The sequence below is a fragment of the Nyctereutes procyonoides genome, unplaced genomic scaffold (assembly GCF_905146905.1).
Source record: "Nyctereutes procyonoides isolate TBG_1078 unplaced genomic scaffold, NYPRO_anot_genome, whole genome shotgun sequence".
Taxonomy (NCBI): Eukaryota; Metazoa; Chordata; class Mammalia; order Carnivora; family Canidae; genus Nyctereutes; species Nyctereutes procyonoides.
In genome coordinates this window covers 40,082,963-40,143,910 of record NW_026575043.1, presented here as the reverse complement: position 1 = coordinate 40,143,910, position 60,948 = coordinate 40,082,963, and the positions used below count along the sequence as shown (strand labels likewise).

The 60,948-nt window shown below is 42.9% G+C and overlaps 2 protein-coding genes across 5 annotated transcripts; one reads left to right on the top strand and one right to left on the bottom strand.

The window, feature by feature from the left end:
* Positions 1 to 205: 205 nt before the first annotated feature.
* Positions 206 to 43,846, bottom strand: MORC2 (MORC family CW-type zinc finger 2). Of its 4 annotated transcripts, none has more exons than XM_055321827.1 (27): positions 42,299 to 43,846; positions 34,674 to 34,727; positions 32,076 to 32,110; positions 26,111 to 26,179; positions 25,510 to 25,600; positions 22,201 to 22,309; positions 18,166 to 18,325; positions 17,942 to 18,053; positions 17,325 to 17,450; positions 16,637 to 16,716; positions 15,827 to 15,909; positions 15,186 to 15,271; positions 13,913 to 14,053; positions 13,662 to 13,816; positions 13,418 to 13,546; positions 12,814 to 12,919; positions 12,366 to 12,498; positions 11,017 to 11,091; positions 10,541 to 10,921; positions 9,823 to 9,954; positions 8,932 to 8,986; positions 8,373 to 8,514; positions 7,989 to 8,249; positions 7,805 to 7,898; positions 4,021 to 4,200; positions 3,826 to 3,888; positions 206 to 2,740 (listed from the first exon to the last, which is right to left on the bottom strand). In XM_055321827.1, exons 1-27 carry the CDS (start codon positions 42,364 to 42,366, stop codon positions 2,672 to 2,674), a joined length of 3,189 nt encoding a protein of 1,062 aa, XP_055177802.1. In that variant the 5' UTR covers positions 42,367 to 43,846; the 3' UTR covers positions 206 to 2,671. The 4 variants fall into 4 exon arrangements, with proteins under 4 accessions (XP_055177802.1, XP_055177801.1, XP_055177804.1 ...); XM_055321826.1 differs by having other exon boundaries at positions 207 to 2,740; positions 3,826 to 3,918; positions 4,012 to 4,200; XM_055321829.1 differs by lacking the exon at positions 3,826 to 3,888 and having other exon boundaries at positions 207 to 2,740.
* On the top strand, positions 43,844 to 53,450 carry TUG1 (taurine up-regulated 1; the record flags this gene model as incomplete). Its single annotated transcript, XM_055323266.1, has 2 exons — positions 43,844 to 46,244; positions 47,404 to 53,450. A coding segment is annotated over one exon (465 nt), but the record flags the coding sequence as incomplete, so codon positions are not given.
* Positions 53,451 to 60,948: the final 7,498 nt, after the last annotated feature.

Genomic DNA, 60,948 nt, shown 5'->3' with positions numbered 1-60,948 from the left:
TCCAAAATCAGAACTGCCGCCCTGCATCAGAGACACAAATGGCCAATGAAGGTCTCAATCTTATTTAAGTTAGTTCAAACCAACTCAAAAGTACATCACTTTCCACCTTTTAGATTAGTACACAGGATGGAAGAGACTGCATACTGACAAGTGTGGTGGGGTGAAATACATTGCTGGCAAGAGTTAAAGTTGGAGGTCTTTTCTGGACCATCTTAATATTTTTAATATTAATACCTACCATTTGACACAGCCATTTCTCTTTGGAGTTTACCATACATACATACATACAGATCTGAGTCAATAATACACACACACACCACATTCATCAGGGCATTTTTCGTAAATGTTAACCCAAATCTTTTTAAGTAGGAGACTCTTAATGGTACATCCAAGACAATGAAATGCTATGGGTTTTGCAGAAGAAAAAAGTAGACCCATATTGGCTATTCTGAAACAGGTTCCAAGATACATTGTGGGAAACAGGCAGAAACTGAACAGAGTGGATGTGTGGACAAGTATGGATATTATTCTCAGGGAGAAAATAGGGGTCAAGGGTGAAAGGGCGTCTTGCTTTTCAGGCTTTCCAGCCTTTCTGTACTGTTTGAATTATTACTGTATGCTGTGTCACTTAAAACCAAAGAAAGTCCCCATTGCTCCTCTGTATTCACCTGTTTTGCTGCCACTGTGCTAGTGACCCTTGGGCCACAGACCAGCCAGACGACTCCCTCCTCCCATGTCCTCAGACAATTTCAGGCGGGTCCCATCCCAACCAGAATGGCAGGAGCTCTGCCTGGGACACAGGCTGCATTCAGTACAGCTGTGACTGGATTTAAACAGCAAAGTGGTTACACCGAAGTTCAAGCTAAAACATTCTAAGAAATTGAGCATTTGTTTCTGTGGTAAGGAGGGTGGATACAGAAAAAGGAAGATCGTGATGAAGAAATATCTGAAATCCATTTAAAGCCACAGTGGTAGAAAGAATGAAGTAGAAGGTGCTAGATTTTACTAACAGAAGAAAACAGACTGAGTTCAGGAGTCTCACCAGCAAAAGTTTTATAGTATTGCATTTTGATTACAGGTGTGTAAATAAAAAAGGTGGGTATTACACCCTTTGATAAAAATGCAGAACCAACTTCCTATTAGATTCAAACAATAAGGTTTGGGGACAAACATGAACCACATGCTGCCTGGGATGAAGAGAGTGAGCTGGAAGGAGAGTAATCACCAGCTCAAGAAACTCCAAGGTTCAGAGAATCTTCCAGAGGAAGAGGCCAAGTTCTGAGTGGTATGTCCCCAAATAACCCTCCTCCAGGGATGTGGTTTGGGGAAGGCCCAAACCCACAAGTTGCAGGTGCTTCTGGGCACACAAGTGGGTAAAGACTTCCCTCACCAGCACCTCCCAGTCTCCTGCAGAGGCCACGGAGTGGCATGTGGGCCATGATGACCTGAGGTGGATAGATGGCAGAAACACACCCAGAAAGGTTTGAATCCCAGACTAAGCAGTACCAGGCCACAGTTCTTGTGCCTCTAGAAAACCCAAAGTCCCCAAATAAAGAGGAGAGAAGACAGTTGGGGAAAATCAAACCAGAATTTTTCCAGTGACTAAAGAGAAACTCAGCAACTCTTGCCTTTGTCTTTGACCCTGAGAAGTCACTTGAGGGACACAGCTGAATGACGCTGTGACTAGATGGGAGGGAAGGCATGGTGTGCTTTCTAAAAAGCTGCCTCTGGAGTCCCTGTGGCTCAGTGACCCCTTTTCCTGTCTAGCCCAGAGCAGGGATTGGTGGGGCCAGGCGGGGGGGGGAAACCGTAAAAGCAGCAACAGCAGCAGGCTCTCCAGGTCAGCCAGCACCATCTGAGCAGCGTGCTCCCTCCAGACCCTGCCAAACCCACCGGCAGAGGTCACCACCAGATCAGTACCAGGGGCACTGTCACAAAGGGCTTTTTCAAAAAGAATCCTTTGGAATTCAAACATTCATTCAGGGTACAGCCCACTAGAGTCAGATCTACTACTCCACCTGGACTCAGATTTTTGGAGTGGAAAACCTCACTATTCATGCATGGTTAACTGAGGAAATCACTGCCACAGGGAGAACTTGAGTGATGGATGGCGAGGTCGAATTGGAGGTCATGTCCCGGACCTGAGATGGGAGCTGCTCAGCATTGAGCCTCTATCCTGACCCACCGCCTCCAGGGGTCCCCTAAATCAGAGCCTCTAGGAAAAGTACCACTCTGGAGGGCTTGTTCCCTCCCCTACCCCTCAGATTTCAACATTGTTCATCCTCTAGAAGAGACCAGCCCTGCCCCTGGAGCCTCTCCAACTTATAGATGACACTGGGTTTACCACATCTTTAGGACCCAGGAGCCAAGAGAAGGAGCTTGGCATCCCGGTTCTCTGTCCTTTGCCCAGGAGTCACCAAAAGAAAAATGTATGATCTCACAGCAGGCGCAGCATCTTATTTCTTTTAAAAAATAAATATTTATAAACTTAGGGAGGAAGATTCAAAGAATCAGAGTATTTTTCCCTCCAAAAGCACAAATGTCTCATGTGAATCAAACCAAGGTAAGTCCACCACCCATGAACAAAACACCACCCCCCAAGAACTCTGCCTTGAAGGGCAGAGGAACTGATTTTTGTCTTGAGCCCCTTAGTCCCCTTGTCTTGAGCCCCTTAGTCCCCCTTGGTGATCAGGTCCTCGATGTAGGCATCCAGCTCATCATCTGTGTTGATGTCTATGTCCTGGAATAGAAGGAAGAAGTCAGGTGGGGGCCAGAAGGCAGAAGGGGGGGGGCACTTCCCCATCCTTCTTGCAGGCAATGGAGCCTGAGCCCAGAGTCCCCTCCACTCCCCCCTCCACCCTGGCTGTCAAGGCCTGTCCCACCTTGATCCTTCTCCCCCTTCCCATCCTCAATACACAGATGACGCCCAGATTTCTTGCTCCTGCCCTGCTCCTGCCCTGTTGCCCCAGGATCCTGGGTGCCTTAGATGTGTTGCAGGCTTCTCAAACTCAGTACACTCAAAACAGCCCAACTGCACCACCCTACCCCAGGCTGTGCCCATCTCAATATACGCCACCACCTTCCCTCACCCAGGGACTCAAGACAAATCAGAAGAATCACCCCTGTTTCCTTCCTTCCCCCCAAATATTACAAATCTGCCTTTCACGTGGTCACCAAGATTCAGGCCATCAAAATCTCTCATTCAGATAAGTATGGGAATCTCCTCACCCAAGTCATGGATTCTAACTTCCACCCCACTCCAGGACTTCCTATAACCAACCAACTAAATGTCTTAATCTGCAAACAGGATTGGGCCATACCCCTCCAGGGACAGCTCACCTCATACAGGCCCTGCCTCTTCTATTGCCTGCAACTCCCTGCCTTGAGCCTTAGGTCCTACCCTTTCCTCTGCCCAAAGCACTCACATCTTGTATGTAACTGATTCTACTCTCAGCTCAAATATCCCCTTCTCAGAGAGGCCACCGCTGAACACCCTAAGTGGCCTCTGTGTCTTCCTTCTCTTACATGAAGTGTTTTCTTCATAGAACTTCCTGCCATCAATAATTTTGTGTCCTTCACCAGTCTGTTGGGCCATGAGTGTAGGGACCATATCTTGTCTATCTGGTTCACCCAATATCCCACAGGAAACAAAGCAAGTCCACAGTTTTGACTGCATGGATGAAGGACTGAGACCCTAAAGGGGTACTCCTTACAATCCCAATCTGGGCGTCATCTGGAAAAGTGAGAATTTCTGTTTTATGGCTCGGAGGATTCTCAAACCAGGTTGTAAATCAGAAGATCTAAACAAGGGCAAAAATCTGATACCGTGGGTCTGGCTGGGATGAGGCCCAGGCAGCCGCACCACCTCCAGCCCTCCTGGTCAGGATGCTGTGCAGCCAGGGTTGGAACCACAGATTCCTGTGAGTGGGGAGAAGGGAGCAGGAGGTGCCCAAGCCCCCCTCCCTGAGACACCAGGTGGTCCAGCTGCAATGAGAGGGCTGCCTGGCTCACCTCCTGCACCTTTTGCAGGAGCGCCACGATGTTGGTCCTCAGCTTCTGCAGCTTCTCCTCTGTCTCTCGGAGCTTTCTCTCAGAAGTGCGCAGGCTCTCCTCAGAGGCCTTGGCCCGTGAGTCAGCACGGCTCTGGTAGGAATGGCACAGATTCTGGAGTCCCACTTCATACTGCTTGAAGTACTCTTTCTGTAGGGAGGGAACCCAGAGGGTAAGTGCATGAGCTTACAGGGGTTCCCAGGGCCTCTCTAGATGGGCTCCAGTATCCCTATGCAACTGGCTCTGTGAAGGGATGTCACAGACAAGGGATAAGCAGGCTCTCTAGCTCCAAAGTGGAAAAACCTGATGCCCATCTCATGAGGTTGCCATGAAGAAAGAGATGGGATCACCTATGTGAACCCTTCAGCCCTTGACAGCAAGCCATTAGTAAATGTGAGGGATGATTCTTCCATTGCAGTTGGCACGAGAAGGACAAGTCCTGGGATCCCTGGGTGGCGCAGCGGTTTAGCGCCTGCCTTTGGCCCAGGGCGCGATCCTGGAGACCCGGGATCGAATCCCACGTCGGGCTCCTGGTGCATGGAGCCTGCTTCTCCCTCTGCCTATGTCTCTGCCTCTCTCTCTCTCTCTCTCTGTGTGTGACTATCATAAATAAAAAATTAAAAAAAAAAAAGGACAAGTCCTTCTCCCAGCTGAATCACATGTTTCTAACTTCACCACAGTCCTTTTGGCAGCCCATCCTAAGTCACACCTCACAATGTCAGAACCAGAAGTTCTCTTCCAGAAATACTTATCAAGCACCCACCAACAGTGGATACCTCCAGATTTGTGTAGTATACTAATAAGCAACATTAGAATTTTTACTGTCTTTCCTAAGTACCTGAAATTTCCAAGGTGTGGAGTACTGATGTTAACTAGCAGTTTCTCAAGGCATGAAGCTTTTCAAACTTTTAAAAGCCAGAACAGTTGCTTCAAAAGAAATGTTACATGGAATCTAATTGGAAAAAAATCTGTGCAGTATCTATTTTCAAAACTCAAACTTACAACATCATTTACTCATAAGTTACCCTTGAGAATAACACCATTCTGATGAAAATGAATGGTCCTAGCTGACCACTGTAGTCTTATCAACTCGTGGGTTTATATGCTTCTATAAAGATGTATGAGCTACCTGGCATTGACGGCCCCTGACTGCTGTTTTTAAAAAGTGTTACTGGCAAGTACTTAACTTTGTCATTTACCTTACAATTTAGAGTATTATCCTATTAAACCAGAATGGCAAGAGAAATTTGAAGTTCTCCATTAAAAATAATTACACCGGTAGCACAAAGTGTTTAGGCAGACTCCAAAATATTAAAACTCAGTATGTCTTGAGCCTATGATTTGAGTTAGTTTTAACTCTTCATTTATTATAAATTTGTACAGTTATAATACTTTTTAAAAACATATATGTTTAAATCTAGTATTTGTAGGACTCCTGAGGACTTTATGAAACTCCCATCCAGGATGATGGCAAAAAGGATGATCTTTCACAGACTGACAAAAACATAATGAACATTAGTAATCTGTCTGTTTAGACCTTACAGTCAGCAGACTATAAAGTTGATGCACTGGTGGTATACTTCCTTTTACAAGCATAAGATAGCTAATAGACTCTTTTATTAGCTCAGATGCTAATAAAAGCTCAGATGCTCCTGGCTGACCGTGTTTTTGGTCTGAACAGCGAAGACCCAGTGGACCCAGGCTTTGCTCTGAGTCTGGCAACAACTTTAAACCACAAGCAACAAATTTGACAAGAGAATGCCAGGCCACCAACCTAAGCATCCTCATTAGTGGATTGTTCATGGGATTTGCAGAGAGCAGCTGCAGCCTCAACAAGGGCCAGAGCTGAGACACAGAGCTTTCTGAGGAAGCTTTCTGATGAGCTCTGCCATCCTCTAGCTTCCTCGGCCTGCACCTGCCCTCTCCTCTCATGGGAAGCAAGGCAGTACTGGAAGAAGGGCAAGCCCCATGTCCTAAAGTAGTAGTACCTGGATTCAAATCTGGGTTCTATCACAACAGATTCTTCACTTGAGCCTCAGTTTCTTCAACTCCTAATACTTCCTTTTTTTCTTTTTAGTAGAATGAAGATTAAAAGCCCTATCTCTTCCTCTCTGGAAACCATTAAACACACAGCTGCCACACAAGGGCCCAATATCTACAGTTTCAATTCTAGTTCTGTTCTCTAGAAACTCTTCCCTAGAAAACTTAAGCTATTCCAAACATAAACATATCTGTCCCACTTGAGGAAGACAACTCCCAGATTCCATCTGCAGCCCTAACCGTCCCACCCCTCCAAGTGCCCCATCCCCGATCTTGACCTGCGCACTGAACATCACCAAAAATGCAGATGGCCAGTGTTCCCAGCCCAACACAAATCACAATTTATCACCGCTCTTACCCCCACCGTTTTCTCTCCCAGTTAATAGCTTTGTCATCACTTCCCACAGGCCTGAGACACAAAGAAGTACATGGCCTCTGCCTCCTCCCCCATCATTTGCCTCCAGTCAACCAACCACCTCTGACATGGCCCTTTCACCCACCAGTCCACTCCCACCACTCTAACTCAAGTTCCCATTCCCTCATCTCCGACCCTTCACAACTCAACTGGCCCTCTTGCCCCGGCATCTTCCATCCACCCATCTCACCCAAACCTACTGCCATGAGAGCTATCCTCTTAGGGCAGGGTCAGCAGACTAGAGCCCCAGGCCCTATAAGCCTACCACCTCTTTTTGTAAATAGAGCTTTACTACAGAACAGCCACATCCATTCCTTTACAAATGGTCTACTGCAGTGTCATAGTGTTTAGCTGCCACAGAGCTGAAAATATTTGCTAACTGGCCCTCTAGAGAAAAAGTTTGTTTTTCTGCCCTAGACCAGGTTCAGAATGACAATTCCCCTGGCTCAAAACTTTTGCTGGCCCTCCATTTTATACAAGGTTTAAACCACCAAGCCCCTAAGATCAGACATTCAAAAAGTACCGTATCAAAAAAAAAAAAGTACCATATCTTGACCCTCAGGGCCCTCTTCTTCCCTAAATGCTTACTACATAGCCTGCTGCCTTGACCTGGGAACTTTCATCCCTCTGACCTCCTGCTCACAAAGTCGCCCTGCCTCAAATCTTCCCTGTCACTTACACAGGCACTTCAGACTGCTGCTCCCTCCCCAAGGCTGCCACAGCCCAACTGCTTCCATGGCACTTACTGCTCTCAGTCTCATGTCCAGCTACCTAGAAAAAATTCAGTCTCTACTGAATCATAAGGCACTTGGGAGGCAGGATTCTCTACTGCTGCTCATTAAGAGATCCAGCACAGGGCCTGTGCCACTTTAGCATAATAACACCCAGTGCTTACAAAATAACACTACCCACATCTCTACCTCACTGTAAGAGTCAAGTTTTAGGCACTTTAAGTCTAAGTTCTTCACTGTTGCCTGGGACAAGTTTACTCCCTCTGCTGGGGCAGAGGAAAACAGATACACTCTAGGAAATATCAAACCAGGCCTGCTGTCCCTAAGTGAGGACTCAGCCCCAGCATCTTATGGAACGGTGTGGTTGGCTTCTGCATACCACAATCATAGCCAGCTATGGCATTTTTCTACACGTGTTCTATTTCTCTCAGCAAAAGAGAGGCTGTGAGGGGGCATAGGGGAGGTGGGCAGCAAAATGGCGGGGGGGGGGGATGACACAAGAGCTGGCAATCACAATAAACATGAAGCTGAGGGGCCATGCAGAATAAAAATAAAAGGCTAAACTCACCAAAGGAAATGATATTAGCTCATCTGAATTCATAGCACTCAGCTCCTTCTTGGAGATGGGGAAACTAGGAGGCAGGAAGTACCGTAAACAATTCCTAAAGAAAGAAGAAGGTGGGAAGAGGAATTCAGAATAGCAAGAAGAAGGTAGAGAGCCAGAGTTAGCCTGACTGGGAAGACACATGTACCGGAGGATCTGGACGAGCAGGTCAATGGTCTCATGGTTGGTGCTCGGGGCAGTGGTGTCAGGCTCTATGCGGATGCAGTCAGAAGTAGAGGGCTCTGCCGTGGCTACAGCCTGCTGGGCCGCCGCCGCTGGCGGCGCAGGTGGTGCTGCCACCACTGCCTCCTCCTCCTCCTCCTCCCCACCCTCCTGCTGCGTGTCAGGGCTCTGGTACTCCGGAGAAGGGGGCTTCATCAGCCGCACATCCTCACTGCCTTTCTCCACCCTAGGAGGCACAAAGCACTTGTCATGTATGCCCCAGGCACCCAGGATGGGCCGCTTGCTGGGAGGCTGGGACAGAACCCCCCTGGCCTGGACAACTCTGTGGGCTTCTGGAAAGGGGCATTACCAGCGGTCTCTTGGAGTGGTGTCTGTGGGCACGTAGTCAAACTTCACCTTCCACCGCACCACATGTTTGCCCACTTCCACAGCTGTGACACGACCTGTGTACCACTCCCTGTTCACACGCACCTCCACGTGCAACCCTTTATCTAAGAGAATGATGATGGAGTGAGAGTCAAAAAATTAACGGAGTTCCCTACTCAGCTAGGGCCACCTAGAGAGGCAGTCCAAGGACTTGCTGGGACAAGAACCGCTAAATGCTTGCCAGTACTTTGCCAGGAACATGGAGCCCAGCCACCCTGGTCTCCTTCCCCATCTGCCATGAGGGTGCCAAAGAGCAGCAGGATAAGTGACTGCCAGAAGTGCAAGCCAAGAAATTTGTGCTAAAAATACACATAAGGGTGTGCTATCTTCAGAATTCTTCTCAGGACTAGACTTGGAACCACTGCTACACAAGAGCCCAGAGCCAGGAAAGCCTCCAAGAACCTTCAGGATAAGTTGTTGCTGGCTGAGGGGCCCCGCTATCCCCTTCCCCCACAGGCTGCCAATTACCTCCCCGAATTTACCTTTCTGAGCCCTCTTATGGTCAGCTGGGTCCTCTTCCCCAGCACTATCTGAGAGCTGCAAGGAGAACAATGTTACAGTGTTAAAAGCATCCCCAGTGTCCCTGATAAGCATATTTTTGCATGTTTGGCAATCCAGGGTCATCAGCTGTCACTTCATGTTGTCTTATGTGACTTTTTTTTTTTTTTAATTCATGAAGACACAGAGAGGGGCAGAGACACAGGCAGAGGGAAAAGCAGGCTCCATGCAGGGAGCCCGTTGTGGGACTCGATCCCAGGACTCCAGGATCACACCCTGGGCTGAAGACAGGCACTTAACCGCTGAGCCACCCAGGTGTCCCTTATGTCACCATTTAAATCTCCATGTCTCACCAAGAGCTGCTCTCTAAATCAGAACCTTGAGTGTCAACCCTTCTGCCACCTTTATAAACAAGACAGTATGCAAACGAAAGTCACAGACACAGGGATGCAAAGGGTTTCAATCTATGTGTGACCTCCAGCCTGTGATGAGAGCCAGAAGCCAGTCTCACTCAGAAGCGTGCCTGACACCATGTTTCTAAATCACCTGTGTGACTAAGATCCTACAGAGATGAACTGGGCTTCTGGAAGGCTCAAATCAAAACAGAAACAGAGCTGGGGGCAGCCCGGGTGGCTCAGGGGTTTAGCGCCATCTTCAGCCCAGGCTGTGATCCTGGAGACCCAGGATCGAGTCCCACATCAGGCTCCCTGCACGGAGCCTGCTTCTCCCTCTGCCTGTGTCTCTGCCTCTCTCTCTCTCTGTGTGTGTATTCTCATGAGTAAATAAATAAATCTTTAAAAAAAAAAAAAAAAAGAAACAGAGCTGGTGCAGACTGCAACCCTGAGGAGGTTTTAACCTCACCTGGGACCACCTACCTCATTCAAGTCCTTCTTTTCCTCCTTCACAGCAAACTTGCCCCGCTTAGACCTTTCTTTCCTCCTCTCAGCCTCTTCCTCGGCTTCTTCCTCATCAGAGACCCCAAGAGTCCGCTTCCGACCAGGAATGGTCTATAGCAAGAGGAGAGGGAATGTGAGGGGCCCTGTCAGCCCTTGAAGTGCAGAAGATTCCATCTGGCCTAAAGAAGCAGTAACACTTGTGTGCTTCTCAGTTACCCCACGGCTGAGCCTCCCCTGACATTACTCAGTATACAGCAACCTCCTGGTCCCTGTGCCCACAGGGACCTTTGCTCAAAGCTGTCATAGGGGGAGCTTCTCAGTTTACTTCTCCTTTAGCCTCTGTGGCACCAGCTGTGACCTCCCTGAAACATGCTGCCCACTGCTGCAACCCACCACGGCTTTCACCAGGCTGCCAACCTATGCCCATACCACAGAAGCTGGTGGAGGGAACTTAAATTTATGGCAGATCAAAACACAAAGGGAATACTGAAGAGCTCCCTGGACAGGAAACCAACATGCTCTGTGCCCTGACCAGAGAAAGTCCCTTTGATTATTGAGACTCCTCCTTAGGGGCAACAGGAAGCTTGAGGTTTGGTGATCTCCAATAAGGCTCCCCCAGTACAGCTTTGACACAGCCTGATACTGTTCCTACACCACTGAGGGTAGGCTTGGAGCTGGAAGAAAAAAAGCATCTCACTGGGGAGAGTTTACTGGGTGGCTCTGGCTTCTTGACTACTGGAGTCTTGATGGCTCTGGGAGCAGGGACCTCCCGAGGGCTCTTGGCGTTGGGTAGCAGAGATGGTGACAGTGGCTGCACCATAGGAGTGGGCCGGGGCGCAGTCTTAGCCGGTATGTTAGCAGGCTTTCGGGGTGCCTCAGGTGGCTGCAGCAGCCTGGATGTACTGGCCTCCTCCCGAGCTGCCAGGGTAGAAGGCTTAGGGGTACTGCTGATAACAGGAGCCTTTCGGGGCTGGCTAGCTGGCCTGGGAGCCTGCAGGGAAGGAGGTCTGCTTGGGGCATTCTTGATCACAGCAGGTAAAGGAGGCGACCGAGGACGCTGAGGTCTACGTGCAGGTTCCTAAAAGAGAACGGAACAGAGTGAGAACACTTATCCTAGGACAAGACACCTAAGGAAAAGTCACCACCACCACCCCCCCACCTTCTGGACTTTACCTCTGTAGAAGGTCTGGTGGTCACTTCCAAAGGCAATTTCTTCAGGTCAGCTTGGGAGCGGATAGGAGTGGTTTTCTGCATGGCAAAAATGACGAAGTTGTTTGCATATCTTGGTACGTTCAAGCAAACTCTCTGGATCCCTACTGTGTCTGGGACAGTGGGCAAATAAAAAAGAAAACCTAGACCACAGTCCTATTATAAGAGATTCATTCTCATTGGAGAGACAAAAAAAACACTAAATCATCAGGATTCTATGTGACTAATCTAGCAACTGAGAGACCAGGAGAAAGTGTCAATGGACTAAATTCCTATAAAAGAAGCCAGAAAAGTTAGGAAATGTGTGATAGAAAAGGCCAGAAAGGACAAGTGGGATTCAGTAGGCAGGGAGGCAGGTGTAAGACATCCAGGTTAGTGCAAACATCTGCACAGACACAGAAGCCAGAAAAGAAAAATCTTTTTTTCTAATAAAAATGATAGAGGAGGGGGATCCCTGGGTGGCTCAGTGATTTGGCGCCTGCCTTTGGCCCAGGGCATGATCCTGGAGACCCGAGATCAAGTCCCACATCAGGCTCCTGGCATGGAGGCTGCTTCTCCCTCTGCCTGTGTCTCTCTCTCTCTCTCTCTCTCTCTCTCTCTCTCTCTCTCTGTGTGTGTGTTTTTCATGAATAAATAAAATATTTTTTAAAAAATAAAAATAAAAATGATCAAAAAAAATAAAATAAAATAAAAATGATCGAGGAGTAATACCATAAATATGTCTCAAAAACTTGACAAATCAATTAAGAAAATGAGAATAAGCTATTCTGAAACAAATAGCTGAGTAAAAAACTCTCCAAATCAAAAATAAGAAATTCAAATCATAAGACGTATATTTTTGCCCGTCAAATTTGCAAAAAATACTTTAAAATAAATGTACTGCTTACAAAAAAAAAAAAACCAAACTAGTACATCTCCTGGAGAATAACTTGGAAGTAGTTATAAAAAGCCACAAAATTTTACAAACACTTTTTACCCTTTCAAATTCACTTCTAGAAAAATATCCCAAGTAAAGTATGCACTAAAAAAAAAATGTGACATGTCATGGCACAGGATTTCCACTTTATTACATATATTCATGTGTACACAGGCAATCATAAAAAGTTAGAAGGGTATTGTCAGTTAGTGGTGGTTACCTCTATACTAGAATACTTATTTTCTGACCACGTTGGAATACAAAAAACAGCAGTTTGATTTTTAAAAATGATGATCATGGTGTATACTCAAAAACCAGGGAGCCACTGAAGGTTCCTGTTCCATCCCAGAGAGACCTGACACAAGCTGGCTTTGCCCACTACCCACAACACACGCACCTGCAGGGCCTCTAGCTTCTCCTGCTGTTGGCGAATTTTCTCTGTCAGCTGCTTCTGCTTCTCTTCTTGTGTCTTCAGGTCTTTTCTGAATGTCCCCAGGGGAACCTTCTGCTTCTGTTCAGAAGCCTCACATCTGTAGAAAGAGAGTGTTAGGGAGGTTGTGCCAAAACAGGACCCTAGGTAGGACATGTTCCTTCCTCTTTAGCCAACCCATGCTTTCACCACAGCAATGACCTCAAGGTTCCCAAATGTACAGAATTAATACTCACTGCAGGACAGACATCTATTCTTACTTCCAGAGCACTTATTATTTGCAGCAAGACAGAGACATGAGGATATTAGCACTGACCTCAAGATGCACAGCAAATCATTTACCCAAAGGGTAGAAGGAATACAGTGGGGGGAAAGAGAAGATACCCACAATCTCCTTGTTAGAGCAAGTGCTCACCGGTCCTGCTCAGGATCAGGGTTCATGGAGCAAACCCAGGTATCAGGGTAATCTTTTTCCACAGAACTCAGCTGGAAGGGGAGGGTTCGCCACTTCAGACACAAATCTATGACACAGAAAACATCCCCACAAACATCAGTCATGCCTGCTAACAGTATCTATAAGCAGGTTCTCAAGGCAAAGATGCTCCCAACTTTCCATGCAAAGATCTTTACTCAGGCTACAACCCTGCCTTCCTTGCAGAACAGTAATTCTCAGTGATTCCAGCAAGAATAGCCACTTTATATTGTGGATTCTCAATGTTCCCAGCCTCTCCAGCTCCTCAAAAAGGATACTGGCTCAATCATCATTCGCACCATTAACAATGTGGTATCAAACCAAGTGAGGCTTGGCCAAGACACCTTCTACCTCATTCAGGAGGGACAGGTGGGACTTGACATAGCACCAAGACTGAGCTCCCAGGGCCATCACCAAACAGACTCATCCCCAGTGGGACCAAAAGTCCATGAATGTCAGTCAAGTCAGGAGGCCCGCAAGGGGAAAGAGAAAAAAGGCTCATGGACTGTGGTGGAGAGTCAGGAGGAGGTTCCGACCACCAGCTCACCACACTGGATGGTGGTTGGGATTTCCATAGCTCTCCGGCGCTTGTAACGTAGCTCACTGGATGGAGGCTGGTTCCAGTTGGCAGAGAGGTAGCCAAACTCATCCCAGAACTTGATGATTCCCCTCTGGGCTGGAAAGCAAACACCCACACAATATATCAGGAGGCAGCTTCTCACTCTTCCTAAATTTACACCATTGGGCACTAAGAGTATCCTAAGGTTGGAAGTGAACAGAAAGGTAATTACCAATGGCAATGTCCTTCCAATACTGTGCCAGATGCTCCCCCATTGCCCGCAACAGGTGCCGGTACTCCTTGGCATCAGCAAAGTCCTGCTTGTTGTGTGTAGGTTCGAGGACCAGGTAGGGCACATCAACAACCCCAACAACCCCACCACATGCCCTACAGGGAAAAGATGACAGAGCTCTGTCACCCCACTGACCAAACACATCCTGTCATCTGCCTAGGGCTGAAAAACTCTCCTTGGGCAATACTCACATGCCCCCTTCCAGCTGTGGGCCCACTTTCTCATACATCTTGATCAGGCGGCTACAGTTATAGATGAACATGCCATCCAGGTCCCGGTGTTCAATGTTGACCCCAAAAACAAAATTCAGTTCCTTAGGTTCTTTAAGTGCTCTGAGAAGACACAAGATGAATTTAAGCAGATCAACCCATTAACACAAAAACACCATGGTCTTTAAGATATGCTAGCTTAAGCTTAAACTTGAGACACGTTAAGAAAAAAAACATGCAAGTTTTGCATTTCCAGTCAATGTGTAACTTGTTAGATTTGATAGGGATACGGTGCTGCACAGTGACTCTACGCATCCCTACATAAAAGCATAGGACTTTGGCTTCTGGTTACAAAACAGGATGGGTTTAAGTATGAATGGGATACTTTGAAGCTGCTGCAAACCTCTGGAAAGATAGTTACATGGTGGACTAAACACAAGTTATACCTACTCCACTAATGTGACAGTAGTTAATTTTAAAAAAGTAAAAAATTCACCAGAACAAGAACATCTAGAAGAGACTCTCCTGTGATAAATAACAAAATCATGGAGCTGAAAAGAAGATGTATGAGCAGTGCACTGACTCAGAAGAATCCGGAAACCTATGCCTGTGGCAGGAAGGCCAAGAAGCAGCAATGCAGGAATTGAAATCCAGAGACCTGAGAAGCTCCAAACATAAGATGAGACATGGAGATAATCTAATGAGCCAGGATGACCCATTCTAGACGAAAAAGGTCCAGAACTCAACCTATGCATTATTCCACATTTGTATCCAGGGGTAAAATATTAAGAGTAGATATTACCAGATGGTACAAACATAAGCGAGTTTTAAAGTCGTATTTCTTAAAAAGGTATGTGTTTTATAAGTTTCATACAAATAAGCATTTTATAAATCCTTTAAATGAATAGAAAAAAGAAGAAAAGAGAGGAGAGAGAGAAAAAAAGAAAGGAAGAAGAAAGAGAGGGAGGGAAGACAGAACGGGAGTTGCCAGGAAAGAAGGTCTGGGTTCTCTACCAGGGATTGGCCCCACTCTGCCTTTTCCTAGCTCAGGAAAAAAACCGGCAGTGGGCATTTAACAAGCATTTGGGATCATAACATCAATGGTGCTCTCAAAGCAATCGTTGTAATAAAATGGCAACCTCACACGGTGGGGAGAGATTCCCCAAGCTCTTTAATTGTCAATAATGAGTGCTATATAACTAAAAAAAAAAAAAAAAAAAAAAAAAAAAAAAACAAAGCCAGCCCTGGCACTCACCGCTGTTTGGCCTCCTTGATCCGCTTTTTGACATCGGCTTCTCTGCGCAGAGTAATGGCTGTGTTCTGGACCTGCCTCAACATCACCTGAAAATGTACAATGGCACCAGGTGAGTGGAGGAGGGGCTCTGGGCCGCAGCAGTCAATATTATAACAAACATCTGAAATTTCTCATTTTAAATCACATGGATTCAAAACCACACTTAAGAGATTTACTTCTTTAAAAACTCAAACTGACAAACTCAGAAGCTGTGCTTCACTTGACTAGGCTGACTTGAAGGAACAAACACTCCAACTGAAATAGTAAGTCTACAGAAGTGTATGTCAGAGAGTGGTAAAGAGAACTGCTCAAACCCCTTACCTACTGTGTGTGACCTGGGGCAAGTGACCAACTGCACTTCAATTTCCCTTTCCATAAACTGAGAATACTACCAGTGGTCACTTTATATGGTTGTTAGGATGTTGAAATAAATGATTGGCCAAGATTCTGCCACACAGTGTGTTCAACAGTGATTACGGAAACATCTTAACATCCCATTTTTCAGCTTTAGAAGGAGTTCAGGACTAGCCTGATCCCAGGCTAGCTCTGGGATACTAATGCCAGAAATGCTAGAGAAGAGCTGTACAGATCAGGGGCCTTACCCTTGAGTCTCGAGTAAGGTCTCCACCTAGGCGAACTTCTAAGGTCCGAGCTTTGCTCTCAGCCTCCCGTGCCTTCTCCTCAGCTAAAATCCAGAAGAAATCACAGTGAAGAACACAAAGGTTCAAAAACACTCAGTCTTCCATCCTGAATGCCACAGTATAGCACTTGCTAAACAAGATGTATGTACACCGCCAAGGAACAGGAATGCTAGGAGAGCAGCCTCCCTGGCTGGAATGCAGTCAGTACAAAAAGGAAAATCCTTTTGTTTGGAGGCCCCAAAGAAAACAGGCACTATTTATACTTGAGACATGTTTTTTAAACTTTACAAATGAACCAGAACAGGTCAAAAACTACCCAAGGCAACAGAGTTACATCCTCAGCAGGAGCTGGATGTTATCAAAGTCCTCAGCCAATCACTCTCCATCAAGCAGCCAAGAAGCCCTGTCAGCATGAGAGACCTTGAGATTTTTGCCCTGCAGTCAGGAAAACCAATTTCACAAGTATTTGGGCCAGAGGATAGTGTGAGATTCTTCACTCTGGGCAAGCCAAGGAACTGACACTGTTTTAGATAAGTCCCTATAAATGGCTGATGAAGAGAAAGTAGAATCTGGGGAGAAAAACTGCTGAAAGGATTGGCATGCAGGGGGAGGGGTGCAAGAGGAACTAGACCAGTGGTTCAGGAGAACAGTTTGCCTCTGGATGCTAGACAGAGCTTTTTGTGGATCCTGCTTTGGCCACAACAAGTATTCCCCGGACAACCCCAACCTGATCCCCCTCCTGCCCAGTGAGGGTGGGGGTTCGTGCATTACCAATCCGTGCTACATGCTCAGCTTTCTTCACCTCCTGCTCTGCACGAGTCTTGAAACGGCTTGATGTGTACTTGTACATCCTGAACAGGGGAAAAAGCAACCTGAAGACTCAAGCAGCAGTGGGGTAGGGCAGCAACGTGAGCAATGCGGGAAGCACCCTGCCTTCCTGCCTCCTCCCAAGTTACACTGTACTCATGATGAGTTAAAAACAAAGTTATTTTAGCAAACAACTCAATTCCTTATTCCACCTGCCCCTTGATCCCATCTTTGATAAGCAACCCCACTACTCACCAGGTGTGTCATTAATCCCACAGCAGAAACAAATCTCAGCAATCAGCCAGGGCCTTTGTTCTCCTGTGTAGTGTCTATAGGCCCCTTGGCCCTGAAGCTGAGAGGCTCAGACAGTTCACTGTGCCAGGCAGAGCACCCTCCATGTCACAGAAGGCACTCATACTCAATGAGCTTCACGAGCCAACCTCCACAGCTCATCAGCCATCTGTGTCCCTCCCTCAGGACTTAGAAGTTTCTACGCAGTAAATCACAAGGAGCTTAAAGGCCCAAATGCAGACAACACTGTCAGAGCCTCTTATCATCACTCCCAGCATCACTCCAACAATGCTCCAGACATATGCCAAGGCCCCATCCTTAGCTCAAGGGAAACAGCAGACCAGGGTGGGCAGGCCCCTACCTGGGCTTATATAGGCAGCAGGAGAGCCTCTTGGTCTGCACCTTGTGCCCGTGGATGAAGATCCGCATCCGGGGATCAATATAGAGCACAGCTGCATAAGCGCGGAAGGAGCGCCGCTCTGGCTTCCTAGAGGTGGCAGGAAGAGAAGTGCTATCACCTACTCTACAGCCAGCTTGACCAAAAGTATGGCAGGACAGCCTCTCTGGGGGCTGTCCACCTCACATCTTGGCTTTTCTCACCAGCCTGAAGGGCTGCTCCCTCAGTGTGGGCAGCATACCCCTCACATCACCAGCATAAGCCTTCCACAGACACCAGACCCAGCCCGACCACCCTAAACCCAGCAAATCCTTTCCCATCTCTAGGCTTAGTTTCCAAATCAAGGAGCTGGAGCAAGAGATCATCAATCTTTTCTTTTGACTTAGCTGAGGAGCTGCTGTCCTGTTCATCCTCCTACTTGTAAGAAAACACTGAGTGCTCAGCTTCATCAACTCCAAGAACTGAGAAATTCAGGAAATGAGCTCCCTCCTCTTTCCCTGAAGTCTCACCTTCTAAGCTCTCCCTCAGAGAGAAAACGAACATCAGTTCCAAACCTTCCCTCCCATTCCAGCCACACTCACGTGCCCTCTGGGGAAGTCTCTGCCATCTGGATATCTCTTGGATTTGAGATTATGTCTAGCTCTGGCTCTCCGTTATCCATGAGTTTGAGATTGAAGATGATCACCAGTGTTCCTGGGAAACAAATCCTCCTTTCATCCTGCAAGGCACCCCCTGCACATCCCCATACTATTCATGGCTCTGGAGCTCCTGGATTCTCAGAGCTGTAGGTTCAAAGCCTACTTACCACTGTCCCCAGGAATCTTCATGAACTGAGTCATAACTTCCTCCTCATTGCGGAAGGGAGAATACTTGTAGATGAGTTCTGTCTCGATGGCAAACTTCTCCACGTTGTCTGTGACAGGTTCCCGGGTCCGAGCATTCCAGGTGGGCAACGGAACTATCACCTATGGAGAAAGCACAAGCAGATGCGTTAAGGGAGGACCCAGAACAGGTTTCTCCCAAAATGTGCTCCGATCTTGTTCCTTTCTCTCCATAATGGCTCCACATTGCCCCAGAGAGGAGGTCCAAGCTTTGCAGCCTACCACCAGAGACTCTGTGGCTTCTACCCCTTCCCAAGACTCAGCCTCATAGCACCAGGTCCTCTGGGATATGCTGATTTATGCCCGGGGGGTCCCTGCATGGGCAGTTCCCTCCTTGGGATAGCCCTGGCCATTCTCCTTACCTGGTAATAATTCTACTCTTTCTACTATTGAAGAGATACTTGTACTTATCTAGTGAATCTGAAGATACATATATACTGACAACTCATCAATTCCACTCCCAGGTTATAACCTAGCAGAAGCTTCTGTACATATGTACCAGCAAACATATAAGAGTAACAAAAATCTCAAAGACTGGAAAAGTTTATTACTGTATATTTATACCGATGAAATAGTGTGTAGTAGTGACAATGGACAAACTAACAGCTACTAGCATCAACATGGATGAATCTCAAAAAACAATGTTATATACAGACTGCCTGAGTGGCTCAGTCAGTGTCCAAGTGTCCAACTCTTGATTTTGGCTCAGGTCATGACCTCAAGGTGGTGAGATCAAGCTCCGTGTTGGACTCTGCACTGGGCATGAAGCCTGCTTGAGATCCTCCCTCTCCCTCTGTACACCCTGTACTAAAAAACAAACAAAAAACCAGTGTACATGAAAATGGCAAAAAACAGGAAAAAAAAAAACCCACTGTATGTTATGTGCCCACTATATAAATGTCATAAAACAGACAAGATAAAACTATTATTCAAGAATGCATATATAACACAGATACCAAACCTATAAAGAGAAACACGGAAATGATCATTACAAAAATTACCTGAAGGCAGTTCCTTCAGAGGTGCAGTAAGGAATATTACTAGTGAGGGGCACACTGGGGGCTTCTAGTATCACTCCACTATGGCAGCTACCTGGGTGTTCACTTTATAATTATTCTCTCAACTGTACCTGTGTTTTAATACACACTATTCCATATTACGGAATAATCTATGTTTATGTTTTTAAATATCCTACCTGATTGATAGAGTGATAAAATTGCACCTCAATAAAACTGGGGGAAAAAATCCTACTCTGTCTTCTAAAACCCCACCCTCAAGTGCCACACCCAGAGGCTTAGATGTGCTCCTCTCCCAGACAGCTGCCCACAAGCCCTGTGGATAGCTGACTGCTTGATTCCCTCTGTAAAGCTAACCAGTCCAGGCACCCCAAAGGTTCAAATCAAATTGCCCACTCTGAGGAAAAAAAAGACTCTATTTTAACAAGTGCCAGAGTGATAAACTGTTAAGGGTTCTGAAACATTTTAGTTTTTTCTAAGAAGCTTTCTGCCTAATGGTATTCATCCCTGGAGCTGGTTTGGACACATTCCTACCCAGTCAAAATGATCTTATTTTGAAATCTTGGCTGAGTTTGCACTAGAGTACAATCCAAAATAGTGACCTTCAAGCACCAAGTAAGGAAAAAATTTCAACCTAGCTTTTTTACCCGGGGAACTGAGTTCCATTTGTGTTCTGTGAATGTGTACCTTATTCTGCAACTCCCATTCTTCACAGCAGCCCCAGGTGACAACAGCATTACTTTACACAGCATACACTTCCACTGGCACCCATCCTGGCCATCAGGACACTTCTTTAGTTTCAATGTCACCACTCCCCTGGTTTTCCTGTTACCCATCTGGCCACTCCTATCTCTTCTGTGGCCGCCTCCTCTCCCTAGGGGAGAACATCCCTGAGATCTCAGGTGCTCTTCTCACTCTGCACACTTTTAGGTAAGCTCATCTGTTACCAAGGATCCCAGAGCCCAGGCCTCCCCACAAAAGCTCGTGACCCAGACTTAACTTTCCAAGTCCAGGAGAAAACTGACACTCTTCATCAAAGAGTAGGATGCCCCTCTCTTCCATTCTTCACTAGCTCCAAACAGTCCACCATGCCCCAGCTGCCACACTAGAACCTACATCATTCCCCTTTCCCCCTCTCCACTAATCAAACACCAGATTTACAGGCCCCACATGTCAAAGAAATGACAATTCTTCCTAGCTCTCTCACCTTCCTGCTGCAGTCCTGGCATGCTACACACAGCTAGGGAATGTTAACTTGTCTACTCCAACACCTGTCTTTTCAATCCAGTTACCACACAATAACCAAACTGATTCTTTTTAAGAGAGAGAAAATACGAGCAGGTAGAAAGGGGAAGAAGAGAGACAGAATCTAAAGCAAGCTCTACACCCAGCGTAGAGTCCAACATGAGGCTCGATCTTATGACCCTGAGATCACAACCTGAGATGAAATCAAGCCACCCAGGTGCGCCCTGCCCCCCACCAAACTGGATCTTTTTAAAAGGGAATCTGATACTGCCACGTCTTTGAAGGTTGCTGTTAGTAAAATCCCGCACTCACCAAAGCCCTGAGATCAAGCCTGACCTGGCCCTGCCTGCTCTCCAAGAGGCCACCACCTTTCTTCAGGTAGCCCCTTTGCCAAGTCCCTTCCCACAGCACATATGAGCCCTCAGGACCCTGAACACACCATTTCCATGAACTTGACCATCCTCCTCCCACTATCCACAGTCCATCAGAAAATTACTGAAAACCGCAGCCTGGACAAAAGTTCTTTTGCCCCACCTTATCCCAGGAGCCTGCTTTTTCCAGCTATAGCACTTCTCTTACTGCATGCATGATAGATGAACTGATACAGTGCACCAAAAAGGCAAACAAAAACACTGGCTTGCCAGTGTTTGGTGGTGGAAAAAAGACAGCTTTTCATTCCCAATATGAACTAATATGCTACGATTTAAGCTCACACCTAAACAGGGCCAGCACGAATTTAATCACAGCTAACCAAGAGAGATTAATCAGCTTGAAACCCTGATTGAGTTCTCACCTATTTACATGACATCTGTGGATTTCTGTCTGCAGACCCTCTCAGACCCCTCTCTAAAGTTCTGGCCACTTCTCACACATGAAAGGAAGAAAAGAGTCCAGTCTGAGGCTGGGCAGACTAAAGCTGTCTCTGATCTCCACAATGAAGAAGCACAGACTTCACCACATCAGCTTTGTGGATGTCTGAACCACCACGCCGCAAAGAGAATCAATTGAGCATGTGTTTAGCTTACATAGTTAATTACTGAAATGCTATAAAATCAAAATATTCTAGATTCATTAGGACTTCTTTCTAGCACATCAATGATGAGCTGGGGCTAAGTGTCATCTATCATTTAGCAAAGAGCTTACCATGATGTTTTCCATATACTTACCTGCTTCACTACCTGTCCAGGCCCTACAGGTATCTGACTCCACCTTCTGATATAAATGATTAAATCAACATATTTCTTCAAAAGGAAAATACCTTCATAACACATTCCACAAAATCACCAGCGTATGGAAAAAACAGTCTATTCCTATTATTAATTCTTATTACTATGGCAGGCTGTGATCTCTACCCACAGTCAAGTTAAAACACTCCACCTGATAAAGCAACTCTTCATATTAACACCCTGCCAGACTGAATTCAGGCTGCAAGTCTAAAGAAGATACAAATCCAACTCTTGGTCCCTGTCATTTAATGGCCTCATTCTAATAGGACACCTATTCTCTGAAGCTTTGAGATTTTTATCTCCTCTCACACTAAGAGGTCTGCCTAACCCCTCAATCAGTTCGACTAACCAGCTAATCCCATAATGGGGCCATGGCTGCAATCCTGCAACCCCAATGAGCCCAGCATCACAAATAACTTAGGCAGACTAGGAAATGCGAGATGATGACTCAGACCACAAGGACAGAACCTACTTCATCAATGCCTTCCTCCTCATGAAAGGTCCGAGACAAGAAGAGGCAGGTCATGGTGTCTTCCTTCTTGGTGAAGAGTATAAAATCCTTCCCAATGCGCATTGAGCCCCTGAAAGGAAAGCAGAAATGGGTTATTCTCCCAGGGATTCAAAAACTCATCTGAAAAAGAAACAAATTCGCTCTCTGGACATGAGTGAAATTACCTTTCGAAGGCTCTCCTCAAGGCCTCCCTCCTTCCCAGGACCCTGAGATGATGAGGTCCACAGCCCTCATTTCCTCTACTCTTCCATCAGTTTTTGCTGTCCCTGACTCTACTAACCCACCTTACAGGGCTCCCTCACCACCCTTCTTGGACACATTCACCACAGATCATCAGCCCCAAGTTAGTCTCGCCCCCAACCTACTGCCACAATGGTAAGTAATTCTGCTGCCCATGCATCAGGTTCATCTCAGCCACACAAGGGCTGCTGTACTCTTTGAGCCACCACCAGATTTCCCTCCAGGAATCAATACCCTCAACACATCATCTTCCACACTGACCACATCCAGTTCCCACCTGATCCTTCCACTGTTGACACAAACTCCCTTCTCATTCAGTCATCAAATGGCAGCACCATCAAGGGTGTAGCCCACAATCTACTCTTATAAATCCTCAAAAAGAAACCAGTATGACCCTAAGGCTCAGCCAAATATAAGGGCTAACCATACACAACACAATTCTTAATCACAGTTTTTAAGAAGCCTATAATTGGCTCGTGTCCTGTAACTACAATTACCTTCTCTCTCAAAACTGTTTTGCCACCTCAAGCTCATTATGCCATAGGCAGTCCCTACTTTTACACAAATGGTTTCTGGGAAATGTGCCTTGAGGCTGGGTTCCACAAGGCGAAAGTCCGAATGGAATCAACCGCTTCCTTCCTGTTTGGCCACATTAAATCTTCTGAGGAACAGGCAAGAACAGGCCTTTCTGGGCAACATGGAACAGGGCAGAAGTTCTAACAGTTCATTACCCACTGAACAATAGGGCTGTTTAACTCCTTTCTTCTGAGAAGCTTCTGGGGCTTTATGGTTGTTATCTCATTAGCCTTCATAATACCCCAGGGAGGGGATGGCAGTGGGAAGCCTCATTACTCTCTTCTATGTACGAATACAAACCAGGTTGGCAAGCCAAACACATAAATGAATGCCATGTCCCATTTCCCCAAATGCTCAGGAAAACGCCCAGGACACTATCCAGAGACACCCTGGGGGCTGCCAAGTTCTCTTTCTCCTCCTCCAGTTCCAAAGATGCTGGCAACACTCCTTCTGACAGATTTCACAGCCCTCCTCCTTCTTCTCTGAAGCTTATGGATAGCAAAATGAGGCACATTACCTTGTTTTCTGTCAAAGCTTGCTCTTGCCCGAATTTGGCAAAAACTCTCACTTTGTGCTTCTTTCTTCCCTCTTTGATCCTGACCTGGGAGGCTGAAGAGCAACAACCCCAAAAATGCCACCTCTCTGCTGGTTTCATTGCTTCTCAGCCCTATTCTCACCACAAATCACTCCCTCCTGAAACTTTTCAACTTCTGAATTGGTTTCAAAATAAATACACTTTCAACACTAGATGGCTCCAACTCAATGAGTTCTTTACAAAACTCATTCTACTAAAATACGCTAATGACAACACTCAACTTCCCGGTCTTCTAAGCATGGTCAGAGTCACATTTTGTTTGCTCCTCAAACTTGCTCTGTAATAGAGAATGTCAGAGAATAGGACCCCATTTTCTAGATTAGAAAACAGATATTCAGAGACATGAAATAGCTTGCCTGAGGCCACAGAACTGCTAAGACCAGGTAGAAGGAGGCTGGCCTACAATCCAGATAAATTGGGGCTTCATCTTTCACACTGACTCTAAGAGACCTGTTATTGGGGATTTAGGGCACTAGCCCCAGAATCACCAGAATCCATAGACTCCTAGGCCCTACCCTAGATCTAGTGAATCAGGCCAGGAAACTGAATGGTGAGATCAAAGGAGAAATAAAACAATCCAGAAACTTGTCTAAGGCTCTCACAATAATGGGAGCATTTAATCCTTAACTTACCTGGCATGTATTACACTCCCAATTTACAAAGGAGGAAGTTGAGGCTCAGAGAAATAATTAAGTGGCTGAGATTTGGAATTTAATTTAATAGGACTGAAGTGAGATGGACAACAGCTCCAGCTTTGCAGTAGAAAGACCTGGTTCGTATCTCAGCTCTACACTCGGGCAAATATTTTTATAGCTCTAGGCAAATCACTTCATCCCCATAAACCTCAATTTCCTCATTGGAAAATGAGAATAAAAGGATTAAATGAAATCATCCAAGTAAAATTTTTAGCATAGTGCCTGGCACGTGGTAAGTACTTGTTATTACCATTTGGTTTCTCCCCTGAAAGACCAATTAAAAAGTCCAGGTACCATGTCCCTAATGTCTTTGAAAGCACACTCTTTCACTGCTACACATCCAAAGCACGCTGCATATGAGACACAACTGATTGTTGACTGACCAAAGCACCACCCTCTCTCAAAACAACACGTTTACTGGAAACGGGACTCAGAATTCCATTTGTACAAACTCCAATTCCACTAAATCTTATTCCATCCAAAGGTATGTACAGCTGGAAGTGAGCATTTCAGAAATAGAAACCTTTCTCTTGGGGCTTCACTCAAAATCAGAACAACACATTCCAAACACCAAACAAGTGGGAACCAAGGGTTGAGAAAGACCCAAGGGATCTGAAGACATTAGGTAAGTCCCTGCTACTGGGTCTAGCAGGACACAGGAGGAGAGATCATGTCCTCTGAGAGGGAGGGTTCAGATCTCTCTTACTCACCCTGGATCCCCCAGTGCCTAGGCTCAAAACATGACATGTGACAGGTGCTCAGGGAACACTGCTGGGAACACTGCTGTGCCATGAAGCAATTTCTCTACCATCTCAGATACTTCTAACCCTGCAAAACAACCACTTGCATCCTGAAACCATGGGGTAAAAGTAAGAATTTTCATCAGGAGGAGAGATGTGGTTCCAGAGCACATTGCCAAGAGAAACCTACAACTTGTTTCTCTCACCCCAAATGGTTTAGGCTGTTCATACTTCCAATCTGTAAGGAAAACTTGGCTAAACAACAGTTACTAAGTCCCCAAACTACCACTTCTTTCTGATTTTTCTTATGTTTCAGAGTTATACTGACTAAAGGATAAGGAATAGAAAAATTTCCATTGTACAGCAGCAGGAGAGCATGCTTGATTTTGTATTGAGTCCTATGATAGGCTTCTAGTATACTTACGATTTTAATCCATTCCCATACTGCCCAATCTGGGTGGACTCAGGTGTTCGCTTGGCTGACTTCCCAAACTGGATCACACTGGCAGCATCACCTAAAGTGGCAGGCACAAAAGAAAGTGAAGTATTTGCATTTCTTCCCCAGGATCCTCACAACTCAAAGGTCTGAGCCTTGTTAAATCTAAGCAGGGCTGCGTGTCTACTAAAATCACTTTCCAAGGAAATTCACGACCATGAGGCAAAGGGAAGCAACCTCTGACCGGCCTGTCAGTACCGCCTATCACTATGACTTTCTTGTTACCAGAACATGGTATAAAGGCTGAGGGAGGCCTCTGTAGTTCCAGCTCCAGGATGTTGTGCAACCATGTCAAGAAACAGGTAATCTGACTGACTTTGGGTTGCCATTCATATACTATCTACTATACTAGGACAAGACCTGGCAAATCCATTAGTGGAATTAAGCCTGAGATGTTGCAACAGACATCTCTCTCTCTCCAGGTGGATCTTCTAGTCACAACGGTAAGGCAACAGAAAAACAACACAATGAGTATTCAGGAAAAAGAGTTACATCCTCCCCCAAAAGCAGTAATCATCACATTACTTACTTGGATCCATTCCTGCTCCATCATCCAAAAAGCAGAGCATAAATCCTCCTCGAAGGTCCTCTCGCCTTTCTGTAAAAGAAGCAGTTGCTATTACCGCGAAGTTACCTACCAGAGGGTAGCAACATGGGTAAGGTCAGAAGAAGGTGGATCAATTTAACATCTGGGTCCAAAGAGATTAGGACAAACCTAGCTCTTCCTTCTAATAGCCCTAGCTGGTAAATGTCAGGGCCCTTACTATCAAAGAAATACTTGGTCCACTAGACTAACCACACCTAGGACCGCTGAATATGCATGTATTTCTTTTTTCTTTTTAAAAATGTTATTTGACAGTGTGCACACAAGTGTGTTCAGGAGGGGGGGGCGGTAGTGAAGCTGACAAGCCTGACGTGGGGCTTGATTCCAGGACCCTGAGGGTCATGACCTGAGCCAAATGCAGACACTTAACTGAGCCACCCAGGAGCCTCTGAATATGCATGTATTTCAGGCAAACTTCAATCATCCTTCTGCCTCTCTCCACCTGGATTATTCCCATCTCTGCCCTCTGCTGTGGGCCCGATGCCACTAAAATTCTCCAAGTATTACACTGTCCTTATCAACACTGCTCAAATCAACAGGGCAAGTCCTTTGTGAGTTAAGTTTGGGGTAGCCTTCAAACAATGTGATCATGTCAGACATACTACAGGCTAAGGGTGTCAGCTACCATCCAGATGAACTGGTAAGTCTGTGTATGACTATCCCCAAGCTAACTCGAGTTTCTGAGCTATCTGTATTCACTGCTACCTCCTCTGCTTGATCAGTCCTTGAAATGGCCCCCCAACCTAAGAATGAGATGGCACAAGGTGCAGTGAGAGCTACCCACTTCCCAGTTGGACTTGCTTGACTGGAAAGAGGAACAGTCTTTTGACAAGAGGATTAAATCCTTTGATAGTGCAGCCATGATAGGGCTTCCTGGTCGACAGGAAAGGAACAAAACAAACTGGCTGCCATTTTAGTGGGTGGAGGAACAAACTCTTCTTTCAGGACTGTCTTCTGCAGCAGCAGGTGGTTACTCAAAGTAGTCTGGGTCTAAGCATGTCACAAACACTTAAGAAAGAGATGCTCAAATAGGGAAGAGGGCCATACTGGAATTCCCAAGGTGCCTATGACCAATGATGAGGATCATGTTGGTAAAGGAGGAACAGCACAGGATGCGGAATCAGGAGAGGACTTCTACCAAAAGGAAGATCTATATAAGGCACTACAGAAACAAGTTTGAGTCTGCTTTGGAGCCTAGTTCCTGAGTACTTTTTTGTCCCCTGCAAGCTGAAGTTCACCAACTTTATACAACTATCTAAGCTGAAGAATCTGTTTAAAATACTCTTTGTCCTCCCCTTGGGCTAAAGATTCAAGTGAGTCATCACCACCTTCTAACAAATGGACTAGTGTAATTTAAAATGTATTTCAAAAGTACTATAAACCACAGATTTTCAAGTATCATTAAGTGTTGAGGAAGCAGACTTTGCTGAAACATTAATAGTAAGTGCTTCTTGAAAGTTCAAGAGCAAAGACCTTCCTGTAAATACTATCGGTAGCTAAGAAAATTTCTCCTTTTGGAAGTGCCTTCTATCAGTGTGGAAATCTGGTAAGCAGGAACAAGTGCAATAAAAGTGCAAAAAGCCTTCAAAGTTTCCTTCTGGAGGAAGCAAAATATCACATGGAGACTCAAACTAGGTCAGATACAGAGCATGGTAAAAGAAATCTAGCCAAGAGCCATCTGTTTTACACTTCAGCCATAAACATACATGTAGATTCTGCTTTGGGATCCAGAAATTGGTTCAAGTCAACTGCATCTGAAAAGTCCTCAAGGATCACTGGCATTTCTTGAACATCATATAGGAAGTTACTTTTAGGCCCTTGAGTTTCTTAGAACAGGATCTGCAGGCTGTCTTAACACATAATCATTACTTAACAGTGGGTCTAAGATCCCTTTCTTGTTCAAGGACTTCATTTAAAGATTTTTCATATGGTTTACAAAGGTAAGAGATCCACCGATAAAGGATCCTCCTGGCCACATAGTGATCAACAAGCCTGTAAGCAGCTCATAGTACCCGAGTCCACAGGATCATATGCAACACTGCCTCAGGGTCAAGAGAGACCAGCTGGCACAGCAGTCAGTTTGTATATAAGCAATGCGGCATCATCCCCTGTTACTATGCTTATTCTACCAATCACTCATTTATTCAATGATTATTTACTGAGCACTTCCTCTGTGCCTGGCTCTGTGATGAAGACAAGATAAACAATGCAGATATGATCACTGCCCTCATGGAGCTTATGGTCCTATAGATGCTACTCTCTGAAGCAAATCAGTTAAGCAGAAGGGTTCAATCAGACGAGTAAGTGTAACAGCTAGAGCAAAATGTAGTGTGTATAAGAATCAGCTAAAGAACCCAGATTCTGGGCTCCACCCTGGAAAGTCTGTGTGGGTCTGAGGAGGTACCTAAGGATTTGCATTTTTAACAAGCTCCCACGTGATGCTGATGTTATCCATCAATGGACCACTCTTTGAGAAGCACTGAGCTAGAGAAACAAGAACTAGAAGGCTTTCCTGCTCAAAACTATCTTCCCAGACATTTCACCAATTACAGATGTATTCCTAACACCTGATACTTGCTTTGATCAATTGAGTGTTATCTGAAGCCTCCAAGCAAAGGATTCTGATGAAGGAGGGGGGAGTTCTAGAGATAGGAGACTAACCAGCTGCGAGTTGTATGGTCCCACTCCCATCCCCATCGTACATCTTTGGAAGCAAGACAGGGAGAGAAAAGCCAAACTGCCTTCTTTACAGTTGTGCTTCAGATCCTGGTAGCAGCTATGTAAGATTATCAGAATGAGTTTGGAAGGATGCATATCTAAGCTCCCCTCAATATGGCTAAGTCTGGCTTATCCAAATTAGCCTGACTTCCCATCATCCAACTCCCACCGGGGAAAAGACAGGAAAAAGAAGAAGAAATGTAAAATGGAGATAATAAAAGAGATGATAAAATAATGTCCTTAGCAGAAGTTATAATAAAATGACATCCAAGGGCAGCCCAGGTGGCTCAGTGGTTTAGCGCCACCTTCAGCCCAGGGCCTAATTCTGGAGACCCAGGATCAAGTCCCGCGTCGAGTTCCTTGCAGGGAGCCTGCTTCTCTCTCTGCTTCTCTGTGTGTCTCTCATGAAGAAATAAATAAAATCTTAAAAAAAAAAATGACATCCAAGTTCTTCATTATTCTTTTGAAATCTGGGTAGTATTTATTTCAGTGCTCTAATTTCCCACTTACTAACCATGGTTTAGCATCACAAAGGAGATCTTTCTTTGAGTAGTTGCACTACCTATTTAAGGAAGTCAAGAGAGTCAATAAAAATACTGAATCTACTTCTGACAGGCACATTATTGTCTGGCCCCATCTAATAGGAATGCTTTGGGTAAATGAACACCTCTGTACTTCAAGAGTCTGGTTCCTTTGTCACTCTTCTTAGGTTTAAATACGATCTTTTAAAAAATGACTTTTTAGGGAATTCAAACAATCTGATATTTAAGGGGATTTCCAAGCTCATTCATTATCAATCTAGTCTCAGAATGGAAGACAAGAAAACACTTTCCCCGGTGTACTGACAGTAAGAACTTTATGGTACCAGGTATTACTAATTCTACTATTGCACTCATAAATTGAGGTTGCTTTTATTCCTCCTGTTGAATGTGTTAATTAAACTCTGAGGTAGAAAAGTGTAAAGTTAAGGACATTTCACCCAAGACTCCCAATCTTGAGGTATTTGGAGTAAATCAAGTCTTCCTCTAAAATGCGATAGTGCTTAGTACTTCTATCACACCATTTAATCCTTAACTGCCTTGACAGTTCCCTCAAGATCAAGTTATTGTTCTCTAATCATCTACACAGTGCTGCCTCTCCAATTAAAGACTTAAGTTCTCTTATGAGAACTTAAAAAAGGCTCCATCGCATCCCTCTGGACTCTTCCCAAAGCACAATAGGAGTAAGAACACTGAGCACAGAATAAATACACAGTGGGCCTTTTTCATTTAAATTGAAATCCATTCTGTTGCAATCTACGTGTAAAGGATTAAATTTTCTTCATGAAATTCACCACCAAAGGTGGTAGGAGGAGACAGAGATGATGTGTTTAAAATGCTTTTTTCAAATAGACTCAGCTATGATGATTTGTCCTTTCAATATCACTTGGAGTAGATGCCCATTCTCTGCTTTACCATCTGTGCAACGATTAAAACAACATTTCTTTCAAAAGTAGCTTTAATTGCTCCTCATTAAAGCACACTTAAGATGTAAGATACACACTGTGACTTGGGAATGGTGCCTCCATTTGGCCTCAGGGTTTAAGTAACCATTTTCTAACACTCTTCTGCTGTGCCTCTGAGATGCATTCCTAACACCTGATATTTACTTTGTTCCTTTATTCTAAAAATAAGTCTTATTTTCACCACTTTGGCATAGCCTTTTGAGCAGGCGGCTTTCAGAATTTAAGCAGTACAGCGACTTTTAGCTGTTCTGAATTATTTTCTTGCTCTAAAGTAATTCAGACATGAAAAATTTATCATATAGGAGGTTCTGAAAATTATTTCTTAGTTGTGTGCTTTTTCCCATTTATCAAATGAATCCACAAGGAGGGGTTATTTGATAACTGCATATTCTCACAAAAACACTTTAAGTCTTCTCATAAGTTAGTGAGTGTTACTCAAGACTTCAGAAAAGTTTGTCAGAGAAACATTATATGCAGTCAAACTGGATTTAAAAGCCACCTTCCTCTATTTTGCTTCCAAATTTCTAGCATTCAAATTACCAAAAACATGCTGGTACAAACACTGAACAGGTAGCTAGAAAGCAAACTAAAAATAATAATTTAAAATTTTAAAAAAGCAAATGATGACTAAGAATTCTTCCACTGTTGTACCCACTCCAGAAAAAAAAGAGAAACTTACTACCAAATAGCAGAGCCAATTAAATAAGCAAAACAGTAGACATCATTAATATTTTTAAATTCCAGGGTGCCTTGGTCATTCAGTCAACTGAGCATCTGACTTCGCCTTGGGTCATGATCTGGGGGTCCTGGGATCATGCCCAGATCAGGCTCCCTGCTTGGCAGGAAGTCTGCTTGTCCCTCTCCCTCTGCCCCTCCCCCTGCTCATGCACTCACTTGCTCTCAAAATCTTTTAAAAAAGTCTTTCAAAAAAAAAAAAAAAGTCTTTCAATTCCAAGCAAAGCAGCTGTCCTTCCCACCTGACACCTCTGCCTGAGAACATCTCCCTCAGTAAAACCCCAGTGCCTACCCAGTTAACCCAACTATTTTATGCAACTGACACAGGCAACTCTCCAAGTCCTCACTGAGATTTTAGAGAGAAAATGGCCTCTAACAAGTTCTCTCTTTGGCTGCAGGGACCAGTAAAATCAACCAATCAGTAATCTAACCAGTAAAATCACCAGTACTTGGTCACTTCCCGCCCCACTACTCTACCATCCCATTAAACTTTCAGTGGCTATATAAATAGATATAGGGGCACCCGGAGAGGGGGTGGGCTCAGTCAGCTAAGTCAGGGGGGCTTTTGGCTCAGGTCATGATCTCAGGGTCCTGGGATGGAGCCCTACATCTGGCTCCGTACTCAGCAAGGAGTCTGCTTCTCCCTCTCCCTCCCTCTCTCACTATGTCGCTAACTCTTTCTCTCTCTCAAGTAAGTAAAATCTCTTTTAAGAAAATAAATATATCTATAGATCTGGGCACCATGTGTGAGTTTCCTTAGACCAATATTCTTGGTTTCTACTACATGCCTGACCAGGGCTGCCCTGCTTCTACCTATGACCTGGAGTAATCATGCCATCTCTCCCCAGGCTCTTAGGCATTTCTTCTTAGACATAGCAATAAATGCATTCAAAGGAACTGAACATTAGAAGAAAGTACTGATGTCTGACTTACCAGCGTAAATATCTATTCTGGTTGCATCAGCATCTCTGCAAAATTAAAAGGAAAAAAATCAAGATCCAAATGAATATAAATATTCATATAAATACTGAAAATATCAAACATCAAAATGCATAGTATTTTAAGTATGATGCATACTATTTTGAGTTTATTTTTAGAAAGTCATACAGAAATTCTGTATCCATTAAAGTACTCTCCCACTTGACAACCCTATTTTCCTTATGTGTGAAATATATTTCCCTCTGTGTGAAGCTCTAAATTATTTAAAATAACCACACGACACATAGGGCCTAGACATCTTATTTTATTTTTTTAAAATTTTTATTTATTTATGATAGTCACAGAGAGAGAGAAAGAGAGAGAGGCAGAGACATAGGCAGAGGGAGAAGCAGGCTCCATGCACCGGGAGCCTGATGTGGGATTCGATCCTGGGTCTCCAGGATGGCACCCTGGGCCAAAGGCAAGCGCCAAACCGCTGTGCCACCCAGGGATCCCTAGGGCCTAGATATTTTAATATGGATTTCACAGTAACAATATCTATAGAATAAGGGAGAACATTCCCTCTTACGTACTAAAAAATTACAACTGTGTTTCTCTCATAATTTGATAGCAAACATAGAAAATGTTCCAATAGCCTTTCCATTTTTCTTTTGTGTAAGATACTGAGAACAAAGAAAAAAAACCATCTGCCACAAAGCCTATGAAAAATCACGTCTCATAGTATACACTATAGTCAGCAGACTAATTCACAAGCTTGTAATCTTATCCTCCCTAACCTAGAAAGGAGGTTGGCGCACTATATTAGACTCCAACCACCAGCTGAAATACAAGTTCAGTCATCAATAAAAGCTTGAAAGTAATCTAGTCCAATTCTCCTAACTGCAGGCAAGGAAAATGAGGCACGGAGTGTTTCATCAGTTTTAAATGTAAAAAAATCCATACAGTTCTACATGTATCTATTCCCCAAAACATAAAAACAGTTTCAAATATGAGAAAGAGGGGCAAAATGTGTGCATGACCAGGAACACATACTTCAGGAATCTCCAGTTCACCACATGATAGACAAAAAGGCAGTCTGCCATAGCATACCATGGTCTCACTAAGTTAACAAGTGACAAAGCACACCATGGTCTCACTAAGCTAACAAGCTAACAAATTCAAACATAGTTCCATTAGGCTACACCATTTTTAAATTGAATACAGGGACACCTGGGTGGCTCAGTGGGTTAAGTGTCCACCTCTGACTCAGGTCATGATCTCAGGGTCCCGGGATTGAGCCCCACATCAGACTCCCTGCTCAGTGGGGAGCTTTATTCTCCCTCTCCCTCTGCAACTATCTCTGCTTGTGCTCTCTCACTCTAGCTCTCTCTCAAATAAATAAAATCTTTTTTAAAAATTTAAATAGAATACAAAAGTTATGTGTCAACCATCATTAAAACAAAAATGGAAGTTTTCTGGTTAAACAACTTGTTAATAAGCACACTTCTGTGTTATTCCATGGAATAACAATAAAAGTAATAATGGTACAGGATTATAGTATAGGCATAAATACAGAAAAAAATAGCAAGCTCATTAACTGGGGATCTATTTAGAAAGTACTTCTACAAAAAAGTACTTATTTATCTCTTACCCTCTTCCTTCATCAGTCATCAACACCGGGTCAATAGCAATGTGTCTGAATTTTATGTTTGCATTCAGAAACAAAACTGAGATAACATTTTCATAATTATTAACAGAATCTTGATTTGGTTGTTGCTATTTATCTTTGAGCCAACCCAAAGTTGTTTCCAGTATTGCACAGTAACAGTTATAGGCTTCCATCACTAAGAACTCAGTGTAACACAATGCTAAAGAATTTCTTCAAGCACAGCTGCTAACAATAGAAGACACTCTGATCAGTCATCTGACAATATACGTTTTAAAAACACACAGAACTCTGGCATAATTTTAAAGACTTTAGATGGTGTACTGTTCTGATAACTCAAATTAGATCTTAGCTATCACATTAACTTGATTCCAAAGTTTCTATCTTAACTCCCCCCAGCAGGGAGCCTGATGCAGAACCTGATCCCAGGACCCCGGGATCACGACCTGAGCCAAAGACAGATGCTCAACCACTGAGCCATCCCAGCGCCCAATTATCTTGCTCTAATACACAATGGAAGATAACTTTGGAGGTCATAAGTTCACTATTTTTAGAAAGGCAATAAATGAATTAAAGTTAATCAAGTAAACTGAAAGTACCAACTAACATGCTATTAAAAATACTTTTGGGGTAAGAGACCTCTTAGGAGTTCTTAGGAGTGAATTAAAACTGCTACAAAATTGTCTTCCTCCCACACCTTCAGAAAGCAAAGGTCACAACAACCCAAAAAGTTTTCAGGCAGAGACTGTAAGCTTAAAGACTACATACCTTGGGATCCCTGGGTGGCCCAGCGGTTTAGCACCTGCCTTTGGCCCAGGGCGTGATCCTGGACTCCCAGGATTGGGCTCCCTGCATAGAGCCTGCTTATGTCTCCGCCTCTCTCTCTGTGTGTCTCTCATGAATAAATAAATAAAATCTTAAATAAAAAAAAAAAAAAGACTACATACCTTGCATTATCAACCAGTTCAGCAAGAGCACCAAATAAGAATTCATGAGTAGTTCTGAAATGATAAATACGAAGAATCAGCAGAATCACAGAATTGAACTGATACCTAATAAGTCAAGCTTATAAAATGTTTTTAGGAAAAAAAACCTAAAATTGTCATTTGCACTATCAATATACACTAATCAAATTTAAACTTCCCGAAAATTAGAGCCTTTTAAGAACCTGCTAAACCCCCTCAAATGTTAACCAAGTCCTGCTATCTACTCATGTTTATTCGCTCTATGTTAAGAAACTCACTCTGAAGCAGTAAGATTCCTATGTGTACTACTGATTTAAAAGCAGTTTTTTTTCACTACTCATGTTCTGCCTAGAAAAATATCTGTATTTTATTTTTCACTGTCTTAACCAGCCGTCAGTTTCTGCATATCTCTAAGCATGCTCAATGGACAATTTGCTAACATTTTGTTTTACCAATGCTTGCATATTATCTATTGGTGAAAGAAGAAAACCCATTTGTTTCTGGGCATTTTATAAGCAAAATACTCCATTTGAAAGGGAAGAGAGAATAATCTATTCTCTGACATTTCACTTCTAGCTAAAAACAACTTCCTTCACATTAAAGGATCCAAGACCCTCTTGTACAATTCCTCTTAGAAGGACAACAGCTTGGTGTGTTCTTCCTAGTGTCCATTAGCCCTTTAAGGAGGTCATCTCTTTTCCAAGACAATGCTCAAAGTTGGGTTAGGTAAATACATAATTATATTTTTCAGAACTCAACAAATATGATATTTATACATAAAATGTATCCTTAAATTCTTTCTCCATTTACATTCTCTTTAATCTGTGCTATTTCCCATAATAGTCCTCTTTAGATATAAACGTACAATGTGTCCACCTAGAAAAACCTTGAAATGATTCAAAACATAAAATCATTTACCTAAATAATACATTACCATCATCAATTTTTCAAAAATAAATTATTCCCACTGATTTTTTCACATACCATTTCAGCCAATAGACAAAGTGAAAATGTCTAAAAATTTAGAATATACTAAAATTAACTAACCAGTGTCTAGGATCTCTGATCACTTATTAAATCATGTAAAACAAAAAACAAACCTGTAAAATATTTGCTTATAGAATAAGCATCCAAAATTGAACTGTCCAGGAACCCTGGTTTTCCCTCCTTAAGTAAACCTACAAATTTTTACAATTGCAAATTTTGAATTAAAACTACTAGTTACTGGGATCCCTGGGTGGCGCAGAGGTTTGGCGCCTGCCTTTGGCCCGGGGCGCAATCCTGGAGACTCGGGATCGAATCCCATGTCGGGCTCCCGGTGCCTGGAGCCTGCTTCTCCCTCTGCCTATGTCTCTGCCTCTCTCTCTGTGTGACTATCATAAATAAATAAAAATTTAAAAAATAAAAAAAATAAAAAAATAAAACTACTAGTTATTGAAAAAAAATTCTTGGAATTTTAGGAAGAACTTTTCCCATGAGATCAGTGACTATCTGCTGCTAATCCAAAGGCAGCACCAATAAATATGTCTTAGCAAAAAGTAGAAATTTATCTCCAGTTTGCCTAGAAAACAGAGCTCTCAAATTCTTCTGACCAAACTCCAATCCTTATTATTACTGAAAAGAAAAACAATTTTTTAAAGGAAAAACCTGCATAAAACATATTTTTAATTGAAAAATTTAAGTCTATAATCATCTTAAATTCTTCAAATTATCAATTAAAGAAGCAAGTATTCTGTAGATTACTACGCTAAAGAAATAGGTTGAAATGTTAGAAAATTAGGATAATTTGGTAAAGGTAATATAAATTAAATCTAACATTTACTCAAGCTTTCAACCAGTCATTTTCCTTAGAAGTGGCTTAGAAACTTAAAAATTGGGGATGCCTGGGTGGCTCAGCAGTTTAGCACCTGCCTTCCACCAGGTTATGACCCTGGGGTCCTGGGATCAAATCCCACATGGGGCTTCCTACATGGAGCCTGCTTCTCCCTCTGCCTATGTCTCTGCCTCTCTGTGTCTCTCATGAATAAATTAAATCTTTTGTTAAAAAAAATAAACTTGGGGATCCCTGGGTGGCTCAGCGGTTTGGTGACTGCCTTTGGCCCAGGGCGTTATCTTGGAGACCTGGGAGAGAGTCCCACGTCGGGCTCCCGGCATGGGGCCTGCTTCTGCCTGTGTCTCTGCCTCTCTCTCTCTCTCTCTCTCTGTGTCTATCATGAATAAATCTTTAAAAAAAAAAAAAAGAAAGAAAAAGAAAGAAACTTAAAAAATGAATTAGTTTTCTATACTCTAGGCTTTTAATTTTGAAGATTATTTAAAAATATAAAACAACAAATTCTATTATAATAGTTCTCATTCCAATAAGAGCCTGTATTTTAACTATAGTCAAGGAAACTCAAATACAGCTCCTGTAACAACAAAAAGAATACTACCATAATAAGAATGGGACTACAGCTTGTATGCAGCAATCTTTGGAATAAATATGTTTAAGAATGAAGTATTGGCCTTTGGTGGTGAGAATAGTGAATATGAATAATCTTGAAAACTAATTCTCGGGATCTCTGGGTGGCGCAGCGGTTTGGCGCCTGCCTTTGGCCCAGGGCGTGATCCTGGAGACCCGGGATCGAATCCCACATCGGGCTTCCGGTGCATGGAGCCTGCTTCTCCCTCTGCCTGTGTCTCTGCTCTCTCTCTCTCTCTCTGTGACTATCATAAATAAATAAAAATTTAAAATTAAAAAAAAAAAAGAAAACTAATTCTGAAATCCTTTGCCATCAGGCCAAGAAATCAAATAAAAGTGGCAACTGCTTCTCAGCAACATGTATATCTGACTGCTTCACATGAAAATCAGAGACATTCAGAATTCAGTAAGATCTCAAAAGGGCAAGCACAAAGATCTCTGGCTAAGTTTTCACTGCTTTCTATACAATACTTAAAAATATTGCCTTGTAAAATCAGAATTTAAAGAAAACATTCCAAATGGCCTTCGTTGTTCCACATAGTATCAATGCTGTTCCACACAAACATATTTCAGATATGTTAACAGATATCTTGAAAATATAGTTAAGGGGGATCCCTGGGTGGCGCAGCGGTTTGGCGCCTGCCTTTGGCCCAGGGAGTGATCCTGGAGACCCGGGATCGAATCCCACGTCGGGCTCCCGGTGCATGGAGCCTGCTTCTCCCTCTGCCTGTGTCTCTCCCCCCCCCTCTCTCTCTGTGTGACTATCATAAATAAATAAAAATTTAAAAAAAAAAAGAAAATATAGTTAAGGGATACTTTTGTGATGTGTACTGACACGTCATAAAAGGGATCTTTTGTGACAAGGGTTGGGAAGGTCAGAGTCAATATGCATAATCTTCTCCAGACCTTCAACCAATTGATGGGTCCTACTAACAAAGTCAGAGTTCTAAATATTTCTTAAAATCTTAAGAACACGGGCAGCCCGGGTGGCTGGGCGGTTTGGCGCCGCCTTCAGCCCTGGCGTAGTCCTGGAGACGCGGGATCGAGTCCCACGTCAGGCTCCATGCACGGGGCCTGCTTCTCCCTCTGCCTGTGTCTCTGCATCTCTGCCCCTCTCTTTCTCTCTCTCTCTCTCTCTCTGGAATAAATAAATATAAATCTTAAAAAAAAAGTCTTAAGAACAACAAAAAATCTTAACAAAAAATATATCAAAGACATAATTTCTCTCCCTTTTCTTAAATAATATTCAAAGAGACATTCATTGCTTGCTAGCATTTGAAACAGGTATTTGAATAAATATCAAAAGAAAATTATTTTCCCAGATGTAAAGATTCTTTGCACATTATCCAAGAAAGGCCAACCATCTGGAAAAAGACAGATTTTTAGCAAACTCACTTTCAATTGGCTTTTATATCATTTGTGCCATGATCAAAATAGTTTTGCAGCTCAGCATTTCCAGTGACAAATTCATGAGTAAATCTACTCATTACCTAAGGAAAATGGTGTTCCTATTTATATTCAATCTGAATTTAAACCAATAGATTATTCACAAGTCCATCACACAGTGACAGCTTCTGCTGTGTTCTTGGCAATATTGACAAGTCAATTGCCTTAATTGCTAGAAAATAAAGCTGAGAAACAAGAGCATCCATTCTACATTCAAATGGCTTTAATATACTTAGAGTGTAAACCCACATTTCAACACAATTTTAAGTCCCCAAAAATATTGTCTCTAAAGGTGACAGGTGCCTCTATATTCACTACATATATAGATAAAACAAGCCAAAAGTATCATATTGCCAAGATAATTAAATGTGCCAACAGGAAGAGACACAGAGAGAAGGCATCTTATACTTAAACATCCTGCCCTATCAGACAACTTAGCAGTACTGCAGTGATGTAAGCTATGCATCTTATCACAAAGGAACATCACTACCACCACTATATCTGGAATGTAGCACCTATATTGCTCATCAACTTTTTACTAGTAGTCACAAAACCCACCACTAAAGAGCAGTAACAGCATAAAACTCCTTTTATTTAAAAATCCTTTTATCATTTCATACTAGCAACATCCCGCATTAAAAGAAAGTACCCTAAAACTTTCACACTATCATGAGAATTTCTCAGGCCTGCTTTAAATCTTAACACTGATGTAACCAAAATAACCATCATCAGTTACCACAGACATCATACCAAAACCAACAACAACAAAACGACCCTCAGGACAGATGTTTACTGTCTCCAACAAATGCTCCAGAATTTACCAAGAATGTAATCTACCTAATGACTACCACCATAGAGCAAACTCCTACTCTGGCCAACTTCTGGTTTATATAAATTATCATGCAATGAATAAACAATAAGCACCATCTATTCAATGTTTACAGTGTACCATGCATGAGCTATAATTACTTTATAAACATTATATTTTACATAATCGTCTTTCAGATTAGCCCCCTTTTATAGATGAAGAAACTGAGGCTCAGCCTGCCCAAAGACTCAGCCAGGAAACAGGCAAATCCAAGCTTGGCTGGCTCCCAAGCCCATGCATCCTCTATTCATTGCACCACACTGATTTCTATCCTTCTAGCCTGCCTGGGTTCAGCCTGCAAGTCCAAATCACATGGGAGGTAAGCAAAGGGCCATACTTTTCATAACTCACAATATGGCAATACTGTAGATATCAGACACCCTATTATGGTCTTACATTTTAAAAACTAGAACAAAGGAAAAGGAACTATAGACAAATTTTCTCATTTCTTTTTTTTTAATTTATTTATTTATTTATGATAGAGAGAGAGAGAGAGAGAGAGAGAGAGAGAGAGGCAGAGACACAGGCAGAGGAAGAAGCAGGCTCCTTGCACCGGGAGTCTGACGTGGGATTCGATCGGGGGTCTCCAGGATCGCGCCCTGGGCCAAAGGCAGGCGCCAAACCTCTGCGCCACCCAGGGATCCCAAATTTTCTCATTTCTAAAGGTGACACCATCACTTAACAAAATGAGGATCCATCCACCATCACTAGGAGTAAATAAGTCACAGCTTATGAAAATTTAAAAACGTGTTTCCTCTAGAAATGAATTTCATCATATCACCTTGATAAACCTTGAAATTGATTATAAACTAACTTATCTTAGTATTCTAGGGTTTGTATTTTCTCCTGGTAGGTTTGGACACATCCAAAAGTAGACAACTTCAAAGCTGTGATCCAGATTAGAAAATCTAGAGCTTCCAAATGATACATCCAACCCGCAAATGTTCATGCAAGAAGGTGGTTCCAACTCAATATGGGTAAGTCAAATTCACAAACTCTCCAATTTCACTTTAAACAAATGACTTAACTAGAGCTTGATTCTTTACCTTAGTTCTGCTCACCTATTAAGTTATAAGATAGCAAAAGAAACAATATTCCAGAACCTCAAATTAAAGGTTTTTGAGATAAACTGAACAGACTTTCCAAGTAGAAAGTAAACCCTTTCCTTGAAGCAAAACAAGCCCTTAAGGCAAAACTGACTAGAGTTAGCACTGACTGCCTAATAATGGTTAAAGACACTAACCACTGTGGTCAAATAAATCCTATTGCCTTAAATCTGCCACTTAGCAGGTGTGTTTTGGCATGTTACTCAATTTGAGCCTGTTTCCACAAATGTAAAACAGGAAGAATCCTTACTCTAGCAAGGTTATTATAAAGATTACTTTACACATGTTTAAAAGTGATGGCCAGAAGCAATTAACTGGTTGTAACTATTATTTTATTATCAAAGTCGTTGGGGAAAGCTAGAACAACCCACCCAGTTTTGCAAGTGCCATTCATGGTCTTCCAAGATTATCATATAATCCACCATTCCAAATTTGGCCCCTCATTCCACAATTCAGAACTGAAGTAACCATTTATCAAATACAATCACCTGAGAACATCTAAGTGGCCTTCGTGTGCTTGTTCTTAAACACGGCAGTCCAAATATAAAAAAGGATAGTGAAGATTTTGCCCAAGACTGTGTTATAAACTAGCTAAGCAAGCCTGATCTGCAACCTTATCTGAGTTTCGGATTCATCATCCATAGCATAAGACTTCACCTAAATGGCCTCTACAGTATCTACTCTAAAACGTTCTAGTTCAATAATAAGCTTCCTAAACAAAAGATAAAAGCAGGCTATCACCGTTTGGCAATTCACTACTCAGAAAAATTTTATTTCCTTAATTGGAAAAAAGAAAAAAATTACAGATGTCATCGCAAATTAACATATTGTTCTTTCCCATAAAAAGCTAAGTACTATTTTACTATCACTAGATGATTGAAGTCTATATTCTCAACCCTGAAGGTAGTTCTTCAGCTCTCTGGGCCATTCATGTAGCTGCTCATCACTTCTCCATCACTAAAATGGTAGAATACTTACCTTCATCTCAAAAGTGACAAACGAATGTGTGAAAAACACTGTGTAGTTATGATCCCACCAAATCACCTCCAAGAGAGTGGGCATAAGAATTAAGCCTGAAACATTCCCGATCAACATGGGATAATGATAATCTCTTCATGAACTCAAGAATCATAAACACGTTATGTGTTCTGTGATTTGCACATTTTGGGGTAAGGCTATTTAAATTATGGGTTTAAACAAGTTGCCATTTCCTGCTTAGCACATAAAATATTGGACATAAGGACAGATCTCCCTAGATGATAGAGCCAACTGTTGCTGAAAAGATAAACTAATAATTTCTTCTCAAAAGTTGTCATCTAAATGTCTTCTTTTTTTCTTGCTAGGAAAAAAAAGACTTGTTATTACCCAACTGTTTTGGCTTTTGTCACTAAAGAGAAACAGTTGATTCTAGAATAGTCCAACTTCTGGTGATCCAAAGAGTACTTGTTGGATTCCTATCCAACACTCGAATGAAACAATTCAATATATTGACTTCAAAAAAGCTAAAATTTGCATATGAGTAAATATATTTTGATCCAACAAATGAAGATCACATTCTTCTGGATTAGCAACAAATATTTCACTGATCTCAGTTCTTCAACACAGAGCTCAAGACTCATCCAGTGATACATCCCCAAAAGTAAAAACGCAGAATTTTCTGGGAAAAGGATCTCCGTATTATCAAGGAATGAGTTAGCAGTGACCTCAGGGGCACCTAAAGGATACTTACGAATTTGTATGCAGATATTCAAAGGTTAGCTGAGCTCGATTGAGACTGCTGTAATTTGTGAAAGCCATGAGTGCAGTGAGGTCTTCAGTCCTTTACCCTCTAACTGGGAAATAAAACCTTACGGTGTAATAGATTTCCCAGGATTCCTTCCAGTAAAGGTTTGGTAAGTCTGAGCTTCTGACGGTTAAAGAAGGTTTCCTAGTACCTATCCAAAACACATTCAAAGAGATGTCTAAAACTACAATTGATTCCTCCTTTTTTTAATCTTCTCAATGTTTATGATGCAATATTCTGGGGGAAAAAACTATGTTATAAATCTGTAGTCTTAAAGTGCTTTAGCATTAAGTTGCGATAGTTCAAGGAGTCGAATGTGGATGGTCTTGGAGTAGACGGTATTGGGAGTTGAAGATTTATGACTGCTCCATCTTCACAAGTTCTTCAAGCTTTCTTTGTTCCTCTAAATTTCTGATCAGAAAATTTAGCAATCCGGAAATTTACCAACTTCGGTCATAAAACTGGACAGTCACCCTTTTCTTCACCAATGAGCCCAGGATTCTTAAACAGGCCCCAGGCTGAGGACTACGAAGTCGATGGAGTACATACGGCGTTAGTTCCGGCTTCACCACCTCCCAACTGAAAGGTCTAAGCGCTGAGGGCGATTTCTGTTTCCAAAGCCCAGAACCAATCTAGCTTGTGGTCCCGTCCCAATCCCCTCAGGGTAGTGCGCTGGTCAAATTACCTCACACTGACCCACAAAGACGCCTCAGAATTGACCCGCCCAAATCACCTGACGTGGGCAGCGCCCCTCCCCCACTTCCCTCAGACAGAGGCCTCTGGCTGCCGGGCCCTTGCCGGGCCTCGGTACCGAGGCTGCCTCCTCCTCATGAGAGGAGTTAGTCCCAGCTTTCAAGGCTCGAGTCGAGGGCAGTGTGGCGAGCGCACCACCCGACCGGGCGTTGCCCGGTGCTCAAAGCTGCCTTTATCCCTCCCCACGGAATCGGAACCCAACAACCGCAGCGCGCTCTTGGAACCATGTGCTGCCTCCGCCTCCGCCGCTGCCGCCGCCGCCGCGAGACAAGCCGCCCACGCGCCGCGCTGGATGAGATGATGACAGGACTCAGCACCACGATATTCGGCGTTTAGGGCTGCTCTGCCGCCGCTGCCGCAGCCGCCGCGGCCACCTCGGGCACCGCTTTGTCTCCGCTAGTGCACACAACCCGGGCCGCCTCGCGCACTCCCCGACGCCCCAAGCCCCCGAGGCCTCCGCGGCGCACTCAGCCAATCACGGAGCCGCAGCTCTTCCCGCCCCCGCCCTGATGCGACGCCTCCTGATTGGCGGGAAGCGGGTCTCCACGTGACCGGATCTTGTTAGCCGGGCCCGCCCCTGTCACGTGAGAGCGCGCGCCTCTCTTCCTGCTTTCATGACCCTCTCCGCCATTTAAAGAAACAGTACCGGGGGCGGGCCGAGCGACGCAGCCGGGACGGTAGCTGCGGCGCGGACCGGAGGAGCCATCTTGTCTCGTCGCTGGGGAGTCAGGCCCCTAACTCGAAGAAGCCCTGGCGCGCCCTCCCCCCCTCCCCGGTCTGGTAGGGCGAAGGAGCGGGCGCGCGGTCGATCGAGCGATCGGTTGGCGGCTCTTTCTCCTGCTCTGGCATCCAGCTCTTGGGGCGCAGGCCCGGCCGCCGCGGCGCGCGCCCGGTGGCCGTTGGCGCTCGCGCCGCGTCTTTCTTCTCGTACGCAGAACTCGGGCGGCGGCCTATGCGTTTGCGATTCGACGAGGAGTCGTCCGGGTGGTCGGCGGCGGCGGGCAGCTGCTCCGCCCCGCTCCCGGGGAGGCGGCGGCGGCGGGATTTGGCGCGGCCGGGGAGGCGGGGGTGGCCGGGGCTGGCCTGGAGGCCTGGCGCCACCCTTCGGGGCCTGCAAGGACCCAGTTGGGGGGGCAAGAGGGCGCCGGGGGATGGTTGGTGGTGGGCTTTCTACTTTGCCTTTTTCTCCTTATGCCCCCTTAGTGAGGGGCGGGAGCTCTGGCGGCAGCTCCGGGGTGGGGAGACAAGCCCCGGAGTCGGAAGAGCTGGGTTTGCTTCCGGGCCTAGCCACCAGCTGGCCGAGTGACCTTAGGCAAATCACTCTGTAATTTGTCGGCGCCTCAGTTTCCTCCTCTGCCTATCAATGTTTGTGGGGTTGAAAGCGCTTTGTAAAGTATAAAGCGTCGGTATGTACGTAAGGGATGATTATTGTTTGTAACGGGGTTTTTTTGAGTTGTAAGAAAAGTTAGCAATTGCCCAGTTCTTGGAATTTGAACCTGGGAACCTTGGATTGAAGTTGGAGATCCCCCTAAACTCCTTGGAATTGTATGCAGAAATAGTGGGAGTGTGCATTTTTGGGAAACGAGGATCCATCGCCAGCAAGTTTTCAAAGGGGGCTGTGACCCAGAAGAGTTAAGAACTATGATTCTTTTATGCCACAGGGAGGAAACTGAGGCCTAGATGTCATTTGGGACCCTTCACAACCGATTTGAAGCCCCTGTTTGAATCCCTGGGATATGTGAGCTGTTTCTATGCATAATGGATAGTTGGGGTAACAACACTCCACTGCTTGGCTTCTATTCTGAGTCTTTTCCTTTTACCATGGGGTGCCTGAAGGGTGGCTGACACGTTGGTATGGCTCAATGGCACCCAATATAAAGCAGCTAAAACTAGAAATGGGTGTGTTCTCTACTAATAAGAAGCCTGTAGAATCTTTGGGCCAGCAATTCTTGGTTTTCTGCTGCTTATACTGGTACCTGACTACCTTCCTCTTTCATTGACAATTTTCCACAACCAAGGTTGCCATCCATTACTCCTTAATATTCTATATCCTTAGTCTGTGCGGTTGGTAGTGAGCAGGCTTATTTTTAAATGGTGCTGCCGAGTCCAGCTAATTAATGGTGCAGGTGGATTTTTAGCAAGCTGGCTCACTTGGAACAGACTAAATCAGGCATGGAATTCCTGAAGATGTTTGGGGGTTTATGTTTCTTAATGGAAGGTTAACATTCTCTGGAAAGTTTTGTCATGACTTCTGCTGAACTGCAAAATCAGTAGATTTGGAAGTGTTTCAATGCTTAACTGTTTCCTGGCCTGCTTTGTATTGTATTTGCTTGAAAGTGTGTCACTAAGATGGCCAAAATGCTTCTTTGTTAATTGTCAGCTGCTTTTATCAAATTCCAGGCCATTGTCCAGCAAACACTATAGAAATGTTTGAACAGTTGGATTTCAAACATTTTCATTTTGTGGGGTGGTGCGTACCAGTGGTACAGCTCTAAGCAAGTGAACATAAACACATGTAAGTGTATTTTGTCTGGTTAGGCGTTTACCTGTTTTGCTATTCCATACAAATGTCTGAGAAAATCAATTGACTATTCCTTTTACGTAAAGGGGAGAGACAAATGATCTCACTTCCAGAAAAATGACTGTTTTGGAGAAAAACGTGTTGGTCTTTTAGCTCTTTTGTTATTATCTGGATGTACCTCAGAAGAATCTTAAGACTGTGGTGATCTTATAAGATGCTTTCCTCCAGAGAAAGGAGGAGGAAAAAAACAACTGGAACTCAAAGCTTGAAATTCTGTGACAAAACGTGAGATATCCAGGATAGGAGGCCGAAAAGGTTTCACTACGGTGTTCTGCACTAGCTGGAGCAGATGCTCTTCTGTGTAGCCATGACATGGACTCCAGATTTCCAGATTTTCAAGAACTGCACCTGCCACTTGAAGAGCTTGTCAGAATGTGACAGGAACTCTGGAGCTGAATATTTTTGTTTTTGAATTTGGGGGCTGTCGACCTTGCTTCAAGAAGAGACAGCAACCGAGCAAGCACTGCCACCAGCACTATTACTGGGAATTCGAAGACCTGAGTTTCTGCCAGACCTTCTGTGCAAACTCTAGCAACACTCCACCAAAAGTGAACTACGGTACTTGATATTTTCCAAAATGCCTCACTCTTTACTTACCTACTATCTCTGCACTTTCTGTTCTTGCTCTCTAGTTTGGGATGTGTTCCTCTGGTTCTTCACTTGTCAAAATGCTGCCATTTCCTCAATATCTATGTCATATGTTCTCTACTTCATGCATCTCTTTAGCTTTATTTTTTCTTAAGTTTTTATTAAATATTTACATTATTTTATATTAAGTTGTTGTTTACCTTTTAGCTACTTTGCATAGTATACCTCGTAAAGTCCCTGGCAAGCATTTGCTTTTTCCAGATAGCAAGTGCCTTGAAAGCAAAGGCTTTGTCTTAAGGATCTTTGCCCACCTATACTGCTACATGTGATGAAGCATTTTGTAGAAAGAATTAATTTAGAGAGCAGGCCATCAAAATAGATTCTCCGTAAGATGTTTGGTAACCTAAGTACTCTTGATTAGGAAAAAGATCACTATTATGGGCCATATTTCTTTCTGTGTTTCATGATTTTTTGTTTTTGTTTTTTGATTCTAAATTTAAAAGATTTAGGGAGCCCTCAGATGTAAAGAAAAACTGATATATTGTATAGGGTATTAACAGAAGGGTGCGAATACCAGGGCCTTATTCCCTGGGTATCTTATTCTTTCCCACACAAGATGGAATCTTCTTAAAATGAAAGTTAAAGACAACTTTTAAAAGTATGAGGTGGTAGGATAATTTGAAGAAAGCATTGGAAAAGTAAGAAAGACAAGGTCTCCTTCGGTGTTTGTATATAAATTTAAATTCAATTCTTCATGTGCTGCCCATTGAGCTACTTCTTTCTCCCCCTTCAAGCACTGCTCAGCAGGCTGAATACAATCAAATTACTCCCCCAAATTATGAGACTTAAGGGCAATTCCTGTTTGTTGCTACTCTGAGACGGTTTGTTCTCGAGTCAGGAAGCAGTCCCTGCCAGAGAACTCTTTCTGTTCTTATCATCACTAATTGTTAATCAGAAAGCTTTTTTTAATTCTGCATTTATCATTTGTCAGCTTCTTAGCTAGTCCTATCAAGAATTAGTACCCATCAGGCAGCTGATAGCTGATAGCACACTCACTCCAGTGTTAGAATCCTGTGTTTCTAATTCCATGCATTTGTTATCTTACCTGTTTTGTTCCTGTCCCTTCCAGTCCTGTGCCTCCTGATTGCTGAGTATTCATCTGGACCTTCTGACCACCTTCCTTGTACTATTCCATCAGCCTACAGATCTGGTACCTGGATTTTTGACCTTGGTGATTCCTTCACCTTACTGCTGAAGAAGACACTATTCCAGTGGACCACTGTGATCCAGGAGGCATTCAACCATCATGATGTGGCCTTCACCTCCACTCCTGTTCCACTCAGATTCAGAACAGCCCTTAGTAGTGAAGTCAAACTGTTTAAGCCAAGTAGCTGAAACTATATTGTCGCAACAAAGGCCCAATTTTTTCCTCGAGTGTGCATTTCACTTCTTCAGTTAAGGCCTTCAGAGACATGGTAATTTGGACCAGGGGATTTTTAGTTATCAACACTGAAGAATGACCATCTTGTCAAGAATGGCATTGGACCATACCCCACAATCTCAAATGATTGAAATTAATGAAGCGTCTAGGATCCTATCCAGGTCACTGGACCCTATTCTTTATCCACTTCAAGTCTATAGTAGCCTACTGAATAGAAAGCAGATATTCTGACCAGCAGATATTGGGATTAAAACAAAGGCACAGTGAACTCACAGCATCTTTGGGATTACTCAGGAACCAGAACTTTTCACACAAATGTAAGAAATTCTACCAAGGAATCCCTTTACCTAACAACATCTCACAAAGCTCCAATCAGATTCCAGAAAGACCTCTTGATATATCCAGGTAGAACCTATAATGGTAATCCCTTATGTTTATTTAGCACTTTATAGTTTCAAAGCACTTTTACATTAATCTCAATTATCAAAATAACACAGTAAATTATAATCCCTTTTTGCAAATGAGGAAATGGAAATATAAAAGGTTATCCAAGGTGACACACCTATAAAGTGGTAGAGCTCAGGCCTTCTGACTCCCAGTCCAGTTCTCTCCATGAAATTAACTTGGCCTCCACTTTACCTGCATTGTTAAGATGGTTGGAGATTGGTAACCCTGGAAAAGTTTCCAACTTCCTGATATGGTGCTCTCAGAATGTTTTAAGTGTAATCTTATGATGGCTGCACCTAGACCAGAATTCCATGGCAATAACCCTAAGGTTTAAGAACAGACTCTCCATAGTGGTAGACTATCCAGTCAACATGGCATACGTTCATCTGACAGTAAAACTATGTAACATGAAACACAAAGCTACTCTTAGTTGTTCCCATGGTCTTCCAAATGGGCTAATTAATTGGAGATCCCTATTCATGTTTTGTTCTCCTCTTTTTTTTTTCCTAAGTCTTGTTAATAACTCCTAGACACCAAGATCTTATTATCATCTATGGTCCTCTGCCCTCAAACATTTACTTAATAGTTCTACATTTTTTTAGAGTAGGGCTGTTCATATATGTATGCATGTGTGTATTTGATGCATACATATAATCTATATACATAGAGCTTCCGGAGTCCTGTAAGGTGGTAAAATATGTGTTCCCTCCCCTGATTCAATATAGTGTATTAAAGGCTCTAAGAAGGCTTGCAACAGGAAGCCTCATTGAGCTGTTTTGCCCAGTATGTCCTAAGTTTAATCAAACACAGTGTTATTTTTGCAGCATTCCTTTAAATGGAATGAGGGAAACTGCTTTAGAGCAGTATAGCCAGTGGTTCCTGATTGCCCTGGAGACCCAGGAATAAACAGCATCTTTGAAGCCCTTCCCCCCTCCCTTTTTGTACTTTGTCAATAACTGCTTGAATTGGTATGTTTTAATCATCTAAGAGTCCTATATCTTGATCGTATTACCTCTATTTGTTAAAGGAACTGCTAGAAAATTTGTGGGACTATATGGGAAGGGAATGGGGAAAAGTTAATGTCTCCCAAATTGGATGGATTCCATGACATTTAACAATATACTTGTCTGTCCTTAGAATTGTGCTGTAAACCTAGCCCAAAGGTATTGAATCTCACTTAAGTGGGTGAGATTGGGAAGGGAAGGGAGGAGGAGAATGGAGAAAAGGGGGAGAGGGATGAGAAGGAAATATTTTCTTAGAATTTGAATTGTGGCCCATTGAGATCTTAGCAGTACTTGAAAATAAGTCATCTAGCCATGGACTTGGGATAATATTTGCAAAGAAATGAATGCATTTTGCAGATGTATGCTGACTGCAAAAACTCCAGTACTATTGTCACTTAAAGCCAATTAGACTGTTATTTGATAGTCACAAACCCAATTTGAGGCCATCAATTTATAGCACACTTGAATGTTATAACTTCATCATTCTGTAATGTGGCCCATATTAGGGAAAGAATGACTAGGAAAACACCTTCTTGGCTTACCACAGCCTTTGCTCACAGTTTCTGGTTTCTGTGACCTATTTTTTGTATTTCAGCATTTTGTGAACAACTTATTCTTAGATCATTGGTTTTCCAAAGGCTTTGTGACCATGAAGCCCTTTGGATGAAAACTATGTGGAAGCCCAGAGTAAAAGAGAAGCTGCTGTAGATGAAGCAGGAGTGGGGGGCCTGAAACCTGCCACAAGCATCTTCCTTTATCACCATGGTGACCCCTAAGGAGACTTCTTTACAACACCTAGAATTCTTCAGAACACTGTTTGAAAACCACTGCCCTAGACAACATGTGCAACCTGAATGGCATTCTGATCTGTACCTCTACCAACCAAGTCCATGTTCAGTTGATGCTACTCATCCTTAGGAATATTTACTGTGGGCAAAGTCAGAAAAGTACAAGAAGATGGGCATATCTTTGCCCCCTCAGAGTAGTCATGTGGGCTGAAAGTGGTATCAAATGGACTAGATCAACAGCCCTGTACCCCCAGATGGATATCAAGTCAGTGATTCCTGGGATTCAATATAGTCAGAGAGCAATTCATACGTACTCTATACTGACATACCCCCTTACCCAACTTCTTTCACAAACACCAGATTCTCTAGTGGTACTTGAAATAAATAACTCTGAAGTCTTGATCCTCTTTGGATACCTGAATCGCCAGGTATTGAAGCTGGTACTAAAGTTGATGATGCCTCATTGAGGCCATGTTAGACCAACTTGTATACGTTGGACCTCCCATCATCAGCCATGGTACTCTACTTCGTGTGCAAGGGATAACCATTAACAATGAAAGTAGAACTGAAATACTGGTAACATTACCTAGGGGTAATGGTTATTCATCTTATTCTCAAAACTCCAAGTCACTATGACTCAACCAGGGGCAGTTACACTGCTTCTTGGTTATTTTTCAGTTTAACTGCTGTTTTCCAAGACAAATGAGCTAACAACCTTAAAAAAAAAATAAAATTTCCTCCATCATTGGCACATCTCCAAAATTACGAATACTCTTCTCTAACTACATGTAACACCTGATCCACAAGAGACTATTTTTGAATATCCTCTCTCCTGTATATGATGTTAAATGTGATGCTTTGGAAAATTTTCTTCTAACCAATGAGAGGTACTCTTATGATGGATCTTTTGATGTCTGGTACCATCAACTACCAGGCGTTAGGGATATTTGGAGGTAGACCTTTTGACCAAGCCATGGTAGTTTGCTTGCTGGGCATCTCAAGTTGTGTATCATCTACCTTTTTGCTGGAAATGTAGACTGACTTGAAAATCTACAAAGCCTGCAGCTAAGATTTTAGACTCCAGAGCTTCCTGCAGCTTCTTCCTAATATTACAAGACCACAGTGTCTTGTCCTTGTGGATGTTTTAATGGAGTTTCATCTGTCTCAATACTGTTGTTTTACACTGATTCAGAGTGGCTGACTTCATTCCTTGCTATGAGATACTCTCAGGCATTAAGACAACTTAATCTGTTTCTGCAGGATGGATTCAGTTCATGAACTCCCAGACCAGATCATGTCAGACAAGTAGACTTTGATTTTTGTCATGAGAAAAATCTCAGTCCTTCACTTCACAGTCTACTTAAGGGCCAGCTATCCTCAACTATACTCTAATGAATGCACTGGTTAAATGTTGGGAATGATTTCTTTGTATCTTTGTCTCTTATTCTCTAGACTAACCCGGATTATGTGACTTTGTCTACAAATCATCCAACAAGGCCTGTGCATCTTCAACTAATAAAAATCTAATGACTAGCTTGCTTGTATATACAACTATTGTTAATAAGAAGTTATCTACAAACTCCATTTTCTACTACCTTCAAAATGTCAGCTCAATTTTTTTTTCTGTACTTTACAGAAAAAGATACGGATCTACACTGCCAGTCATTCCGTTTAATCCTGTCAAACACAGTCAAAATGAGGGACTTAAGGTGAGGATCATCTGTTCGAGAGTCTAATATACACTGTATATAAAAATTGATGGTTGAAAATAAAGCCTAAAACTCAAATCTAGGGCTTTACCTATCTCCCTGCCTCAGATCTCAATCTAAGTCTTTCGGCAGCACTATCCAACCAATCTAAGGCCTTTTTTATAAGCTGATTCTCAGAGACGGGCCGTTTCAGAAGATGGAGACTTGATTACCAAAGAGAGTAGGGCCAACCTTCATGAACCTGGCTCTCCCAACCTTGTCATTCCCAGATGTAGCATAGACTCCTCAACAGAACCTCAAGTCTGAATTGAGAATATATCCTTCTACTGAGCTGAAAGTTCTTGGGCAGATAAATATGAAAATGAAAGCTTGTATACCTGACTGATGAAAATGGTATCCAGAGGAAACCCTAAGGAATGACCCTGGAGTACTCAGGGTAAAAACTAATTTACAGAGCATTGAAATCAACCTGCCCATTCTTCCAGATAACATCCTGGCTATTGGTGTGGCTAGCCCTGGTGAAGGTAACCTATTTGCCTGTTTTATGTAACCCAGCCCTGTCTGCCATTTTTGAAAATTTGCAATGAGACTGGCTGTGCTTGAGAAAACTACAACTGGTATCAGCCTGTCTTACACTCATTTCCACCCAGGAGTTTTGAATTGAAGCAACCTGCACCTCACCCCCACCCACTCCCCTGGACTTAATGTTCACAACTGGAAGGACCATGCTATATACTACTTGACCAGCAGCTCTTTTTAAGTGCAGAGTAAGTCTCTACATATATATATTTGATCATTTTCAGCATCTGAGACCTTATACTAGATCTGAAGGACTACAGCAGACTGAAAGCACTGTCCATTGCGCTCTTCTGCAGTAATACAGAGATGACAGAAATGTACCAGTTCACCTTGGCAAACAGCTAAAAAGAACACAAGAAAAGGTTTCCACTTAACTTAAACTTACCACTGACTTCAGCAGCCTCGGGACTATTTGCCAATGGGAGGCTTGTTCTGCTTTGTGTCAGCAAGATGGTTGGGCTCTCAGATTCAAGGCCACCGAGTTTACTTCTGTTGAAATGCTATTGCATCATCCAAAGTACTCTATTGGACATGATTATTCCCTTCAAATGGATTACAGGTTTCCTGAGTACAGGACAGACTTACTCCTCACGATGTTTTCTTCAAAATACTCTTATTATCAAGAAAGTAACAATGCCAGCTGTTACTGAACAGAGACTAAGCGAATTTTTCAGTATCTGGTCTTCCCATTGACATCAGTTGTTGTTTTTGATTGACCAGCATCCATTGCACTCTTTATAACAACTCTGATGTTTCTTGGAACCACTTTTCCTTATTTCCAGTTTACATGGTTCAGACAGTCTGGCCTAACTTTAAGCTTCTTGGGTGTACATGTAATTCAGACCTGATCAATCAGCATAGTCCCATCTCTTTCACCATAGTGATTGGTTCTGGAATGGTTTGATTCAAATTGGTCCAGTGATACTCAGCCATAAGAGTTTTACTGAACTGTGGAGGAGAAGCTCAGAAGCTATCTTTACTGAGGTTGCTTGGCTTTGTAGTATGAAAGCTCTAACCAACAGGGCCCACCATATTAAATGAGCCAGAAAATGAAGCCAGTGCAGAGGAAAGCAGAGCCAAATGATGGAGAGACTTGAGTCCTGATGACAATGTTTGTGCCCCTGGATCCAACCGTGCCTGAAGCTAGTATATCCCTATGGACTTTTCAGTTATGTGAGCCAATAAATACCCTTTTTTGCTTTAAGTTACTTTGAGTTGGGTTTCTATTGCTTAATATTGAGTCAGTCCTGGCTAGCATACTGTCTACCAATATCAAAACTTAACAGATTCAAGTATTTATTAAACTGGAGGTCATGGCCACACTGAACTTACTTTTCAAACCAGAAGACAGAGTGAAACAGGAAGTGACAATGTTTAAGTTACTACAGACATAAAAATTACATGGTAGAAAAATACAGAAGAAAACCTAAGTGTTTATTGGTAAAGGATTGGTTAAATAACACGTTTCAGCCATCTAAGAAAATCTATATGGCTATTAAAATTAATAAACTACCTTTATTCTGTATGGACATGGAAAATGGCCATGATAATATTAAGTGCAACAAACTATTAATAGAAAAATGTATAGTATGAACTCACTTAAAAATTTGTGTTTATGATGCATAGAAAAGTCAACTAATGGCTTTCTTCAAATAGTGTAGTTTACATGAGACTTTCAACTTTATATGTTTCTGTATTGAATATTTTACACTACTCACATTACTTTTAAACTTTATTTAAAAATAAAGGATTTTAAAAATTAAATTTAGTACTTATTGTTTGACTTTGGCAGGTTACTTACCACTGAGCTTATTTTGTCAAGTAATTTTAAATACCCATCTTTATGTTAGTTAATATTTAGATAAATATATTCATCATCCATTACTGAAGCTGACAAGGTTGTTGTGTACCTTCTTTGAGAAACTCAGCTCAGTGTTTCTTAATTTTTCAAGCATCTCTCTTTAAATGTCTGAGTTGTTTTGGATGACCAGAATATCATAGTATCAGTGTTCACTAAAGATTACTGCAGTGTTCACAGTAGCTAGTAAAAGGGAAAAACATTTTCCTTGAAATCCTTGAGTATTTTGATCTCATAGTCCAGTTCAGTAGTGACCTTCCCCCCTCACCCCCACACCCCCTTTAGGTGACACTTCTCATTTTCTTCCTGCCTTTCTGGCTGTTGCTCCATTGTAGATAGTCTTCTCCCCATCATTTAAATATTAAATGTAATGGTTATCCATTGATTTTTGCCTCCTGAGTCATTTCCCCTTTCTTTTAATGATAGATCCCCACATTTTCTTTGGAATGCTATTCCTTTCCATTCTGTGGTTTTAGTGAAACTATAGATTACAATATTACAGCCTCATACCCCCCTGGTTGATCATGTGATCCAAGGCTTGTCCAATCAAAATTCCCTTCTCACCATGATTTTGAGTTTTAACAGAGGTGGCACAAACAATCAGGAGCTGATTCATTCTGATGATAGTGTCCCAAGAAAACTATCAGAGTTGGTGCAAGGATATCCCCCCCACCCTCAATAGTGCCCTGGCTCTTTTTGTCAAGGCCTAGTTATCCAAATTTTCCTTTGATTCTATATATAGACTGCCATACATCCTTGAAGTATGATCCCTTTTCATTTGTCAGCCAAAGCAAATTTCTTTTGCTTACAGCCAAATGACCAATAACAAATTGATACCAGAGAGTTAAATGGGCTTCAGACCCTCAGGAACATGGAAGATCTGGAATTGAATCTGAATTAAAGGCAGCAAAAAACTTGCCCTATATTCCCAGAGTAGGGGAAATGAGCGATTTATATTGGCAAAGGAGCCAATAAAGGTACTTCCCCCTTGTCAGTTGGAAGCATATGCCTGTTGAAGGCAAAATTTAGATAACCAGGTAGCTGTTGACAATTTGAAATGGATGAGGAAGCCATTCTACTGGCAGTATCTTCTCATTAACATCTACAGGTGTGTGTTGGTGATGGTTAAATATGCTAGCGGATGTGTAAATTACAGATTTCAAGGTTTGGTTTAAGAACTCAAGGATAGTATCACCCAGAAGTTTTAGGTTTGACAGTGGATGTGATAAGTGGAAATTACTTTTTTTAAATTATCTTCTTAGAAGAATCCGTTTTCTACAGTGTGTTGAATGGAAGCATTTATAAAATTACTCCTGTTGAAGAATGCATGTCCTGGGCAGCCAAGGAATAGAACATAGTGGACAGCTGCATTTACCTAACCAGTGTCTTTTCCCTCTCCTTTGAGAATAGCACCTCACCTTCCCTTTGGGAAGCAGCCTATCTCCCATGCTACCCAAACATAATATGTAAATAGCATATGAGTTGATGTTACTGAGGTATCCTCAGTTGCCCAGATTCTTGATTTTCTTGAATGTTAAGCTTCTCAAAAATTTTTTGTGAACTGCCTTATATCCTTCCTGTACATTACATTGGCTGTGCAGGCTGTTACATAGGTCTGCAAAAGATATCCCTTTACACTATGCACAGAGGCCTAGTAGCCAGGGTCAATTTTTGTTACTTACAGAGAAACCCAACTGAATCAGTGTTGCTCCTCTGTCTTAGGCCTTCTTGGCCTATTCTGCAGAATCTCCCCCATTCCCATGGCTTTGGTTTCCAACTATGTGTTGATACTTCCAGATTCCTATTTTGAGTCCTGATACATTTCCTGAGCTCCAGATCTTAATGTCATCTGGATATTCCCCTGCTTGATAAACACACAGATCCTTCACACAGAAGGATCATTTTTCCTTCAAAATCTGCTCTTCTGGTGTTCTGTTCTTGATTAATGGCACCACCCTCCACCCTCATTTTCAAACCAGAACACAGGAATTAACTCTTGTCACTGAAGCTTCTCTTCTATCACCCCCGTCATCCCTATTAGTCATTAAGGTACATCATTTACATGATACACTCTCCTATGCTACCAGAACATAATATATAAATAGCATAATCCCTCTCCTAGTGTATCATGTAAATATACCTTAAAACTGTCTCCACTTCTATCAGCCTTGTCCAAGGTATCTATTGCTAAGACTATTGTGATGCCATTCTAGTGTCACTATCTCTACTGCTGTCCTACTACAGACTGTTCTTTGCAGAGCAGCTAGAGTAATCTTTGATACGAAATCTGATTGTGTCACTCCCCTGCCTAAAACCTTTTAACAGTTGCTCCATTGTTTCAGAATAAAATCTAAACTTTTATTCTGGAACTTTATACTTGTTTACAAGGCTCTTCATTGTCTTGCTCAAGCCTTTCACCACTTCAAACAAGGACAACTCAATTTTGTATGTTGGAGTTTCCTATAATATTTCATGTGAAAAAAGGATTCCAAATTTCTCTTTCCATGAAGTTTCTAAATTAAATTTGATATGTGTTACTACTATATAGAACTACCGTTAAGTGCTTAGAGAGCAACCAAATTCCTGCCTCACAACATAGACAATAGCAGAGAAACTACAAATTCAAATGTTAAAATGAAATATTAGAAGAATTGTTAAGAGACTTTTTATAATTTTATGATGGGGGATCATAAGCAAAAAATCTAGAAGCTCTCAGGGAAATTATAGACATTTGATTACATAAACAAATTTGGGGAAAACAAATCTTAGTTCTATAAAAGACACGTGAGAGACACATGAAAAATTTCCAACACAAGTGACAGATTGATGATTAATATCACTAACATACAGAGAGTTCCTACAAATTGATTATTACAAAAAGAAAAAAAAAGTCACCCCAATAGAGAACAGTATTCTCCCTGTTGTATAGCTAAGAAAACAGGCTCAGAAGAATGAAGTAACTTGCCCAAGTCCTACAGTAGGTGATCACAGGTCTTGGGCTATGACACAAATTCAAGTGATTTTACTCCTGAGTCCATGCTTCGAATCATTTTTCTCTCTGGCATTTCAATAAGCATATGAAAGCAGATAAAGTGTATACATGGTTAGTGAGATGTAAATCAAAACAACAGGGTACCATTGGTCACCTATCAGATGCAAAATTTTAAAAAGCACTGACTTCCAGTGTGGCAAAAATTAGGGTAAATGAAAGCCTCTGTACATTGTTGGTGGCAATATGGAGTGTTCCCATCTTTTTAAAGGTAATTGGCCATAGCAATGACATTTTTTAAAAACATCTTTTAACCTAGCAGTCCCCCTTTGAAGAACTGTATCTCAGAGAACTAAAAGCACTGCGATACAAGGACATCAGTGCAAGAAGTTTGCTGCAACATGGCCTGTGGTAGCAGAAAACTGGAAACAACTTGACAGTCCATCAAAGGGAATTGGTTAAATAATTTCTAGAATTAAAAGCTGAAGTATTATGCAGCTTTTTAAAAGAATGAGACAGACCTCTAGCTCTTAATCTGTGGCATGTCTATGATATATACCATAAGTGAAAAGACAGAGTTACAGAGTAATATATGTTGTGAACCCATTTTTGTGAAAACAAAACCTACAAATGTGTCAATGAATAAATGATCATCAAAGAAAGGTGGAAACACAGCAGACATGATGTAACTTGAAGAGTTTGGAGAAACGTAGTACTTTGTACATATTGACATTGTTTCACTAGTAGTGGGCGGCACATGCCTTTTTTTTTTTAAGAAAAAATTTAGTCATTTCTAAATTTAAGTATATTTAAAGCAAATTGCAATTGGACATTTTCTAATTAGAATATGCTGGGCAGCCCAGGTGGCTCAGCGGTTTAGCGCTGCCTTCGGCCCAGGGTGTGATCCTGGAAACCCGGGATCGAGTCCCACATCGGGCTCCCTGCATGGAGCCTGCTTCTCCCTCTGCCTGTGTCTCTGCCTCTCACTCTCTGTGTCTCTCATGAATAAATAAATAAAATCTTTTTTAAAAAAAAGGAATATGCTAATAGAAGAGTGAGAATCAAAAAGTAGGGGAACAAAGAGTAATGGTTAGTTAAGTCTTAATATTTAGGATTGCCTTTTGAAGGTGCTTGTTTTCCAAGTGACCGGATAGGGCACTCTCTATAGTGAAGAACTGTACATTAGGGTGAACATTCTGACAAAGACTGGTTGTCTCCCTGTATCTGTCCTTCCTAGAACAAACACATTTTCCAGCCTCCCTTGCATGGAAGTATAACCCACTGACTACTTTTTAGCCAATGGGACATTAGCAACTGCTGCAGCTTGTCCTTAAAAGAGTATGCCCATTTTCTTCCGTTCTGCTGAGCACAATGTGGGCTTGGTGGCAAGAACTTGAGCATGTCACAGTTGGACTGTGGAGAAGGAAGTGTGTGCAGATGTCATGGAGCAACAAGTTAGAAGAAGCCTAGGTTTAGGATGAATGAGGAACCACCATACCAGGCCTGAACTCTTTACTTCTGGACGTTGTTTATAAGATAAATTCTGTCCTCTTAACATACTTGGCATTTGAGGTTTTCCGTCTCTCACAGCTGAACCTAATCTGCCCATGAATACTTTGATGGGAATATTTTTTAGGAACATCTCATTACATCTGTTCTAATTTTATGCTACTGAAACAACTTGCCCCTGGCTGGACTGACAGAAGTGCAATGTTCTAGGTGGATGACTGTTTGATCCACGAATCAGGCATATGTCTCCCATCATAAACTAGTCAGTTGGCTTTATTAGCCAGGTGCCCATTCTTTATGCCCCCAGAATTCCCACTGCCATGGATATCTATTGCTTTTTTTATTCCCACTATCTATCCCCACTTCTTTTGAATTGCCTTCCACCACTCTGTCTGTATGCTAACTATCCCTGGCTCCAGGTTGAGTACATAACCAAGACTGACCAACCAGAGCCCTGCAGCCCCTTGGTCAAGGTATTTAGATAAGGGATAAGCGTATGATCTAAGCCAAACCAATCTTATACAAACTACAAGTTAATCCTGAGAGGTGAGAGGGTGGGGGATGTTTAAACAACTGAGAAAGGCATTTCTTTTTGTTTTCAATCCACTGAATTTAGAAGTCTAAGGCTAACAAGTGTGGTACTGCTGATAACCATCTCACTACCATAAGAAGATGGTGTGTCCGAGAATGGAACATGCACAGGGACGTAACAAAGAGAATCCTTAAAGACATTGTTGCCCCCTGGATCCAGCCATGCCTGAAGCTAAACTAATCCTGGACATTTTTTGCAAGCAGTAAATCCAACTTTCATCTAATTCATTTTGAGTTGTCTTCTCTTTTCATGAAACGGACAGAGTCCTGACTGAACCATCCCATTTCAATTTATTAACAACAGCAGACATACAGTAAGTGTTAGAAAATAGTATGAGATCAATTTATTAAGAGGCAGAAACTTAGAATTTGTTAACTCCAGTAGACAGAACCACAGAAATTTCTGCATTGGCAAGGCCAAAGACGCTGACATGCTACTTAACCTTTCTGAGCCAATTTCTTTATTCAGAAAAGTAGGCATAGCTATGGTCCCTATCTCAAAGAATGTGAGGATTAGGAGAAAGAATGAACACACAGTACTGAGCACAGTGCCTGGCACCTAATAAGCCCTTAGTAAATGGCAGTTGTTAGCAATAATATTAAGGCATTAATACCCTGGAAGCCAGCCATTCCCTTGCCATCTTTTTAACCACAACTTGCCAGTGTCAATAGAATACATTCCATCATAGTTGATCTCTTTTATAAGGAAAACCAATTCCTTATTTGCCCCATCACCCTTGGAAGTGCTGGTGGCAACAAACATGTCACATTACATTTCTCTCATAGGCTGAGGTCCTTGGATGCCACCTTTGCCAGCTGACCTGTTAGCAAATGTGACAGGAACCCTGGATTAAGGGTCCAATGAGGTCCAGTTCTCATTGATAAAAACATGTCCTTCTGGGATCCCTGGGTGACTCAGCTGTTTGGCACCTGCCTTTGGTCCAGGGCGTGGTCCTGGAGTCCAGGGATTGAGTCCCACATCGGGCTCCCTGCATGGAGCCTGCTTCTCCCTCTACCTGTGTCTCTGCCCCCCTCTCTCTCTCTCTCTCTTCTCTCTCACTCTGTCATTAATAAAATCTTAAAAAAAAAAAAAAAAAAGGAAATATGTCCTTCCTCATCTCTGTCAGAGCAGGTGGCCAATCTGGGCATGCTCCAGACTGATGAGTGTTTCACCACTTCACTAAACCACACTGAGACTCAGCATTCCCAAATGCTGCTTCTTTGAAAAAGAAAACAGGTTTAGGTCACGGTTAAGAATCCTGGTCCTTTACACCAACAAGAATAAAAGGTATCTTTCTGTTCAGGCGTAATTCTGAATATCTCAGAAGACCTGTGGCTTTATCCAAGGTCACCTCCCTGAACTGCCAGGACTTTGGGTCAGGGAAAGTAACTGAAATCAGACCTAGTCATTAGGTCAGGGAAATGGGCCAAAGCCATGTTTCATGAAGTGGCAAGCACTGAGGGACCTTGGGGAGCCCCAGTCTCATCATTGATATTCTTCTGAGGCAATAGCAACAGAACAGAAACATCCCAGCTACATTTGCCTGATTCAATGCCTGGATGCTTTGGACAGGAACTCAATTTCTCAAGTTTAGAAGATGTCTGAGGCTACCTGGATTTGAGGAGAAAGTAGTTTTCCCAGAGAAAGTATTCAAGTTCACATGCTGTTTTAGGTGGTCCAGGACTCAGGAGACATACACAGATCAGGGCTTCAAAGACTGTAGAGTTGATGGGAAGAAAAGAGGGGGTGACAAGGGGA

What these genes read in the sequence shown, in the direction of transcription:
- MORC2 (XM_055321826.1), bottom strand. Translation starts at nt 42,366, where the DNA reads ATGGCTTTCACAAATTACAGCAGTCTCAATCGAGCTCAGCTAACCTTT. An exon ending in ACCTTACTCGAGACTCAAGG is followed by an intron (nt 15,272 to 15,826) that starts GTAAGGCCCCTG and finishes GTACATTTTCAG; the next exon opens with GTGATGTTGAGGCAGGTCCA. An exon ending in CCATAAGAGGGCTCAGAAAG is followed by an intron (nt 8,515 to 8,931) that starts GTAAATTCGGGG and finishes TCATTCTCTTAG; the next exon opens with ATAAAGGGTTGCACGTGGAG.